This window comes from Zea mays, chromosome 9, assembly GCF_902167145.1.
Source record: "Zea mays cultivar B73 chromosome 9, Zm-B73-REFERENCE-NAM-5.0, whole genome shotgun sequence".
Classification (NCBI taxonomy): domain Eukaryota; kingdom Viridiplantae; phylum Streptophyta; class Magnoliopsida; order Poales; family Poaceae; genus Zea; species Zea mays.
The window spans coordinates 96,500,916-96,573,004 of record NC_050104.1 but is presented as its reverse complement, the minus strand read 5'-3'; positions in this window follow the sequence as shown (position 1 = coordinate 96,573,004).

Here is a 72,089-nt window from a genome sequence, read left to right as displayed (position 1 = left end):
TGCACCCAATGGGTGTAGCCCCTGAGCTTTGAGTGGATTACTAAAAATAATCCACTCAAAGGTCTTCATCTCATGCTTTATAGAAATCTTTAACTTATCTTCGTCTTATGCCTTAGAATTCAGCATTATATCATCAGCTTATGCTATTAGAGATTAGCCTGTTGTCTTCAATTCCTGCTTTAGAAATCAGCAACGCGATCTACCCATATCTTGTTAGGTTTGAAATTTATTTGATCGGCGATAGATTTGATGTCTGGTAGATGGTTCTTGGCTGGTCTTCATTTCATTTCGTGCTTCAATGCTTCTGTTGATTAGACTTGTACTTCAGTAGCTATATTTGGCTTTCCTCCGATCTCCATCGATATCTTTCTTCTGTCTTGATACATTCATTGCGTATACTGTATGGATGTGACTGCTTGGGAAAATCTATTGAAAATTCCTGGACGTCCCCTCCCCAATGGGTGTAACCAAGGGATGGCTTGGTACGCTGAGCGTTTAGCAAACTGCCCTTGAGTAGTAACTTGACGTGACCACGGGGTGTAATCTTATCGTCCAAGCGGTTGACTTCAGTCCCAATGGTGTCGTGTTACAAGAAACGGCGCCTGCTGCCTTACTTGCTTCCATACGATTTGAATTGCTTATTGAATACTTGCGACTGTTCGATGACCGTGGTAGAAGATGAGAGCTTTCGACCTCTATAAATAGACTGCCTGCCTCGCTGGTGTCTTCACACATCTTCTGGCCGTTTGTTGCTTACTCTCCCGCTTTTCTCTTCTCTTCCAATCAACCATGGGCAAGAACAAGAAGGGTGGAAGTTCGTCGCACCACTCCGGCGACAAGCGGAAATGCGAGCCAAGTCCCCCCTCGGAGGACTTTGGTGACTCCGAATACTCGGAGGAGGAGTTTTCCTTCGAGTCCGAGGGGTCGCCGGTCTACACCTCTACCACGGTGTCGTCCGATGACTCGGACGATTCCCAGGGGATCGCTGCCGAGGTGTGGACGTACATCCGGGCCGTCGAGCGCTCTGGGCTCGAGGGCTCAGATGAGTTGGAGATCTCCTCGAACGAGGAGAACTCTTCTGACTCGTCCGAGGAGGAGAGCGGCGGTGACAGCGACGACGAGGGCGACGACGGCGATGGAGGTGACAGCGGCGACGACGGCGACGACAAGGGCGATGGAGGCAACAGCGGCAAGGGCGACGACAGCGGCAAGGCTGGTGGCAAAGCGCCACTGGTTTAAATATTAGTATAGGTAATTAGTAGTAGTAGTAGTAGTAGCAGAATAATGTAGTAGTAGTTAGTAGTATAGTGTAGTGTGAGTAGTGTAGTGATGTAGTAATGTAATGTAGCGAAAAAGGGAAAAAAGTCCGACTCATAATGAGTTGATCTTTAAGTTTGTGGAAGAACTTCCCTCTTCTATATATTGAAGAAAATTTCAGCTTGTTCCAAGTATCTTTTCGCTTTTTCGTCTTTCTTCTTTTATAGTCAATTGATAGTTTGTCTTCACGCCTAGCGCTACTGGCGTTTTTAGAGATAATGACTGGTAACTGCTGAGTCGTATTTGGTTCTGCTGGCATTCATTTAGATAAAACGACCGAGTTACGATAGACACTGTCGACGTTTTTTAGAAGTAACCACCCAGTGGTGCTTGATGACGTCGGCGTTTCAGAGGTAACAACTGAGTTACACTAGACCATGTCGGTGTTTTAGAGATAACTGCCGGGTTAGGACAGACACTGTCAGCGCTTTAGAGGTAACAACCGAGTGGTGCTTGACGACGTCGGTGTTTTAGAGGTAACAACCGAGTTATGCTTGACCCTATTGGCGTTTTAGAGATAACGGCCGAGTTATGACAGATACTGTCGGTGTTTTAGAGGTAACCGCTGAGTGGTGCTTGATGCTTTGAGTGTTTTAGAGGTAATAGTCAAGTTATGTCGGAAACCTTGTTTTCCCGAGTGATGACTTGGCACTTTTTAGAAATGGTGCCCAACCCGGGAAAACCCTATTTATATCATGTCACCACGCGCTTCTGAGTTATGAGCCCTAACTTCACATTTCTGCCTCAAACCACTTCTCTGTTTCCCTCTGATTTCGCCCTTGTTCAACCTACCGGTGAGATTGCGATGGCGCCCAAGCGGAAGAACCAAAATTCTACTGCGGTAGTCATTCCTCCCATCGACCCCAACAACCAGTTGACGTTCGCAGGTAACCACATGTCTGTTGTCTCAGAATCAGATCTCCTCCGCCTTGTCGATGTTGGAGTTCTTCCTCCAAAAGAGCTTTGTTCTTGGCGGATTTGCCGTGGGGTCACTGTTTTGACAGAAGATACCCACGAGTCCGTTGTCTATGTTCCTTTTCTCATCCGTGGTCTCGCTCTTCCCATTTCTCCCTTCTTCCGTGGTCTCCTTGATTTTTACAGTCTAAACCTGACCCATCTGAATACCAATTCCATCTTGCAAATTTCTATCTTTGTACATCTGTGTGAGGCCTTCCTCAGAATTCTTCCTCACTTCGGATTATGGAAGTATTTGTATCACTGTTTTCCTGGGATGGCTGTGGGCAGCACCAGCTCGTGGGTGGTGCAAGTCTGGAGATGCGCCGCGGGAGGAAGACAGAATACCTTGACATTCCTCTCAAGGACAACATTAAAGGGTGGCGCCTTGAGTGGTTTATTGTGGAAAACCACGGCAAGTCCCTCCCTCGGTCGGGGAGACAGCTAGATGTACGCACTTCGAGTTGGGTTGAGTCTCCTACTGCCTTGGAGGTAACAGAAGCTAGGGTTTTGCTTGTTGAAATCTATCTACTGAAGGAGAGAGGTCTAACTTCTGAGGCTGTGGTTGCTGACTTTGTTTTTAAGAATATTCAGCCCTTGAAGGACAAAGCATACCCAACTTACTTGTACAGTGGCATTACTGACTCGACTCAGGTTACCAACAGGAAAATTCCTACTGAGGATCTGGTGAGCCGACTAGACATGATCTTGAGGGGCAAAGTATCAAATGTTGGTGCTCCTGTTGCCTACTCTGCTTGGAATTTGCCACCTCCTAAGTCCTTTTTCAATTTCATGTCCAACCCCTCCTGCTGGTAATAGTGGTCTGGGTCTTAGAGTGCGACCCTCTCCTGAAGACATTGAGGCTCTGGTTGCTCCTCTTTGTGATCTTCCCAATGATGAGAGGCAAGTTCATTTTGAGATGCCGGTGAGTCCAGATGATACAGAAATAGATGTTGTACTCAACATGTTGGCTGGAGAATCTTCTGACTCAGCCCATGCTGAACCAATGGCTGTTACGGTTATACAAGAGCTTGACAAAACAGTGGACACCCGAAAGCCTGAGGGTATTCGCCCAAAGCGTCCTCACCAAATTAGCCGCCCAACTGCGTCTGTTGAGGAGGAGAAGAAGAAAAAGGGACGGCTTTGGCGACTATCATGCTTGGACCAGGATGCTGGCCCTTCTGCTCCTGTTTGTGAAGAAGTACCAGCAGAGGTCTTTACTGAGGTTGATCCCATTGGTGGTGTACCTGTTGAAGCCGACCCCAATGGGAGTGACCGTGCACCAGCTGGTCTCAATGGGTGTAACCGTGCACCAGCTGATCTCAATGGGTGTAACCGTGCACCAGCTGATCTCAATGGGTGTAACCGTGCAGAAGCTGAACCCAATGGGTGTGATCGTGCACCGGCTATTGTCCGTGTTTTTGATGAGGACGAAGAAGAGGAAGAAGTTCTGCTAATTCATAAAAATAGTCGGTGTTACAGAGGTAGTAGGGGGATAGTGATATTCCTTCTCTAGCTCTGTCTGCTCTTATCGGCCTTCAAGAATTGTCCATAGCAGATTTTGATCAGGCCCTTGAGGATGTCGTTCCTGAAGATATGCTGTCGGAGCCGACTGTTGGCGATATGATGGATGTTTGCTTTTAAATTCCATACGTGGGATTAGAGGTATCCCGAGTAGTGTCTCGCGCATCGTCGACTTTGGAAGGCAGTCTTCGATGTCAAGAAGTTGGTCAGGATTGCTCGACTCCCATGGAGGTGACTGAGGATCCCTCAGCCTTAGAGGTGGCTATTGCAGAAAACCCAGACCCCAAGGGTGGTGCTGGCAGTTACCCAGCCCCGAGGGTGTTGCCGGTAGTGATCCGGCTCTGGTGGGTAGCACGAGCTGCAACCCAGCCCCCAAGGGTATTGCTGGTAATGATCTGGCTCTGGTGGGTGGCGCGAGCTACAACCCAGCCCCCGAGGGTGTCCCAATGAGCTCTCCTTCCCACACCTCCATGGATGTCCATGTTGGGTCGTCTCCACCGCGATCTGATGGGGCGATGGCGATGCATACTTCTTTGACTTCGAGCAAGCAAGTCACCTTGGAGGTCGGCGAGCCAGATGCAAGAGTTCTGATATCTGCTAGTGGGGCTGAGTGAACCCTCGACGATGCTCTTCAAATTGTTCCTATTGATCTTCCTTTGTCGAGCCACAACACAACTTCTCATGACTTGGGATTACCCTCATTCTTCTCCAATCTTCAGGTAACTCAGCTCTTTTCATTTTACTGTTCCTCCTAGTAAATCATCTTCCCTATACTCATTTACCTTTGATCATAGGCTTTGGTTGATGGAATGTCCGCTCAGTTGAGATCACATGGTGCCACTATCCCAGAAGGGGCTCTGTCTCTGACGCAGTGGAACCCATTGCTGCTTCAGAAACAGATAGCTGATTTGAAGGCGTCAAATGCTGGTTGGTAACTTTGTTTCTTCCTTGACAGATTGATCGACTTGTTTTTAATTGTGTCTCCTTCTTCGACTGCTTTGTCAGATATGGCCCGGCGGTACTCTGAGTTTGAGGAAAAACATCTTCAACATCAAGCCGACTCAGCCCGATGGTACTCCGAGCTTGAGGAGAAGTATTCTCAAGGTCAGATCGATCTGGCTCGGGTTTCTGCTTCTTTGGATGACACACATTCTTTGAATTTTTCTCTCAATGCTCAGCTAGACTCTGAAAGGGCAGGTAACGAGGTAAACTTACTTAATTGGCTCTACTGTGTTTTACTATTTACTGGATGCTTGAGAGTTGATTCTTGTTTGTAGGAGGAGAGACAGGCACTTGCAGCTTCTTGTGACAATCTGGATAGGTTGTATCGTGATGCCAGCAATTTCTTAACCATCTTGGAGAGAAGCCATCGCTTTACTATGTCAGATCTGGATCATCATCGTCGCGAACTGCAAGTGTCCCAAGATGAGGTCCTGCGGCTTAGACAGTTGGTGTCAAGTAAGGACTCCATCGTCAAAGATTTGTGTGCCTCCAAGAAATCAGTCGCCCAGGCGCTAGAGGCCGCTCGACTGCATACCAAAGTTGTAGAGGACAACTGCGCCATTCTGAAAGCTCAGCGCAACAAGGCTATGGACAAAGCCATTCGTGCATGGCGAATCTTGATGAGAAGGCCCAGTGTAGTTGTTCCTGACAACATTGTTGCCGACGTCAAGGCTGCGCCTGATGCCTCGAGTCGCCCTTCTTCCTCAATCGCCCCTGCGAAAGACATTGCCAAATAGAGATGTTTCGCCGTTGCGACGTGTTTAGAAGATACTGAATGCATTTGTGTGTGTGATCATTGTGCTCAGATATTTGGTGGATAGAGCACTAAAATGTGCCCCTGGCGCTGACAACTATAACATTTGTTTCTATTGTCAGGATGTAACAATTATCTTGAACGATTGCGGAAGTGAATGCGGCGTGTTGGTTTTTGAGTTTTTTCCCGACTTATGTCAATCGCTTGGCTGGTAAGGCGTAGTGGTTGCCCTAAGATGAGTAGACGTGAGCATGTCACACCGCTTTAAGTCGTTGCCGACTTAAGTCGATTGCTCCGTTAGTAGGGTATAGTGGTTACCCTAAGTCGAGTGAGTACGAGCATGTTGCACTGTCTTAAGTCATTGCCGACTTAAGCCGATTGCTCCGTTAGTAGGGTATAGTGGTCACCCTAAGTCGAGTAAGCGCGAGCATGTTGCACTATCTTAAGTCATTGCTGACTTAAGCCGATTGATCCGTTAGTAGGGTATAGTGGTCACCCTAAGTCGAGTAAGCGCGAGCATGTTGCACCGTCTTAAGTCATTGCCGACTTAAGCCGATTGCTCCGTTAGTAGGGTATAGTGGTCACCCTAAATCCAGTAAGCGCGAGCATGTTGAACCGTCTTAAGTCATCGCCGACTTAAGTCGATTGCTTCGTTAGCAGGGTATAGTGGTCACCCTAAGTCGAGTAAGTGCGAGCATGTTGCACCGTCTTAAGTCATTGCCAACTTAAGCCGATTGCTCCGTTAGTAGGGTATAGTGGCCACCCTAAGTCGAGTAAGCGCGAGCATGTTGCACCATCTTAAGTCATTGCCGACTTAAGCCGATTGCTCCGTCAGTAGGGTATAATGGCCACCCTAAGTTGAGTAAGTGTGTTGATTCCAAGTCTTGTCGAAGTCAATTGATAACCAATAGTGTGAATGCCTTTGAGAAGGAAATATTTTATTGATGACGTATTTTCCAATTACAAAGTACAACGTGGCTCTGATAGCTTTCTGAGTCTTGCTAAGGATAAAACTTCCTGAGGTGCTCTATATTCCATGAGTTCCCCACTTCCGTGCCATCCATTTGAGTAAGCCAATATGATTCTGGTCGAGTGATCTCCGACACCATGAATGGCCCTTCCCATAGCGGCGACAATTTGTGCCGTCCTTCTCCCATTAGAATTCGGCGAAGGACCAAGTCTCCCACTACGAAGGATCGATGTCGTATAGCCTTATCATGATAGTGCCTCAGGGTCTGCTGGTATCTAGGTGACTGAATTACTGTATTCAATCGCTCTTCTTCCAGTACGTCAATATCTTCTAGCCTAGTAGCTTGTGCTTTAGCTATGCTTTCGAAGACCAGCATTGGTGCCCCAAACTCGAGGTCGGCAGGTAGCACTGCCTCCGAACCATAGACCATGAAGAAGGGGGTGTTTCCCTGCAGAGCTCGACTGGGTTGAGTTCTTAGGCTTCAAACCACATAAGGTAACTCTCTGATCCATTTTCCTGCGAACTTTTCATTCTTGTCGAAGACTTTCTTCCTGAGTGCTTCCAGTATCATTCCATTAGCCCTCTCCACCAGACCATTAGCTCTTGGGTGTGCTACTGATGCATATTTGATCTGGATGCTCCGTTGTTCGCAGAAATCAAAGAATTTAGAGCTAGTGAAGTTGGATCCTAGGTCGGTTATGATGCTATTTGGTATCCCAAACCTGAATATTATATCTTGTATGAATTCCACTGTGCCTTGGCTGAAGTTAGAGAAGCAATGGGTTTGTATTCTATCCATTTGGTAAATTTATCAATGGCGACCAACACGTGAGTATAGCCTCCCTGAGCTTTCTTGAAGGGTCCAATCATGTCCAGTCCCCAGCGTGCAAATCGCCATGTTACAGGTATGGTCTGCAGTTGCTGTGCTGGTAAATGCTGTTGCTTTGACAAGAATTGGCAAGCTTCACATCTCTGGACTAACTCGGCTGCATCACTCTTTGCTGTCAGCCAGTAGAAACCAGACCTGAAGACTTTCCCAACCAGAGTTCTGGATGCTGCGTGTATTCCACACTGTCTGGTGTGAATCTCATCTAGTAGTTGTCTCCCAGTTACCGAGGAAATGCACTTCATGAGGACTCCTGTTGCACCCCTTTTGTATAGTGCGTCCCTTATGAGGGTGTAGTGGACCGACTGTCTTGCGATGTGTTCTGCTGCGGCCTTATCATCCAGTTCTTCTTCATTCTTTATATATCTAATGATAGACTCTCTCCAGTCATTAGAGTCTGACTCTGGCTGGCTCAAAGCATTGCACTCTTCCACCTGATCTGACGGAATGCTTGGGCGTGACACTTCCTGGACAAAAACTCCAGGTGGGACCTGAGCTCGACTGGATCCTAGTTTTGACAACGCGTCTGCTGCTGCGTTGCGATCTCTTTCCACGTGATGAAATTGCAGCCCTTCAAATTTGTCTTCTAATTTTCGGACAGCTGTACAGTACTTGCCTATAGAATCAGTCGAGCAATCCCAGTCTTTATTTATCTGACTTATGACTACCAGTGAATCTCCGTATACCATCAACCTCTTAATGCCCAGTGATATGGCAATGTTCAATCCGTGGATCAGAGCTTCATATTCTGCTGCATTATTTGATGCTAAGAACGATAACTGGAGAGCATATTTGAGTTGTTCACCTCCAGGGGCAATGAAGAGGATCCCTGCGCCTGCTCCCTGTAGTTTCAGCGAGCCATCGAAATACATTCGCCATCCTCATGCAGCCTCCGGGTTGTCTGGTACTTGTTGCTCGATCCATTCTGATACGAAGTCAACTAGTGCTTGAGTCTTTATTGCTATGCGAGGCCGAAACTCAATGTCGTGAGCTCCCAGCTCGCAGACCCACTTGGCTATTCTTCCAATGGCTTCTTTGTTGTGAAGAATATCTCCTATTGGAAACCCGGTGACTACTATGACTTTGTGGTCATCAAAGTAGTGATGGAGCTTACGGGCAGTTAGAAGTACTGCGTACAGTAGTTTTTGAACTTGAGGATACTTTTTTTTGGAGGGTCCCAGAACTTCACTGATGAAGTAGACCGGATGCTATACTGGATATGCGTGCCCTTCCTCTGCCCGCTCGACTACTAACGCGGTGCTCACCACGTGAGTCGTGCAGGAGATGTACAACAGATCTTCTGCCGGCTGGTCTGGCATGGCTTGGTGTGGTGGCTTTAGCACTGGTGGCATGGTCAAGAACTTCTTCAGTGCATCGAGAGCTTCCTGTGCTTCTGTGGTCCTGTTGGGGGCCTTCGGCTTCCGAAGGTCCTCAAAAATGTGATTTGACAATGTTTCTGGAGTGTAATACATGAACAGGTACCTTCGGACATGGACCCTTCGGACATGTCAAAACCGCTGTATGAAGAAACTCAAGGAGAACGAAAGATGAAACAGAGCCGAAGTTGTGTGCGAGGAAGCTTCGGCATGTTGGCAGAAAAGAGGAAACCGACTTAAAGAGGAAAAGACTATCTAGACCCCGACAAATTACTATAGAGTTATTATCAAATGCAAAGGGTCTGGATGTAATTTTACATGGGTTGCGACCCGTGCCTATAAATAGGTGAACAGTACTCCCGTACTGTTCACGCTGACTTGGCATTTTGCTCTTGCGTCACGCTTGTACCTTTGCTTTCTTTCAAGCCGAAGGTACACTTGTAATTTAATGTCATTTCTATTTTATGTTAATAGAAATGAGTTAATAATGATATATAAATGTTAATGATATCTTTCGTACTTCATGCGTTTAACATTTTCACTATTATATGCCGTAATCATGAAGGTATGTCCTTCATGAACTTCGTTCGAAAATCATTATCTCTCAAGGGAAATAATGCTCAGAAGGACGAAGGGCTTTAATATTTAACATTTTCTGTGTTGCCTTGTTCTTAACTTATAGCATTTGAGAACAAGTCCCCAACATTGGCGCCCACCTCCGGTGAACTCTTTTTTGACCACCTTCGGCAAGCATTGACCTTCGTCATGCCGCCAAAGAAAGCTTCAGCAACAGGGGCTGCTGCTCTACAGCCGCTGGACCCAAACCAGGAGACCCTTTCTCTTCGGGAAGCCCGAAGCCAGAAGAGGAAGGCCACCAGTCCAACGCCTCAGGAGGACGATCTGGACCAAGAAATCAGGAACATGGAGATGCTGCATCAACAAGTGCAAAGGAAGAAAGAAAAGATGGCCCCGTTAGCTGACCTACAAAGGCAGATAGACGAAGCCTCTGAAGAAGTTCGTCATCTTACACAAGATGAGCAGAATCGGGGGCCCCAGTACAGAGAGCTTCACCAAGAGGGCTTCGTCAACGAAGATGACTGGTATGAGGATTTCCATCATGGAAATTTTGCTTTTGATGATGCTTCTCCTTTATCAGTAGAACTGCATGCTACACCTTGGCCCCCGTCTTACAAACCACCTCAGCTCCCAATGTATGACGAACACTCAGATCCGAAGCAATTTCTGATGAGCTACGAAGCAACCATATCTTCATATGGTGGCAATACTGCAGTCATGGCGAAGTCCTTCGTCATGGCAGTCAAAAATATTGCACAGACCTGGTACTCTTCTCTTCGGCCAGGAACAATCACATCGTGGCAAAAACTGAAGGACATTCTCATCACCAGCTTTCAAGGGTTTCAAACGAAGCCGGTCACTGCTCAAGCTTTGTTCCAGTGCACTCAGGATCATGAAGAATACCTTCAGGCGTATGTCCGAAGGTTCTTACGACTGAGGGCGCAGGCACCAACAGTGCCTAATGAAATTGTTATCGAAGCCATGATTAAGGGGCTTTGGCCAGGACCTACAGCCCAATACTTCGCCAGGAAACCCCCTCAGACCCTGGAAAAACTGCTTCAGAAGATGGATGAATATATCCGAGCAGATAATGACTTTCGGCAGAGGAGGGAGGAAGCTTACAGGTTCTCCAAAATGACCAGGGGCTTCGGAGGGAGAATCCACCCTAGGCACGTCAGATCTATCCATTCTTCTCAAACTGACGATAGGGGAAGTCAGCAACAAAGGCCACAGTATCCCTCTCAAGCTTTGGGACAACAACAGAACTATCCTCGGCCCCCAGCTCTAAGGGGTAGAGGCGCTAGGGGCTTCGGAGGAAGGTTTGGGGATCAGCCCAGGAAAATTTACTGCCTATTTTGCGGTGAGGACAAGGGCCATACTACCAGGATGTGCCATGTCACCATTCAAAAACAGAAAGAGATAGCAGAAGCTGCAGCCCAACAGAGCCAGCCGAAGCAGGTTATGCATACTGCTTCGTACCACTCACCATACATTTCAGAGTATATGGGTAACCATCCTGCAGTTTCTGTTGCTTCGGCAAGCCAACCTCAGGCATCTTGGCAACAGCCCCCACCTCCACCACCAATGCAATCCGCTTATCCCCAGGGCCAGCAGCCAGAAGGGAGTCAGCACAATCACCAGCAGAGAGACTTTAGGGAGCAGTCTGAAGCTCGCACAGTCAACACTACTGTGCCAGAATCAAAGCACATCTACTAAGATATATCCTACCTTTGAAACAACTTTTACATTTGTTATCATCTGCCTTTTCAATAAAGAGCAATCATTGAAAACTTAGTTCTTTTGTTGTTTTCAATTTCTTGTAATAGCTTCGTCATTATCATAATGAATATACCTTCTTCAAACATTGATGAAGTTCTAAAGGTCTTGACGAAGGAATGCATTGCAAGATATTGTCGAAGTAACAAAAGTCGTTCTTATGGGAACACAGCGTAAGTTTTCTGCTCAAAAGTCGTTCCAAAGGGAATGCAGAGCTTACAGCGAAAAATAAACGCTGATACCACCGAAATAGAAGGCGAAGAAGCTCCTAAGGGAGGTTACAGCGAAAAATAAACGATGATACCGCTGAAATAGAAGGCAAAGAAGCTCCTAAGGGAGACTTACAACGAAAAATAAACGTTGATACCGCCGAAATAGAAGGCGAAGAAGCTCCTAAGGGAGGCTTACAGCGAAAAGTCAACGCTGATATACCGAAAAATGGCAAAAAGATTGTGTGCTCCACTGGGGAATGTGTGTGCGCCTTCGGCGTAAATATCATTTTGCATATCATTACATCATGTGCACAACATAGCATCATACATCATATTGCATCAATGACACAAGAAGGGGATGCAATATGGACCTTCGGAAAGATAGACAATGTTGACCTACAATATTGAGCTTCAGAGATCGTTTCGAAGAAGTGCCAAGGCACAAAATAGGTTTTCGAGAAATACAGCTTCGTCACTTTTATATGAAAAGGAGATCCATTGTTCACAAAACATAAATGTTTTTTTGGAAACTGTAATATTTTTACGGAATATGGATATTCTTCACGAAGCATGAAAAGAAGGGAAGGTGTTTTTTCGCCGAAGGCTCAAAAACGGTATGTACGTAAAGTTTCATGCATCGTAAAGAGTTGAATCATAAACAACTTATATATTACATTCAAAATTATAAAATATTACACATATCATCCAGCAAATATTACATTCCAAATGTCTTTATAATAACAGCTAATCTTCTCTTAAAACTACTTCTGCAACTTCGTTTAGTAGTTGATCAACAACTTTATCCATAATAGCTTCAGCCATTTTTCTAATTTCATCATCTTCCTTTGCTCTGGGGTCCGCCAATGGCTCGGCAGGCTTTGGGGGAGGATATAGTGCGGCTGTGATGCAAACCATAAAATAAGTTCGAAGTTATAAAATTAGAACATAAAGTCAGAAGCTATTAATTAATACCTATTCGCCTCTCAAGGTCCACACTTTTCTCAGCGGCCTTTGCTACTTCTCTAGCATCGTGAATACCTTTTTCACTTTTCCTTATAATTTCTCGAGCCATCTCCCGACCGCCATTCTCCCAGATGTCGGTGAAAATTTTTCCACCAACCAAGCTTCCTTCGGCTGAGGGGTCTTTTATATCTTCAATGCATGAGACAACTTCGGTTTGTGCCAAGGATTTCACATGTTCACAGCCTCCCTTTTCCAAGATAGCGGCTATCCCCCTAGCACCCGAGAAGGCGCATATGTCCCCACAGCCACTCAAAATTTCTTCAAAAGCTTCAGTCTCGCCGTTGATCCAGTCAATTGGACCTTCAGGATCTCCAAGTACGAAGTTGCTTTCATTCGAATATGCACCGACACTGGCGAAACTAGTCTTAATTGTTTCCACACATTTTATGGATTTTTCATAGCATCTTTCTTTTGAAGACTGAAGTTCTGCAGTTGTTTTCTCCCAATGATTCTTCCAGTAATCGCTGACGTCTCGGTCAGCTTCGGCAGTTGCACACTTCAATTTCGCTTCAGCCAGCTGTTTCTGAAGATTTTCAATTTCGCACTTCTGGGCTTCAGCTTGGGCCTTGGAAGTAGCTTCGTCTTCTTTTATTTTGTTAAGCAATGAATTTAATATTTTATCTTTCTTAAGACCTTTGTTCCTTAGCTCAATCACTTCGGAACGAAGGTTATTTAATGCCATGGTACATCCTTCGTCTTCAGTGCTTTTCTGCGCTCTGAGGGCATTACTAAGAATAAGGCCCTGCAATAGGAATGTGGTATTAAGAAATAAACACACAAATTTTTAACCACACAAAAAGTTTATTTTTTCACCTTTAAGCTGTTGTACGCTAAGCTGTCGACCAATTCATCTTTTGACAAGACCGAGAGCCCATCTTCTAGAGTTGGGAATCCGAAGCTTCTTGCCATCTCCCGGCAGACAGAGATCTCCTTGCTGTCTGGGAGACAATACAAGAAGTCTTCTGCTCCGCTGCCATTGAATATCAACGCCCCTTTCGGATATTTTAATTTCTGGGCATAATGATGAGCTTCTCGCTTTTCCTCTTCAGATAGCATTTTGCTCGAAGCATGTCGTACAATATAATCGGGCAATTTGGAAGATGCTTCGGGAGCTGAAGAAAGAATTTTTTTAGACAGAATTTGCTTTAAAGTTTCCTTTGTATTTTCTCCTTCGGTTTCCAAGGATTTCTCCTTGGCAGACTCTGAAGGTCCAGTTTCAATTTCGGCCTGGTGCTTCATAGCTTCGGTTCCAGAGGCTGTTGTTTCAATTTGTGCTTTTTGAGCTTCGACAACTTTTTTCGGAGTAGAGCTTGAAGACTTTATTGTCTCTAATACATCCAGAACGTTAACCATTCTTTTTCTTTTGGGGGTCACCGCTGGACCTTTCTGAGCTTGTGGCAATCCAACTTCTGCCAAAGGGCTTAAAATTTCTGATATTTTTGTTCCTTCAGCTTTCGGCTCTTCAATAATTTCAGCCTTCGATGTTGCAGTCAGCTCTTCAGCTTTCTACGTAGGAATAGGTTTTTTGGCTTCAGTAGCTGAAGAAGCTTCGCCGACAAACTCGGGCACTATGGCCGGCTCAATGTAGCGTGGTCGGTGGGTAAGAACCTTCACCTTTTTTCTCTTCGGCACTGGTTCACTAGGAGCGACCGAAGCAACTTCCTTCACAGAAACTGTACCTTTTCTTTTCTGACCCCTCAACGGGTAACAGTAGTCAGGATAGACGAATCCGATAGCATCGAAAACTCTGTTCAGCCTCTTCTTTTTCCGGCCTCCGAAGGCCGCTGATAGCGTAGTATCTTCTGCCTTTGAGTATGGCCCGAGCAATTCATCGCTTGTAGCTTCAATACATTTCAGCCAATCATCATCTGGCTCGACAAATTTACCCTCATATCTGAAGGTGAACTTCATCCTAACCAGCCCACCTTCGTCAGGCTTGGTGATAGTCTCTTTTGGCATTTCCCACTTTTCTACAAGCGGCCATACTCTGAAGGCTATGTGCTCCTGGACTAAATCCCTTGTCCCAATGAAAGAGCAAACTACGCCGAAGGCCCTCTGGCATTCTTCGACTGCTTCATCAACTTCCACCTTCGGTTTTCGAAGGCCGAAGCGCTGCCAGATAGGGCGCATAATGATATCTTTAATACCTTCTCGCGCCTTCAAGTCGTTTTTCACATAGAACCATTCCTTCATCCAGTCTCCGGGCCATCTCTTCCGAAAAGTCGGCACGGGATAGCTTGACCCAGAGTGAGCACCGAAGCTATAACAGCCAAAATTGTTGTGATATTGCTCTTTACCCCACGGTTTCGTCTCATACACTAGCTCATGTATATTGCAGAAACTTTTTGCATTCGGTTCCAAACCCTGGCTCTTCACGGCCCATACGAAGATTCCCATTCTTATGATTGCTTCAGGCGTAATTTGATGAAGGTACACTTGATAAATCTTTAAAACCTCAACCACAAATTTGCTTAATGGAAACCGAAGCCCAGCTTTAAAAAAGCTTCGGAAGATCACAACTTCATTCTCTTCGGGAGTAGGCACAATCCTCTCTCCGTCATCAGCCCTTACAATAGACATGTCTCGAAAATATCTTCCCCTCATATTATCGAGATGACTTTGTTTAATAGCTGATTTTCCGAAGACTGAGTGGCTTGGTCGCCATGGTCGGTCTTCGGAGTCTTCACCTCCGCTTTCCACATCATAACTATCACTATCACCAGTATCTTCATATAAACCTTCCAAAATCTCCCTTGTAATCTTCTTTATATTTGTCTTTGATATTGATTCAATAAAGCCAAGATTCTTCTCCTCAGAGAGGCTCAGTTTCATTTCGGCAACAACTTTCTTTTCCTGAGACATCTCTTCAAAAATGCCAAAAATGTGCTCGCGCGGCCGAAGCTAAAAAATCTAGGAAGCTGGACAAGTGTTTGTAGGCAAAGAGTTATTTGAGCAGGCAAAGCAGATGGCAAGAAAGCGTACCAAATGAGTTCGCGATCAGATCATATTTATACGCCCAAGGCGATGCAAATGGGAGGGTCCCGCTTGTCATTGACTGTTGCTATTTTAGCAAAGGGAAGGTGTTTTTTCGGACCTTCGGCTTAGGGCCTTCGTCCATATCGCAATCTGAATTTATTATCCTAACAAATTAATATTGCGAGGGGCTACTGTTGGGGGCCTTCGGCTTCCGAAGGTCCTCAAAAATGTGATTTGACAATGTTTCTGGAGTGTAATACATGAACAGGTACCTTCGGACATGGACCCTTCGGACATGTCAAAACCGCTGTATGAAGAAACTCAAGGAGAACGAAAGATGAAATAGAGCCGAAGCTGTGTGCGAGGAAGCTTCGGCATGTTGGCAGAAAAGAGGAAACCGACTTAAAGAGGAAAAGACTATCTAGACCCCGACAAATTACTATAGAGTTATTATCAAATGAAAAGGGTCTGGATGTAATTTTACATGGGCTGCGACCCGTGCCTATAAATAGGTGAACAGTACTCCCGTACTGTTCACGCTGACTTGGCATTTTGCTCTTGCGTCACGCTTGTACCTTTGCTTTCTTTCAAGCCGAAGGTACACTTGTAATTTAATGTCATTTCTATTTTATGTTAATAGAAATGAGTTAATAATGATATATAAATGTTAATGATATCTTTCGTACTTCATGCGTTTAACATTTTCACTATTATATACCGTAATCATGAAGGTATGTCCTTCATGAACTTCGTCCGAAAATCATTATCTCTCAAGAGAAATAATGCTCAGAAGGACGAAGGGCTTTAATATTTCACATTTTCTGTGTTGCCTTGTTCTTAACTTATAGCATTTGAGAACAAGTCCCCAACAGGTCCACTGGAACTTGTCCACCTTCTTGAGCAATTTGTACAATGGTAAGCATTTTTCTCCTAGCCTTGATATGAACCTGCTTAAAGCTGCCATGTATCCAGTAAGCCTCTGCACTTTCTTCTGTGATCGTGGTGCTTCCATTCTCATGATAGCCTCGATTTTCTCCGGGTTAGCTTCAATTCCTCGGTGGCTGACAATGAATCCGAGCAACTTCCCTGCTGGTACTCCAAAGACACATTTTTCTGGATTGAGCTTCCACCGGTACCGCCTTAGGCTGTTGAAGACCAGCTGCAGGTCCTCAATGAAGTTTTCTGAGTTTTCTGTCTTAATCACCACATCATCAACATAAGTGTTGGGACCATGCTTCGTCGCCGAAGGTCCTGCAGGAAGAAACAGCTTCGGCTGAAGCTGTCTGCACGTGATGACCGAAGGTTGCTATTCATGAAGCTTCGGAATTGCAAACCGACTTAAAAGTAAAATGACCTTTTAGTCCATAAGTGTTTGAGTCGTTGTTGTAAACTTTTATGAGGGACATGATTGTAATTCCTCACAGGCTGTGTCCTGTGCCTATAAATAGTGAACATTATTCCTTTACTGTTCACGCATTCCTGTAATTACAATCGCATCACTCGGGAATTATCCTTTGCCAAGGCAGAGGTATAAATGTATCTAACATCCTATTTGAATACATCAAGTTTATATAATATGTAAATGATGTTGTTTACTTATAATTTGCTTGTCTTTAATGCTTTATATCTCACATTATTTTATATTATCTCTGGGAGTTTAATTACGAAGATTCAACCTTCGTAATTGTATCGTAATAACCTTCGTCCGAAGTTCATTAAATCCTTGAGGAAATAATGATTCAGCGGGCGAAGGGCATTAACATTTAACATTTTATGTTGCCTTGTTCTTAATTCATAGCATTTGAGAACAAGTCCCCAACATTGGCGCCCACCTCCGGTGAACTCACTTCCACTTCTCTGAGCTGATGGCTTCGTTCAACATTCAACACGGAGCTGCTTCGGCTCCGAAGCTGGTACTCCCGATAACAGGCGGTTCATGTTCAGAGCCAGCCAACAAGAAGCAGAAGAAGGAAGCACAGAGAAGGGTACAGCATGTCGGGGTCCAAGGACCCTTCATCAAGTCAAGATGGTCTCACATTCCTATTACCTTCTCTCAAGAGGACCTTCAACTCAAGGATTACCCACATAATGATGCTATGGTTATCTCTTGTGTTATCAAAGGATTTCTAGTCCACAATGTTTTGGTTGATACAGACAGTGCAGCTGATATCATATTTGCTAAGGCCTTCAGACAGATGCAAGAGCCCGAAGATAAAATTCTTGAAGCCACACATCCCCTCTGTGGCTTCAGAGGAAGGCAGATTGTAGCACTCGGCAAAATCTCAATGTCAGTGGCCTTCGGATTCATCAACAACACAAGGACTGAACAAGTTATGTTTGATATCGTTGACATGGAGTACCCTTACAATGCAATCATTGGTCGTGGTACTCTTAATGCCTTCGAAGCAATTCTGCATCCAGCTTATCTTTGCATGAAGATACCTTCGGACCAAGGGCCCATTGCTATTCATGGAAGTCAAGAAGCCGCCAGAAGGGCCGAAGGAAATTGGACAGACTCAAAAGCAATCCATAATATAGATGGAACTGAAGCTTGTGAGCAATAGAAGTTCAGAAGGGAAAAAGCTGCTTCGGCTGACCAGCCGAAACCCATGCTCTTATGTGAGGATATAGCAGAGCAGAAGGTGCTATTGGGATCTCAATTGTCCGAAGACCAAGAGAAAACCTTGATAAGGTTTTTGTTCAACAATAAAGATATTTTTGCTTGGTCAGCTAATGATCTTTGCGGAGTTAACAGGGATGTTATCGAGCACTCACTCAATGTTGATCCATCCTTCAAACCCAGGAAACAGAGGCTTCGGAAGATGTCTGATGACAAGGCCGAAGGTGCTCGGAATGAAGTGAAAAGACTCCTCAGTGCCGGAGTTATTAGAGAGGTAAAATACCCAGAATGGTTGGCTAACACTGTTATGGTGAAGAAGGCCAATGGTAAATGGAGAATGTGTATCGATTTTACTGACCTTAATAAAGCCTGTCCGAAGGACGAGTTTCCGTTGTCAAGGATAGATTCCTTAGTTGATGCAGCAGCTTCATCAGAGCTCATGAGTTTGCTGGATTGCTATTCAGACTATCATCAAATATGGATGAAGAAGGAAGATGAACCAAAAACCAGCTTCATAACCCCTAGTGGGACATATTGCTACCTTCGGATGCCTGAGGGGCTTAAAATGTTGGAGGAAGTTTCAGCAGGATGACAGCGAAGGTCCTTCACTCTCAGATAGGAAGGAATGTGCTAACTTATGTTGATGATATCATTGTAAAAAGCACGAAGCAAGATAACCACATTGCTGATTTGCAGGAGACCTTCGCAAATTTTAGACAGGCTGGTCTAAAGTTGAATCCAGAAAAATGTGTCTTCGGAGTAAAGAAGGGGAAATTTCTCGGTTGCCTAGTCTCAACAAAGGGAATTGAGGCCAACCCAAGTAAAATCGAAGCTATACTTCGAATGGAGCCACCAAGTACAAAAAAGGGGGCTCAAAGATTGACAGGAAGGCTGTCATCTCTCAATAGATTCATATCCAGATCGGCAGAGAGAAACTTACCATTCTTCGAAGTGCTGAAGTCAGCCGAAGTCTTTCAATGGGGACCAATCCAGCAGAAGGCCTTTGAAGAGCTGAAACAATATTTGATAGATCTAACAACATTAACTCCACCTACGCCAGGGGCTCCTTTGTTATTATATGTGGCAGCTTCGCACTCAGCGGTAAGTGCAGCACTTGTTCAGGAGAAGCTTGAAGGCCAAGTTAAGAGGCAGGCCCCAATATATTTTGTATCCGAGGTTCTTAGTTTATCAAAGAAAAATTATACAGAGTTGGAGAAGGTACTGTATGCTGTTTTGATGGCCTCCAGAAAGCTTCGGCACTATTTTCAAGCTTACAACATAATTGTTCCTTCTTCACAACCTCTGAAGGATATTATGAGGAACCGAGAAGCTACTGGAAGGATTGGAAAATGGGCTCCAGAGCTCAATGAATTTTGTATTGATTATGTTCATAGATCTTCGATTCAGTTCCAGGCGTTAGCAGACTTCATTGCTGACTGGACGCCAGGGGCTCAGGAGGAAGAAACAAATAAAGACGCCGAAGCATGGACAGTGTTTTGCGATGGGTCTTGGGGAACCTTCGGAGCAGGAGCGGCTGCTGTGTTGGTTTCACCTTCCAAAGTTAAAACTTGTTATGCGGCAAGACTTGATTTTAGTTGCACAAATAACATCGCCGAGTATGAAGCTATGCTTTTGGGTCTTCGGAAACTAAAGGCAATGGGAATTCGAAGGGCCATTCTTAAAACTGATTCTCAAGTTATTTCTGGTCATATTGACAAAAGTTACAAAGCAAGAGACCCGAAGCTTGAAAGGTATCTAGATACAGTCCGAAGGATTGAGGCTTCCTTCGAAGGTTTCTCTGTCAAAAATATTCCTCGTGGAGAAAATGAATACGCTGATCTATTGGCTAAGTCAGCAGCCCAGGGGCTGCCTATACCTTCGGAAGTATTTTTTGAAACAATAAAAGCACCTTCGGTTGAGCTTCTTGAAAGAGCAATCCTCAACATATCCCCTGTTTATAGTGAAGATTGGAGAACTGAAATCATCTCTTTCCTTCAGGGTAATTTTTTTTCAGACGACGAAGCTTATAACAGGAGAATAGAAGCAAGAGCTCGACCATATGTCAAAATAGAAGGGGAGTTATACAAGCGCGGGGTCTGTTCCCCATTGCTCAAGTGCTTATCCAGATCAGAAGGTATAGAATTAATGAAGGACATACATGCAGGTCTGTGTGGATCTCACATTGGATCTAGGCCCTTGCTTGGGAAAGTTTTTCGCCAAGGATTTTATTGGCCAAAGGCAGCTTCGGATGCAGCGGATTTAGTTCAAAATTGCGAAGGTTGTCAGAAATGTGCAAGAGATCAAAAACAACCTTCGTCTTTAACTCAATTAATACAGCCCACTTGGCCATTGCAAAGGTGGGGTCTGGATTTGCTAGGTCCATTACCACCAGCACAGGAGAACTTAAGATATGTGGTGGTGGCAGTGGAATATTTTTCCAAATGGATTGAGGCGAAGCCCTTAGCCACAATAACTTCGTTTACTATTCAAAAGTTTTTCTGGCAAAACATTGTTTGTCGCTTCGGGGTGCCGAAGGCTATCACTGTGGATAACGGGACACAGTTTGATTCTGAAGCCTTCAGAGAATTTTGTAATCAAATCGGCACGAAGATCCATTTTGCATCAGTTCGACACCCAGAATCAAATGGACTTGTTGAAAGAGCCAATGGGATCATAATGACAGGAATAATGAAGTCAATCTTCAATCAGCCCAGGGGAAAGTGGTCAGACGAGTTAATCAAAGTGGTGTGGAGACATAACACAACCATCTCAAGATCAACAGGCTTTACACCCTTTAAACTATTGTTTGGTGACGAAGCAATAACCCCAGAAGAGGCTAAAACAGGATCAATAAGGACAGAAGCTTCGGCAGAGGGCGAAAACGAAGCTGATTGCTCTGTGGAAAAAGATGCTATTGAAGGGATTAGACTTCAAGCTGTGGAAAACATCAATAAATATCAAGCTGAAACAATAAAATGGCGTGATAGAAAGTTCAAGCTAAAGAATATTGAGCCAGGACACTTGGTACTTCGAAGAGTAGCTAACCCTGAAACAGTAGGCAAATTACAGCTGAAGTGGGAAGGCCCCTTTTCGGTAGTATCTTCGTCAAGACCCGGTTCCTACAGATTGAAGGATTTGGACGGCAATGACATTCCTAGATCGTGGAATGCGAATGAGCTTCGGCGATATTATGTTTAGTTCGATGTAATTTTTTCTTTTTTGTGGTACCCTTTTCCTTTCCAAAGGGGGAGAAAGGTTTTTAATGGGGCCACAACATGTAATTTTTCTTTTCCTTATTTCAATTCTATAAGAGAGATATCCCCCAAAAATGTAAATGTAAAAGCTGAGAACGCACCTTTGAGTGCAAAGAAAAAAGAAAAGGAAACAGGAAGAAGCTCCTAAGGGAGGCTTACAGTGAAAAATAAACGCTGATTCCGCCGAAAGTAAAAGGCGAAGAAGCTCCTAAGGGAGGCTTACAGCGAAAAATAAACGCTGATTCCGCCGAAAGTAAAAGGCGAAGAAGCTCCTAAGGGAGGCTTACAGCGAAAAGTCAACGCTGATACACCGAAAAGTAAACGGTGAAGCCGAAAAGTAAACGGCAAAAAGATTTTTATCATTCTTGAGGGGATGAAGGGCCGTACTTATGGTTTTTGAACATTTGTCCTAATATTCATTTGCACATTACATGTCATCATGTCATTTGCATTCATAAACATCCATTTAGACATATATAGAATCATCATTATGCTACACAAAAAAGACAGGTGCTTCAGAAAATAAGGGAAGGTGTTTTTCGAAGGAAAAATTTTCTATGCTTCGTTGTGTACGAAAAGAAGGGAAGGTGTTTTTCGCCTTCGGCTCAAAAGAGAAGTTTTGTCCACAGCAAAGCAGATTGAATACGGATAAGGGAGACAGGATATATTACAAGGTATGTACAAATTTACATAAGTTATTTCATATTTATATTACAAGAGTTTCTCCAAGAATTTTTGCAGGAAAGCATATTATAAACAGCTTTAAGCTTCAGCTAAGGCTTCGTCTTCAGTTTTGTCAAACTTCAGCATTGTCAATCTTCAGCTTCGTCATCCTGTATATACCAAATAGAAGAGTAAGAAAGGTACAAAATTCAAAGGAGAAGGTAAAAGTAACAAACATAAGTTTCTTACCGGCTTAAGATGGCTTCGAGCTTCGTCGCCTGCCATTTTCCGCCCGCCACTTACCCAGATCTGGGTCATGAATCTATTTCCGATACTTCTGGCTAAGCTTGGGATATCCATCAAATCTGAAGCTGACAAGCTGAAGTTTGGTCTGTTCACAATGTTTCCATGCGTGCAGCCAGCCTTCAAAAAAGCCGTAGCTGTGCCCCGAGAAGCTACCAGGGCGCAGAAGTCGGCATGCCCACCAATAACTTCGTCAAGGGCGTCAACTTCGCCTTCAATATATTCTAATGTTCTTGGCAGATTCTCAGCTGAAGGTGTAAATTTCGAAGAGCTAGCTCCGACAGAGTGAAACACATCCTTCAGCCGCTGCACACATCGGCTGCCGAAGCTTAAGCATTTCTCCTGAAGTTCTTTAAAGGATGTCTGCAAATTTGAGTATTTATCCACTTCAGCTTTCAGGCTTGCTTCAAAATATTTCTTTTCTTGCTCGAATTTTTCTGATTGTTGGAGTAATTCATTCTTTAATTTGTCATTCTCACTTTGGACTTCAGCCAAAGAGCCCTCCATGGTCTGAATAACAAAATCCTTCTTTTCTAGTGCACCTTCGTGCTCTTTGACCATGATCTCAAGGTCTTGGATTGCGAAGTCTTTCTTTTTCAGATTGGCTTCGTGATTTTCAATTTTTTCAGCCAAATCTCGAATGACAGCTTTGTTTTTCTCTTCCTCCAGATCTTGTTGCATTTTCAGAACCTTGCTTAATAATATGCTCTGTTGAAATGATCTTCGTTAGAACACGACCCAAAAGATAGTAATAATAGTAATAAAATAACAAAAATATTCGTTACCTTGAAGTTAGCATAAAGCAAGCTTCCGGCGATGTGGTGTCGTTGATAACGACACAAGTCCGCTTCCAGCTTCGGCAAGCCAATGCTTTTGGAAAGGGTTCTGACAATTTTGGCCTCGGTGCGGTTCCGAAGGCACCTTAGTTTCCCTTCGTTCACCCCACCAAATAGCATAGCCCCTGATTTATATCCACAAGATATGGCATATTTTTTCAACTCCTCTTTCTCAGCGTCTGTTAACTCTTCTCCAAGCAAATCTTGAAAGTTAAAATCTTCTTCCAAAATTTCATCAATTTGCTCTTTCCCCTTTTCAGTTGCCGTGCTCACCGCAGCTGCAGTAGTTTCTTCTTCAGCCATTTTCAAGAGTATATTGTCAACAACCTCAAGTGTGGTTTCCAGGTTCGACTCTTCAGTGGTCCCGGCTTCGGCCCTGGTAGCTTTGGCTTCGCCGATCTCAGCTTCAATAGTTTCCACTCCAGTAGCTTCGACTGCGGCGCCTTCGGCTTCGGCAGTCTCGGCAAAGACAATTTGTGACATCGTCGCCGGTGGTGGTGTCTGATGGATCACATCCGTCACTTGAATAATTCTCTGTTTTTTCGGCTTCACAGGACTTTTTGCTGCCGAAGCTGCCTTGTCCCTCTGAAAAAACTTCGTCAGTTCCAATGCCAGCGGACTTAGCCTGATAGGCAAGGGTTCAGTCATTACCTTCATATTCTCTTCTACTTCAACAGCAGAAGGAGAAGCAGGAGTATCTTCTTCTCGGACCGGCGTTTCCGGCTCTGGGGATGCACTTTTTCTCTTTTTTGCCGTAGCCACCTTCGGCTCAGGATTTAACTCTTCAGTGCTAAGATTTTCAGAATCTTTCTTTTTCTTTTTGGCTGCCTTGACGACTTCTTCGTCAGTAGTGCTGGCAATCCTTTTTCGCTTCGGGCCTCCAGCATCTCCGCCCAGTCGGCCATAGTCAGCATATTCAAATCCTATGGCATCAAGCACCCTGTTCAGCCTTCGTTTCGGCCGAGTGCCGAAGGCCGCTGTCATCAGTTGGTCCTCTTTTTTAGAGTAGTTCCCAAGAATTTCATTACTCATTATTTCAATTGTATCAAGCCATTCTTGGCAGGGTACTTTAAAATATTTCTTGAACTTATAATAGTAGGGCAGTCGGACGAGTTCCCCTTCTTTCTTTTCCCCTTTGAGCTTCGACATTGTCCACTCTTTCATAGTCAGAAAAACCCTGAAGGCCAGGAATTCCTGCACTAAATCTCTAGTGCTAATATGTTCTGCAATAATCTTGAATTCGCCCAGTGCAGCCCAAGTTGGACCTTCTACTGCCATTTTGCATCGGGGTCTTGTTTCTCCGAAGATTAGCTCAAGAGGGCTCTGAACCAGCTTCTCTTTGTCTTCGTCAACTTTGACATAAAACCACTCTGATTTCCAGCCTGCCGGCCATTTGCTTCGATAGCTTATCACGGGAAACTTCGTGGTTTTCCGATAAGCAAAATTATAGCAGCCAAAATTTTCATGCAATCCATCTTTTCTGGCCTTAGTTTGGTAATGCAACTCATGAACTCGACAGAAGCTGTCGGCAAATGGCTCCACCGCCTGGCTTCGGAGAGCCCAGATATAGACGCTGAGCCTGACAATCGCGTTGGGAGTCAGTTGGTGAAAATAGATACCAAATCTTTGCAGTACATCAGAGATCATCCTATTTAAGGGGAATCTCAACCCAGCTTTTAGGAAGCTCTTGAAAATGACTATTTCATTCTTTTCTGGCCTCGGGGTAGTTTCTTCCCCCCCGAAGCGAAGTAGCTTCTTCTCATTCTCACTAAAATAACCCGACTTCACCATCTTGGAGAAATCAGCCTTGGAGACAGTCGACTTTCCGAAGTCCAAGTGGCTGGGCTTGCTTGGCACGGCAATATGATAATCATCATCGGAATCAGCTTCCTCAATATTTCCTTCTTCCGCTTCGGCAGCAACTTGTTCTGTCTCGGCAACAGTTTGCTCTGTCTCGGCAGTACGGATTCCTTCCGAGGTCACTAGTCCGGATCGTTGCATCGCTTCGGAGATAGGAACAGTCTCCGCTACTTCGGCTTCGCCTCCCTCACGCTCAACTCTAGCGGTAGAGCGCACTCTGGCCATTTAATTCTGAATTTCTTGGGAACTAAAAACTTTTTTCTTCCAAAGCTTTTTCTTCTGACGATGTAGGTTTTAAAATGGAGCTTCGTTTGATTGCGAGAATCAAGCTTCGGCTATGGTTAAAAATTTTGGCAGCGAAACAGTGCAATAGCAATGAATGTTGTGGTAACTTCACACCTACCCGTCTGTTTATATAGTGCTGCAGGTAAGAAGGTGAATCGTCAGGATTTTTACACTAGGCAACACAGCTGCTTACACCCGCTGCGCGGTGGACCGCAGAAACCAAATAGTAACCCTGCAGGGTGGGACCGCTACGCGCTCGGAAACTGAATCGTTTCTCGACAACGAGCTTAGGGAAGGTGTTTTTCGGACCTTCGGCTTCCTGAAGCCTAAGAGACTTTTTTCACGGATCAAGCTCGTTACGAAAAACGATCTAGCACCGCGAAGGGGCTACTGTTGGGACCATGCTTCGTCGCCGAAGGTCCTGCAGGAAGAAACAGCTTCGGCTGAAGCTGTCTACACGTGATGACCGAAGGTTGCTGTTCATGAAGCTTCGGAATTGCAAACCGACTTAAAAGTAGAATGACCTTTTAGTCCATAAGTGTTTGAGTCGTTGTTGTAAACTTTTATGAGGGACATGATTGTAATTCCTCACAGGCTGTGTCCTGTGCCTATAAATAGTGAACATTATTCCTTTACTGTTCACGCATTCCTATAATTACAATCGCATCACTCGGGAATTATCCTTTGCCAAGGCAGAGGTATAAATGTATCTAACATCCTATTTGAATACATCAAGTTTATATAATATGTAAATGATGTTGTTTACTTATAATTTGCTTGTCTTTAATGCTTTATATCTCACATTATTTTATATAATCTCTGGGAGTTTAATTACGAAGATTCAACCTTCGTAATTGTATCGTAATAACCTTCGTCCGAAGTTCATTAAATCCTTGAGGAAATAATGATTCAGCGGGCGAAGGGCATTAACATTTAACATTTTATGTTGCCTTGTTCTTAATTCATAGCATTTGAGAACAAGTCCCCAACAATAAGCTTCTACCCGCTTGCCCCAGTGATCGGCTAAGCATGTTCGAATAGCTCTCTGGTAAGTCGCTCCAGCGTTCTTGAGGCCAAACGACATGGAGGTATAGCAAAAAGCTCCAAACGGGGCAATGAATGCAGTGTTTTCCTCGTCTTCTTTTGCCAGGCTGATTTGATGGTATCCAGAGTAGCAATCCAGGAAGGACAACATAGAACATCTAGTAGTCGAATCTACCACCTGATCTATTCTAGGAAGTCCGAAGGGATCCTTCGGACAGTGTTTGTTGAGATCTGTATAGTCGACGCACATGCGCCAATCCACTTTATTCTTTTTTAGTACAAGAACAGGATTTGCTAACCACTCAGGATGCAGTACTTCTCTAATGAACCCTACTGCAACTAAGCGAGCTAGCTCGGCGCGAATAGCTTCTCTCTTGTCAGGTGTGAAACGACACAACTTTTGTCGGATCGGCCTCGCGTGGGGATAGACCTTCAGTTTGTGCTCGGCCAGTTCTCTCGGGACTCCCGGCATATCCGCAGGCTGCCATGCGAGTACGTCTTGGTTATCTTGCAGAAACTGGACGAGCGTGCCTTCCTATTTGTCATCCAGGTTGGAGCTGATGATGGCAGTCTTGCATTCGTCAGCGAACCCGAGGTTGATTCTCTTCGTCTCCTCAGTCGGCCGCATAGAGGTCACGACTTGAGCTTCATTTGCAAGTATCGCGAGGTCTTCCTCAGGCTTTGAGTTCGCCTGCGTGGAGGAAGTCGTCGGTGGTTTGGTGGTGAGGGCCGCCTGAATGGCCACTCAGAAGCATTCTGCGGTGCCTTGGAAGTCAGCGCGTACGGTGATGATTCCTTGTGGTCCCGGCATCTTCAATATCATGTATGAATAGTGCGGAATGGCCATGAATTTTGCCAATCCCGGCCTGCCGATGATGGCGTTGTATCCACAGTCGAAGCTTGCTACCTCGAACCTCAGGAACTCGGTTCTGTAGTTTTCCAGAGTTCCAAAGGTGACCGGCATGTAGATGTGTCCAAGGGGGTATTCTCCTTCAGTCGGCACAATGCCGAAGAAAGGAGTGTCTGACTCGTGGAGCTCTTTGAGTGCAACTCCCAAGCCTAAGAGTGTCCAGGGGAAAGTGACGTTGATGCTGCTTCCCCCGTCCACCAACACCTTCTTTACCCTGCTCTCTCGGATCATCGAATCGACGAGGAGCGGGTACTTGCCCGGATGATCGAAGTTGAGCCATTGATCCTCCTGAGTGAAGGTGATCGACTGTTCTGACCATCGATATGGGGCGGGAGCACTGGTGGCCGCCACCAGTATCTGGCGATCGTTGAGCTTCTGCTGCCTTTTGTTCTCTTGTGACCCGTTGTTGGGACGAAGGCAAAGACGCCACCCTTCGCTCCAGGCCTTCGCTGCAGCCGCTGGTCCGACGGAGGCAAAGCGGGCAGGGACACCCTTCGCAGGACTCGACACTTTGACGAAGACCTGCGGCGACGTCCTCACACGGCGCGGCCTCATTCAGCCCCAAGGCCCACGTGTGATCTGGCCCATTGTAACGGGCCCCGCGTGGCCGCCTCTGTATTACGGGCCTGACTTGTAAAGGCATACTTGTAATTACAGCTTGTAACCCTGCTTTATGGGAATATTCCGGGGATAAACTAGGCGTCTGAGGGCACATGCGTCCTTAAGACAAGACGCTGGGCACTCGGACACCTATAAATACCCCCGCACAGTGCCCGTGAGAGGCTAGATCAACAGAGCTATTGCCCCCGTGCACGTAACCCTGTTGTCACCACCGTTCACCCTTGTTGGCCTTCTTGCAGCAGAGAGCAAGTTCCAACATTTGGCGCCCACCGTTCGTGTTACGACAAAACCACCCGCGATGGCACCCAAGAGAGCTAACCCCAAGGCTGACGAGGCTGCGAAGGCAGCACTGCTGGCCGCAAGAAAGGGCAAGGCCCTCGCCCTCACCCAATCCACCCACCAAGAGCCCATTGAGGACAATGTTCCCCACACCGGCGAAGACGACACCTTCCGCACCTGCGGAACCGAGGGACAGTCGCAGCCGCCCCCAGGCTTCGCCCCACTGGAAGGCGCCGACCTCACCGAGGATGGTGAGGCCCTCGGCGTCTCAACAGAAGAACAGCTGCAGCTGCGCGCCCTGCGCCTCAGGAACCGCAATCTCCAGAGGCAGAAAGAGATACTGGAGGCCAAGCGCCAACGTGTTTCCGCATTAGCCAAAGTGCGGCAAATGATACGCGACGAGGAGCAGAAAGCCCAAGACCTCGAGCGCGAGATCGCGCTGATGCAGCGCGAAGGCCACCTCGGTTTGCAGCAAGAACCACCCCTCCAACAACGCGCTCAGCCGGAGGATATGCGCGAAGGCTACCTCGGCCGACAGCACGGCCAACCCCTGCAGCACCGGGCGCAGCCGGAGAACCCGCGTTTCCCCCAGCATGACTACGCCCCCCAGCACGGCGCGCCATTCCAAGGGATCAACTACCTCGACGAGCGAAGTCCCCTGGCGCCACACCTGCAAGTGACGCCTTGGCCAGCCAACTTTCGAGCGGGGGCATACCCCAAGTACAACGGCAGCACCGATCCGGCGCAATACATCATGAGTTACCAAGTCGCCGTTGCATCAGCCGGAGGGGACGAGGCCACAATGGCAAAGTCTTTCATCATCGCCCTAGAGGGCCCAGCACTCACCTGGTTCACCAGATTGCCCCCGCTGTCCATTGATTCGTGGCGAAGTCTCAGGGACAAGTTCCTCCTCAACTTCCAAGGGTACCGTCCAGACACCGACGCTTTGGCCGAGCTCTCGCTTTGCAAACAGCTGGAAAAGGAGACTCTGCGGGAGTATTACCGCAAGTTCTTAACACTCAAGTCACAGCTGCCCTCTGTCGACGATCAGATCGCTATCCACTACGCCATCAATGGCCTTCGGGCCGGCGTCCTCTACAGCCATTGTATCAGGGATCCACCCAAGAGCTTGCAGGAGCTATATCAGCTCTTCGAAAAATATGCCAAATCCGAAGAGCTCCACCAGCGCAAGGTCGAGTCGCAACGGAAACCCAACAGTCAGACTCCGCAGTCCAGCCGCACGTGGACAAGGACTTCGCAGCCAGACTCCAGTCGAGACAGCCGCAGTCAGCAGCAAGTCCACAACATCGTCAACCAACAGCCTGCTGCTGACCCCCCTCGCCGCCAGGAATATCCCCCCCAAGGCCGCGGAAATGGAACGCGCGGCAGGGGTCGAGGGCGGGCGCAGCAGCCGCCGCGCCGGTTCTATTGCCTTTTCCACGGCGAAGACTGCGCCCACCAGACCAAAGACTGCCCCGAGACGAAGGCCACCAGAGATAGAATGGCGAGGGCGCAGCCGGCCGACAATCCAAGAATTGTCGCGCATAACTACCAGCCACCCCCTCCACCATACGTCCACGCCCCCGCTCCGCATCCACCGCACCACGCTTACCAACATCATCAGGAAGTACAAATCGTACCTCCTCCACCCCCACCACCACACCAGCAACACCAAAACATTCCCCATCCCCCAAAGCAAGAAGACTTCGCCGATCAACCTTATCGCGGAGTCATTCACATGATAACAGGGGGGTCAAGCACCGACTTCGACACCAAGCGGCAGAAGCGGGACCACTACCGCAGCATCAACCATGTCGCCGTCACTGGCCCAGTCGTGCAGACGAAGTGGTCCCACATACCGCTAACCTTCGACGCGCGAGACGTCGACCTACGCAGCGCCCCCCACATCGACGCAATGGTCATCAACTGCAGCGTGGCAGGTTGGGACTTACACAAAGTCCTCGTCGACAACGGCAGTCAGGCGGACATCATCTTCCTCCACGCCTTCGACCGCATGGGCATAAGCCACAGCTTGCTGAAGCCTTCGGACAACCCGTTGTATGGTTTCGGCGGCAAGGGCACCTTTCCAGTTGGCAAGATAGAGTTGCCCCTCTCCTTCGGTGTAGCACCCAATGCCCGAAGTGAGCAAATAACCTTCGACATTGTCGACATGGTATATCCATACAACGCCATCATGGGCCGAGGCTCCATCAACAAATTCGAAGCCGCCATCCACGGGTTGTACCTATGTATGAAGATACCAGGCCCGCTGGGCGCCATCACAATCTACGGCAACCAGCAGACGGCGCGCAACATAGAGCGGGACTTCGTGCCCGGTCAGAGAAATGTACACTGTCTCACGACCCAGCGCGAAGTCCCCGCGCCGGCTAGCCCAACCGACAAGCAGCACGACAAGGCACAGTTGCAGTGCCAAGACGGGACCAAGACTGTCCCCCTCGATCAGGCCACGCCCAAGCAGACTGTAACTATCAGCGAAGACCTCACGTCACTTGAAGAAGAGAAACTTCTCTGCTGCCTGGCCAAGAATAAAGATGTCTTCGCCTGGTCTGCCCTCGATCTGGTCGGAGTCAGCCGAGCCATAATCGAACACAGCCTGGGGATTGACCCTTCGGTGCGACCCAAAAAGCAGAAGCTTCGCAAGATGTCAGATGAAAAGACAGAAGCCGCCAAGGCGGAGGTGCATCGCCTCCTGGAGGCTAAATTCATCGAGCCGGTGGCTTACCCCACGTGGCTCTCCAATGTTGTGATGGTGCAGAAGAAAAGCGGAAAATGGCGCATGTGCATAGACTTCACCAGTCTCAATAAGTCCTGCCCAAAGGACAATTTCCCGTTGCCACGGATCGACAAAATAGTCGATAGCGCGGCCGGATGCGAGGTCATGTCCCTCCTCGACTGCTTCTCCGGCTATCACCAGATATACATGAAGGAGGAAGACAAGGCCAGCACCAGCTTTATAACACCCTTCGGCACTTATTGCTTTGTCAGAATGCCGGAGGGTCTCAAGAATGCCGGGTCCACCTTCTCCAGACTCACCAAAACGGTGCTCGAAGGGCAGGTCGGCAGAAACGTATTCACATATGTGGACGACATCGTCGTCGCCAGTAAAAATAAGGAGGACCACCTCGCCGACCTGGCGGAAACATTCGCGAGCATGCGAGATGCACGACTCCGCCTAAACCCGGAAAAGTGCGTTTTCGGTGTCCGCCAGGGCAAGATATTGGGCTACCTGGTGTCCCGCCGAGGCATCGAGGCCAACCCAACCAAGATCCAGGCCATCGTCGACATGTCGCCTCCGCAGTCCGCCAGGGACGTCCAGCGCCTGACAGGTAGGATGGCCGCCCTCAATAGATTCATCTCCAGGTCCGCCGAGCGAAGTCTCCCCTTCCTCAAAACCCTCCGCGGCGCGAAGGACTTCGCTTGGGGACCGGAGCAAGCAGCGGCCTTCGCCTCATTAAAACAGTACCTGACGGAGCTGGCCATCCTCACAAGCCCAGACTCCTCGCTCCCCTTATTGCTCTATGTCGCGGCTTCGCCGCACGCGGTCAGCGCGGCACTAGTGCAGGAGCAGACAGTCGAAGGCGCAGTCAGACAGTGCCCTGTTTATTATGTCTCCGAAGTCCTGACACCATCCAAATGCAACATGACAGAGCTGGAGAAGATTGCTTACGCAGTTGTTATGTCCTCGCGCAAGCTGCGCCATTATTTTGAAGCATTCAAGGTCCGAGTCACCTCGGACAGGGGACTCGGCGAACTATTCAGGAACCCGGAGGCATCAGTGAGAATCGCCAAGTGGGCAGCCGAGCTCTCCGGCTACCATATCAGCTTCGAGCCCAGGACAGCCATCAAATCGCAAGTCCTGGCAGACTTCGTCGTCGACTGGACTGGGCCAGTAACACAGCCGGACCCATCCACAGAAAAGGTCTGGACTATCCATTGCGACGGTGCATGGTGTCATGCGGGGGCAGGCGTCGCTGCAGTCATCACCTCACCAGCCGGAGTCAAACACAGATATGCAGCACGCCTCAGCTTCGCTCTGGAATCCGACAAATGTACAAACAACATAGCAGAGTATGAAGCAGTCATCCTCGGCCTCCGCAAGCTAAGGGCCCTCGGAGTCACCACCTGTATCATCAAAACAGACTCCAAGATAGTCGCCGGTCAGGTCGAAAAAGACTATGCAGCAAAAGACCCCGCGCTCATGCAATACCTCGCGGCTATCCGAAGTCTCGAGAGGCAGTTCAAGGGATTCACCCTACAGCATGTGGACAGGGCCAAGAATGAGGAGGCCGATGCATTAGCCAAGGCCGCCGCCAGGGGCGAGCCCCTGCCCTCCGACGTATTCTTTCACACCATCGGCACGCCAGCCGTCCGGAGCCCCGAAGGGCTCCAAATAACAAATGATAGCGAAGGCCACCGTATAGTCCACCTAATCATGACCGAGGACTGGCGGGCCCCAATAACCCTGTTTCTACAGGGATACTATCACCCAACCGACGTCAGTGAGGCGAAGCGCCTCGAGCATCGGAGCCGGGACTTCGCGCTAATCGAGGGCCAATTATACAAGAAGGGGGTCAGTCAGCCAATGCTTAAATGCGTCACCGAAACCGAAGGCATCCAAATCTTGCGCGAGGTCCACAGTGGAACTTGCGGCTCGCACGCAGGGCCAAGGGCCCTGGCTGCTAAGGTGATCCGACAAGGGTTTTACTGGCCTGCAATGATCTGCGCCGCAAATCGAGTCGCAAGGTCCTGTGAAGCCTGCCAGAAGTTCTCTCCTCGGTCAGGCAACCCCTCGCAATACACAAAGCTGGTCGCCCATACATGGCCTCTTCAGCGCTGGGGCCTGGACATCGTCGGGCCCTTGCCCACCGCTCAGGGGAACCTCAAGTTCGCCTTCGTAGCCGTCGAATACTTCACCAAGTGGATTGAAGCGAGGGCTGTGTCCACAATCACATCAAAGACTGCCCAAAGATTCTTTTGGCAGAACATTGTTTGCCGCTTCGGAGTACCGTCCGAGCTAACAGTTGACAACGGCAAGCAGTTTGACAATCAAGATTTCAAGGATTTCTGTTTTTCCATTGGCACCAAGCTTGCCTTCGCTTCAGTCTATCATCCGCAGTCCAACGGAGTCGTGGAGCGTGCCAATGGGAAAATCTTCACAGCCATCAAGAAGATGCTCCTCGACGAGAAAAAGGGCAGATGGACCGACTTGCTACCGGAGGCAGTCTGGGCGCTGAACACAACCGAGTGCAGGGCGACCGGGTTCACTCCTTTCCGCCTTCTATACGGATCAGAGGCAATGACCCCGCAAGAAATAAAACACGGGTCTCCGCGCACAGCTCCGTCAGCCACCCCTGACGTGGATGAGCCAACCTCCAAAGATCTCATTGACGGAGACCGGGTCTTCGCCCTGCAGGCCTTAAACAAATACCAAGCCCAGACCAAAGCATGGCGCGACCGCGCAGTCATCCCAAAGGAGTTCAGCGCGGGGGACCTCGTACTCATCCGAACAGCTCGGACGGAGTCGAAGGGCAAGCTGGAGCCCAAGTGGGAGGGCCCCTTCATAGTCAAGACAAAAGCTTCACCCAGCGCTTACAGGCTCGCAACGCCAGATGGCGAGGACCTGGAGCACTCCTGGAACATTGACAACCTTCGTAAATTTTTTGTTTAATTCCTAGGGCTGAGTTCGCCCTTGTAATTCACCGCAAACAATCTTGTACCGGCCCGCACTCTTTTCCTCCCGGGGGGTGAGGTTTTTAACGAGGCGGAGCCATGTAATATACGTGAGAAAAATCCCCCGCAAAAGCATGTGTCGAAAAAAGACCGCGACAACGGTCTTCGGCATTCGACCAATTCGAAGTCACCGCGAGGCTAAGCGCTAGCCACCCTCGCGTGCGACCAATCCGCGCAGAAGTCGCCTAAGGGTGCAGCCGGACTTAGCACAACAAGTGCGCAAAAATCAAAGTCTATCGCGAAGACTATCCGCGCAGAAGTCGCCTAAGGGTGCAGCCGGACTTAGCACAACAAGTGCGCAAAAATCAAAGTCTATCGCGAAGACTATCCGCGCAGAAGTCGCCTAAGGGTGCAGCCGGACTTAGCACAACAAGTGCGCAAAAATCAAAGTCTATCGCGAAGACTATCCGCGCAGAAGTCGCCTAAGGGTGCAGCCGGACTTAGCACAACAAGTGCGCAAAAATCAAAGTCTATCGCGAAGACTATCCGCGCAGAAGTCGCCTAAGGGTGCAGCCGGACTTAACACAACAAGTGCGCAAGAATCGAAGTCCATCGCGAAGACTAACCGCGCAGAAGTCGCCCAAGGGTGCAGCCGGACTTAGCTCCACAAGTGCGCAAAAATCAAAGTCTATCGCGAAGGCTTTTCGCGCAGAAGTCGCCTAAAAGGCGCAGCCGACCCGCAAAAACCGCCCAAGGGCGCAGCCGACCCAGTACGACAAAAGCAGAAGCGACAACAAGACCAATTATAATCACACTGGCACAGCACAATCAATCACGCCAGTCAAAGTACACAGCGCCCTCGCAGGCACAAGCACGCGAGGGCACCCCACTCCATTTTACAAACCCTTGCACATACACAAGCGAGGGCACCACGCCCTACATCGGCTCAACCTTAGGAATAATCCCCATCTCTCTATAGTTAAATAACATTATCCTAAGCTCCTCACCAGCAAAAAGGCTTCGCAGCTCCCCTTCCCCCACACCCGAGACGGCCGGCAAAGACAGCAGCTCCCGCCGACCAACCCTACTAACGCGAAGACGAGCCCCTTCCTCCGCACTAATCCTACGCTTCGCAACCGCCCTTCGTCGTCGGTGCCCGGTGCTAGGACCGGGCACGCCTGGCGCGTCCGCAGCATGTAGCGCAGCCTCCGCGGCAGCCTCGTCCAGGGCCGCAAAATAGTCCAAGTCCTCCTCCGACGACTCCTCGGTCCATTCAGCCGAGCTCCCAGAGTCAGTAAAATCAAAAAACTCAGAAACAGACCCACCACATTCATTTCCACCTTCCGCGGTCGAAGCCGCCAAAAAACCAGTAGTAGCGGTTGCGTGCGCAGGCCCAAAATCTTGAACCTGCGCAGCAACCAAAATTCAGTACATCATCCAAAAATCCCTCAACCCTAAACACCACCTACGCCACCTGCGAAGGCCCTGCCGCTGCGGGAGCCTCCGCCGCCGCCTCCGCCGTTGTCTCCGCTGGATCTTCAGCGCCCGGCACAGCAGCTGCGGGGGCATCAGACACGCCTTCGGCCACCCTTGGGAGTAGGCCTTCGCCGGCCGCAACAGGTACAAGGGCGCCTGGTGCATCTTCCGCGGTCACCGGGGCGACTCCAGTGGCGGCCTCCGCAGGGGTGGTCTCCGGCTCAGGCGGCGCGCTGTTCAGCGCCCCAAAATCGTCCACCCGCTCGCCGCGCTCCGCCTAAGACAAAACGTACAAAAAATTCAGCAAACACACGCACAAACCGCATCCAGCAAGCACCGAGTAAACGACAACGTTACCTGAGCCCTTGCAGCCTCGGCCCGCGCCCGGACCACCTCTCGACCGTATGAACCCCACATCCGGTCAAAGAGGGCCCCGCCGGACTCCTTCACCACGGGGTCTTCGACCTCAAAGATATCTCGCCCAAAATCTTCATCCACCTGGTCGAGGGCCTCAAAGTGCCGGCAGCCTTCGCGAGAGAGCGCGTTCATCGCTGCCTCGCAGGTGACCAGGGAGGTGAACGACATCAACCCCGCCAAGACAGTGGGGAGCTCCTGCAGTTCCTCCTGCACCCACTCCAGACAGCGAAGTCCGGCCTCTCGCTCCGGCACCTCGAAGTCGCTCGTCCGCACACCCAGCTCGCGATATGAAGTCATGAGCTGCGTGCGCGTCCGTTCGGCCTCCGCTCGCGCCGCGGCCTCGGCCCCCTCCGCGCGGCTCTCGAAGGTAGCAAGCCGCCGCTGCAGCTCCCCGGCGAGCTCCTTGGCGACATTGCCCTCCGCCCGCGCCAGCCTGGCCTCCGCCTGCGCAGACTGCTCCTTGGCGATGGCTTCGTTGGCCTCCCTTCTCTCCTCCATCAGCTGGCGCCGGAGGTCTGCCTTCTCCTTCTCAAGGGCGGCCACCTTCTCCGCCAGCTTGCGGCACTTGCTGTCGGAGGCCGACTTCTCACGGACAGCGTCCGCGTGTTGCGTCCGAAGTCTCTCGACCTCGGCAGACAACGTCGCCGTAAGGGCCCCCGACGCAGTACGGCTAGTGAAGTCAGCCACCTGCAGAACACACATAAGGCCCGTGTTTAAAAAAAAAAAAAAAAGCTCGGCAGACCTGACTCAGCGCCTCCATTACTCCTTTCAGCCGGCGGGTCGCCGCGTCCGCCTCGTCTCTGACCAACACGAGGGCAGTCACCTCGCCTCCAGCGCCAAGGGTCTCTACCCCCGCCTTCAGCGCTGGCGCAGCCGTCGCAACCGCCGCGCCAGGCACAACTAGAGCGAGCGGGCCCTCGTCCAATCCTGCAACGCATCAACAGATTTAAAAAAAAAAAAGTGTATACATATAGACTCACCCCCAAGATAATCCTCCACATCAATCTCAGTGCCGAAGTCGGCAACGCGTTTGCCGGGCGGCGGTAGCGATCGGGCCGCCTTCGCAGCCTCCGCCACTCCGCTGGCGGACGGCACCACCTTCGACAGCTTGGGGCCTCCGGCGCCCACCGTCGCCTCCGACGCCTTGCCAGGCGCGGAGGCACCCGCCTTCGCCGGCAATGGCGGCTTGCCTCCGCCGGAGGCCTCAGCCTTCGATGCTCCCCGCTGCCTTTTCGGCCGGGCTTCAGGAACCCTCACGGTCGCCTGGCGTTTCCGCGCCGCCGCTTGGCGATCCTTGTCCATCACTGCCCACACAACATGACCGATATTTCGCCCATAAGGAAAAACTTTCCACCGACGAGCCATACGAGATGTAAAACAGTCCTCTTCATCCCAGGGGATAGGAATGTTTTTAGGCCAGCAACCCCCGGTAACCCTCAGCATCCGAGCCGAAGACTCCCGGAGCTCGGGCGAAGACATCCCCTCCCCCGGGGCCGCACACGTCCTCATTAACTCTCTAGCGAAACTATCAGACACCCCAAGCCCTCCCATCGCAGTACCTAATTTTCTCTTTTTCGAAGAGGTGGCGGCCGCCAGCGCAGGGTCGCCTCCGGCCTCCACCGCCGGTTTCTTCCCGCGGCGGTCTGCTTCGTCCTGACCAGGGTAGCCGTCGTACGGCAGTTGATTTAATTCAAAGACCCTGTTCAAGCGATCGTTTGACCCTCGGATATCGAAACTGCGCTGGCCTTCCGTCTTCGGCACGTAGCGCCCCACGAGTCGCACCGCCAAGTCTTCTGCATCACGCACGAAGGCGGCCGGGTCACGGTTCCGCAAACTCAGTGCGAAGGCAGGACTTCGCACATCCCTTCCTCCGTGAAAGGGCATCTGGCGAGGGCATACTTCGCCCAGCGCCCAGCCGTGCGCCAAGGGCCAGACCCCGTACGCCGCAAACTCTTCAACCAAATCACGCCCGCTGCTCTGACCGGCGGCGTACCGTAGGGCCTCTTCGTCTGTATCCTCTTCTGCCACTTCGAAAGGCGGATACGCAGAGTAATAGTGAGAGCACATTACGGACACGGGGAGCCCTTGATGGCCTTCGACAGTTGCCTCAGAAACATAAAACCAAAACTCATTCCAACTGCCCCACTTGTTGCGGGCGCACGGGACCAACTCCACTACTGGCAACGTGGTCTTGCCGGTCTTCGGCGTGAAAGTGCACGACCCGAACTGCGCAACTCCGCCCTCAACCACCCTTTTCTGCCAATGCAAGCAATAATTCTTCGCGAAAACTTCAACCGACGGCTGCCCGCCGTACGAAGTCGTCGCCCAGACATACTTCGCCAGCGCCACTATGGCGTTCGGCGTAAGCTGATGTATTTGAACACTGAATCTGCGCAGGACTTCGCTGACAAACCGGTGCGCAGGCAGGCGGAGTCCGGCGGCGAAGAACGCCTCGAAAACAACCAACTCGCCCTCCGGCTCGGGGACTTCCTCCGTCCCCGGGGCCCGAGCGACTCCGTCGCCAAAGTAGCCCAACCGCTGCATATCTTCAATACGGCCTGACGTCATCCGTGACACACCGAATTCAACAGAGTCGCCGGCGCGCAACTCTTCCACCATCGCGTCACTCAACGTCTCCTCAGACGAGGCGGCGGCCGGCGGCGTGGCGGTGGCGGAAGAAGAAGAGGATGGCATGGCTACGTACCGTCGGCGGCGGCGGGCGGTTTGCTTCACTCGAGCCAGAACGACGGCGAGCAAAGGGAGCAGCGGAGGAAAAGGAGCAGCAAGGCGGCGGGCGGCTAGGGTTTTACGGAGCGCGGAAAGCAGAATTCAAACAGCGCCGCCCCCGCCCCCCTTTTATAGGCAGGGCGCGGCTCCTCGGGAAACCCACAACCCGACAGGCCGCGACGCTTCGGGAAACCCGCAATCCAACAGTACGCCGTCCATCAACGGTCACATCAAAAACCCCCGCGGAACCACTTCGAGCGAGGGCAGCGTCTCCGCCATCTAGCGACGTCTTCGGCACCAGGTGACTTTGTCGAACTGGTCCCTCGGAGGGCAAATGTTGGGACGAAGGCAAAGACGCCACCCTTCGCTCCAGGCCTTCGCTGCAGCCGCTGGTCCGACGGAGGCAAAGCGGGCAGGGACACCCTTCGCAGGACTCGACACTTTGACGAAGACCTGCGGCGACGTCCTCACACGGCGCGGCCTCATTCAGCCCCAAGGCCCACGTGTGATCTGGCCCATTGTAACGGGCCCCGCGTGGCCGCCTCTGTATTACGGGCCTGACTTGTAAAGGCATACTTGTAATTACAGCTTGTAACCCTGCTTTATGGGAATATTCCGGGGATAAACTAGGCGTCTGAGGGCACATGCGTCCTTAAGACAAGACGCTGGGCACTCGGACACCTATAAATACCCCCGCACAGTGCCCGTGAGAGGCTAGATCAACAGAGCTATTGCCCCCGTGCACGTAACCCTGTTGTCACCACCGTTCACCCTTGTTGGCCTTCTTGCAGCAGAGAGCAAGTTCCAACACCCGTGTTCACCGAAGATGATGTTGACTTCTCCATCGACGCACGGGAACGCTCCGCCTCCTCCCCCTTCCTGCTGCTGAGGTTATCGAGGTTCTCCGGGTCCTCCTCGTGGTGGGGGAGGTGGTAGAGGTTGGAAGGGTCAGCCATTCCCGACGGAGTGCTTGAAGTCTCTGCAGTTCCGGAGGGTATGACGCATATCCTTGTGGTACGGGCACTGGGCGTCGAGGATGTCGTCCAATGTTTGTTCGCCTCCGCGGGGCGCCCCTCGGGCACGAGAGATGGGTGGTCCAGTGGCATGGACTTCTTCGCGGGGCCTCTTCTCCCAGTGCTTGTCGGTTTGCTGGTTCGCGTCGCGCCGCGGTGCGGACAGAGCGGGCTTCATTCCTCCGATGAGGTCCTGGGCACGTTCATCGGCGGTGATGTAGAGGTCCACCTCCCTAAACAGCTGTTCGGAAGTGGTCGACGCTTTTTGTAGTATGGCTCGGACGAAGGCCGAGTCATTAGATCCTCGGTAGAATTACTCGATCACTGTTGCTTCCGCAACCTCGGGAATACGATTTCTCATGGTCTGAAATCTTTTGAGGTACGACCAAAGAGTCTCATCCCCTCGGTGCCTGATGGATTTGAGGTCCCATGGCTGCACCAGCTTGTCAAAGAGGGATTGGAAGTTGGCGATCAAACGCCGACTAAAGTCGCTCCAATCGTTGATGCAGTGTCAGGGTAGGTGTCGTAGCCATTGCAGTGCATCTTGCCCGAGGACGATGGGCAAGTACGCAGTCATCACATCTTCAGTTGCCCCAGCGACCCGGGCAGCAGTGGTATAGACAACCAACCAGCCTCCTGGGTCTTGCTTAGGTTCATACTTGTCGATGTTGGAGACTTTGAAGTTTGGGGGCCACTGAATGACCCTAAGACGTGGAGTGAGTGCAGATACTCCACACGTGTCCTCCTGTCGACGATTGTGGTGTCGGTCCCGGGGAGGGGAGTTGCCGATATGCTTCCTCGACTGTCCCCAGGTCATGCCGCCAGTTGAAGTCGTTGCCGACTCAACCCTAGTGGCCTGACTTCGTGCAGGGATGCCGTGATCCCGATCATACTCTTCTCGACGCCGGATCTCATTCTCATGTCGTTGTTCGCGTGAAGCATTGATGGAGCTCCGCGTGTCCCGCCGACTGTTGATGGCATGCCGTAGATCGCTCGGAGGATGAGCGCGAGGCAGAAGATGATTGGCTGCCCGAGTGAGCAGTCGCCAATAGCCCTCAACATCTGGAGTCTAGGGGAGGCCATTAGCTATCCGGGCCAGCACTCCACCGACCTCGCTCGGTGTGTTCATGGCTCGGGCGAAGTCGGGGTTCAGGTTTCGTCTGAAGAGAGGGTTCTCTCGGCGTTGTCTTGCCTCCTGCTCGGCTTGCTCTTGAGCTTGCCGACGATCACGTCAGCGGGAGTTCCTCCTTTCCCTGAAGACTCGTTCATCAGGAGTTTCTCCCACCTCCGAGATATCATCTCGTGATACAGGCTACGCCGGGTCTCGTTCTCCGGCTTCATGATGTCGCCGAGCATTACAGTGTCGGTTCCTTCGTCGGCGAGCTTCCTGCTGAGGAGGTTCTTCCCCATGCACGGTTGGTTCGTCGTCGGAGATGGGGGACGATTCCACTCTTCCTCGGATGAAGAGGACGTCGGGGTAGAATGGAGTTGCCGTGACGACAAGCTTCTTTCTGTTCTCCTTTGAGGGCAGAGGTGCCAGAAGAGCAGCTTGACGGGCCTTTATCTCATTCGCTTCTCTTTTCCTTGTAATCCGTGTCCATCTTTCTGTGGATGAGGTGGACAATGGGGTTCTCTGGGTAAACGAATTCTCTGCTCCTGGTTTGCAGGAGGTAGTCTTTGCCTAGAGTGCTAGAGGTTGCGTTATTTCCTGCTTTGTTCTGGCTTTTTCAGAGATTTTCAAGGAAGGCTTCTTCTCCGGTGGATCAGCTATACGATGCAGAATCCCTTCTTCATCTGCCACAGACGAGATGGTTACGAAGCAGAACACGGATCCGGGGCAAAAAGCGATCTTGTGCTGAAAAGTGATGGCCATTGAGCTAGCTTGGATCAGTGACACACCCCTACCTAGCGCGCCAGCTGTCTATGTTTGGGACCTGACCGCGCACCCGGGGTTACCCCTCGAGGTGCTTTTGGGTAGGACGGTGTTACTGACTGTAGCTCGATGGTTCGTGTTGGGCGCATGAGAGATGATAGACAATTTTATACAGGTTCGGACCGCTTAGAGAGGAGTAACACCCTACTTCCTGGTGTGGCTCTTTATGTGGTGGATTACAGGGGAGTTCTCTAGTATGAAGGATGCTAGAGAATTGAGTAGATGGCTAATGAGTGACCTGCCTTTTGATGGGGTGCCCCCTATGCCTTATATACTCGACCGTGGGGCGTTACATGCGGGTATGATAACTATGTGCTCCTAAGCAATAGTGAACCGACTGAACTTATCTTCCTATTATTCTGCCGACTTATCCTCGTTTAGTTTCGATGTCTGAGGGTGCTGCGCAGGAAAATCGGATCAACGCTGTGGATAATGTTTAAGCCCAATGAGCCGTCTGGGCTCGAGTCTATCCAGTCTTGCATCAATCCATTCCACTAGCGGTCCCTCCCCTGGCCCACGAAGGGATGGCCTTTAGAAATAATGGGCCCAAAGTCTTTCGCGAGGCCTTCTAACCTTCTAGTGGACCCGGGGGATATCTGTCCCCCACACCTCCCATGTCAAGTTTGGTCTCTGGTGCCTCTAGGGTCTCTAGTGGACATGCCCAAACCATCTCAACCGGTGTTGAATAAACTTTTCTTCAATTGGCGCTACTCCTAGCCAATCGCGTATGTCATCGTTTCTCACTCAGTCCAATCTTGTGTGCCCACATATCCAACACAACATACGCATTTCTGCGACACTTAGTTGTTGGATATGTCGTCTCTTAGTAGGTCAACACTTAGCCCCATATAACATAGCAGGCCTAATCGTTGTCCTGTAGAACTTGCCTTTCAACTTCTGTGGCACTCTCTTGTTGCATAGGACTCCCGATGCTTGATGCCATTTCATCCACCCCACTTTGATTCTATGGCTAACATCTTCATCAATATCACCATCTCCCTGTGGCATCGATCCCAAATAACGGAAGGTGACCTTCTTTGGTACTACCTGGTCTCCCAATCTTACATCTCCATCCTCACTAATTGTAGTACCAAAGTAACATCTCATATACTTGGTTTTGGTCCTGCTAATTCTAAATCCTTTTGACTCTAGGGTCTGACGCCATAACTCTAGCTTTCTATTTACTCTTTCCCGACTTTCATCCACCGGAACTACATCGTCAGTGAAAAGCATACACCAAGGGATATCTCATTGTATATCCCTCGTGACCTCATCTATCACTAAGGCAAATAGATAAGGGCTCAAAGTCGAACCTTGATGTAGTCCTATGTTAATCGATAAAACATTTGTATCACCATCAGTTGTTCGGACGCTAGTCACAACCTTGTCATAAATGTCCTTGATGAGCGTAACATACTTTGTTGGGACTTTATGCATATCCAATGCCCACCACATGAGATTCGTAGGTATTTTATCATAGGCCTTTTCCAAGTCAATAAAAACCATGTGCAAGTCCTTCTTCTCCTCCTTATATCGATCCATGACCTGCCTTATTAAGAAAATTGCTTCCATGGTTGATCTTCCAGGCATGAATCCAAATTGGTTCATGGTGGTATGTGTCATTCCTCTTAGACTTTCATAGTGTGGCTCATGAGCTTAATCCCTCGATAGTTGGCACAACTTTGAATATCTCCCTTGTTCTTGAAGATTGGTACTAATGTACTCCTCCTCCACTCATTGGGCATCTTGTTTGATCGAAAAATATGGTTGAACAACTTGGTTAGCCAAACGATAGCAATATCCCAAGACATTTCCACACCTCTATCGGGATACCATCTGGGCCCATCGCCTTGCCCCCTTTCATCCTATTTAAAGCTTCTTTGACCTCTGATTCTTGGATCCTGCATACAAAGCATCTATTTAAATCATCAAAGGAGTCATCCAATTATGTGTCCATAGTCTCATTCTCACCATTGAAAAGATTGTCAAAATACATCTGCCACCTCTGTTTGATGTCTTGTCCTTTCACCAAGAGTTGGTCCATCTCATCCTTAATGCATTTAACTTGGTTGAGGTCCCTCATCTTTCTTTCCCGAATCCTAGCTATCTTATAGACATCCTTCTCCCCTTCCTTTGTACTTAGTTTCGGTAAAGATCATCATAGGCTCGACCCTTTGCCTCACTCATAGCTCGCTTTGCAATCTTCTTTGCCACATTATACCTCTCCATGTTGACGCGCTCCTATCATGGAACAAGCTCCTATAACATTCTTTCTTCTCCTTTATCGCCTTTTGAACACATCCTCGGTCGACCACCAAGTATCCTTAGGTTTACCGCTGCTCCCTTTGATCACTCCAAACACCTCTGACGCTACCTTCCTAATACAAGTTGCCATCTTCACCCACATGTTGTTTGCATTTTCTTCTTCGGACCAAGAGCCCTCCACAAAAACTCTTTCCCTACTAACTTCGGATGTCTCCCTTTTGAGTTTCCACCACTTCATCCTCGCAATTTTGGCTTGTTTATCCCCATGGGTACTGATCCGAAAATGGAAGTCAGCCACCACAAGATTATGTTGGGGCAGAACACTCTCTCCAGGTATCACCTTACAATCCAAACAAGCTTGTTATCTTCTCTCCTTGTGAGCACGAAGTCAATCTAGCTCGAACGACGGCCACTGCTAAAAGTCACCAAATGAGAATCTCTCTTTCTGAAGAAAGTGTTGGCTATCACTAGGTTGTAGGCTATAGCGAAGTCCAAAATATCCTCTCCTTCTTGATTCCTACTACCATACCCAAAACCTCCATGAGCCAGCTCATAACCTGCATTTATTGAACCTACATTACCATTGAGATCTCCTCCTATGAAAATCTTCTCATTGGTGGGTACTTCTTTGACCGTGCCATCTAAGTCTTCTCAGAACTTCCTCTTCTCGCTCTCACTGAGACCAAACTGAGGGGCATATGCACTTATAATGTTCAAGACTACATCCCCCAAAACTAGTTTGACTAGGATAATCCTATCTCTCTGCCTTTTGATATCCACCACTCCATCGTTGAGGGTCTTATCAATCAGGATAACTACTCCATTTTTGTTTGCTACTATTCCTGAGTATCAAAGTTTGAAACCAGTGTTCTCCACCTCCTTTGCTTGTTGCCCCTTCCATTATGTCTCCTGGACACATAGGATACTAACACGCCTCCTGCCCACTGCATCGACTAACTCTCTTAGCTTACTGAGAGCACCTAGAGGGGGGGTGAATAGGTGATCCTGTAAAATTCAACACTAATAGCCACAAAACTTAGTTGTTAAAGTTAGAACGACTAAGTAGCTTGAAACAAGCTCTTGTGGACACAGACAATCAAAAAGAAAGCACACAAGAGACACACGATTTTTATCCCGTGGTTCGACCAAGTAATACTTGCCTACTTCCACGTTGTGGCGTCCCAATGGACAAGGGTTGCACTCAACCCCTTTCAAGTGATCCGATGATCAACTTGAATACCACAGTTTTTCCTTTCTTTGTCTTTCTCCCATTTGCGAGGAATCTCCACAACATGGAGCCTCTCACCCTTACAATGATGATCACAAAAGATGTGTGAAAGTAAGGGAGGGGAGAGAAACACACACAAGACTCAAATCACAGCACAATCACGCACACAAGTCACAACTTGAGCTCAAAACACAATGCACGGAGTTCACAACTCGAATGGAGCTCAAGTCACTATCTCAAAGAATCAAATGCGCGAAGTTGGAGTCTAGAAGTCTTAGAATGTTTCTTGAATGCTTGGGTGACTCCATGCGCCTAGGGGTCCCTTTTATAGCCCCAAGGCAGCTAGGAGCCGTTGGAGGCCAACAAGGAAGGCCATCCTTGCCTTCTGTCAGGTGGCGCACCGGACAGTCCGATGCGCCACCGGACAGTCACTGTAGACAGTCCGGTGCCGATCTCCTTCCTATTCTGGCGCAGACGACCGTTGCAGATTCGTGGCAATTGGCGCACCGGACACTGTCCGGTGCACACCGGATAGTCCGGTGCCTCCTGCTGACCATTGGCGTGGGCCACACGTCGCCCACGTATTGCACAGCCGACCGTTGCGCTGATTACCGTTGGCTCACCGGACAGTCCGGTGCACCACTGGATAATCCGGTGAATTATAGTCGTACGCCACCGATTTTTCCCGAGACTGGCCTGTTCGCCGGATGCCAGCCTGGCGCACCAGACACTGTCCGGTGCACCACCGGACAGTCCGGTGTGCCAGACTGAGCTGGACTTTGGCTGCACCAAGCCAAGTCATTTGCAATTCTTTTCTTCTTTTCTTCTCACTGTTTCTAGCACTTAGATAAAACATATTAGTACTTAAAAACTATGTACTAAGTCTAGAAACATACATTCTCTTTGGTTTGCACTTCTCTCTTCATTTAGCACATAAGAACTTATTTAAATGAGTTGGACACTTAATCACCAAAACATAATAGAAATTGCCCAAGGGCACATTTCCCTTTCACTTACCAGTAAGGGACCCTACGTTCCAACTACCTATACGGATCCTAGTCTGCTCAACTAGCTTCCTTACCCCTCACACCCGTTGGGACAAATGCGAAGACCCTTGCACATTTGTCACTACACCAGATGCCGATGTAGCGTGCCACTAAGGAAGCAACGACCCGATCCTTGCTCACTTGACACTGCATCTAGATCACAACACGACGCGCCACCAAGGGGGTGGCGTCCTAGCCCTTACCCATTTAACACCATACCCGGGTTTTGATATGGCGTGTCGCTAAGAGGGTTACTGTCACACCCAGATTTTAGGGACCCGGGCGCGAACATAAACACCAGGTGTGCTGGGACCAAGTCTCACACATATGATGAATAGTGGTACAGAAACAAATGTCACAACTTTATTATACAATAAGAGTTCTATACAAAATAAATAAATAATTACATTGTAAGGAGACAACGATCCAGCAACCCAGAGTTGACTGGGAGACGACAACCTAGACCTCTCACGAATACATCGCAGCATCCACCATGCGCCTCATCCTGTGGTACCTGTTCTTGACCTGTGGGGGGTGTGAGACAGCAAGAGTGAGCTCACACATGTTCATCACTAAACAAGTTGTGGAGAATAATGTGCATGAACTCACCAAAGGTGGGAGTTCATATGAAGTGTAAGGCTGATCAACAATAGGGGTTATAGCTGAGCATTGCTTTTAATAAGTTGGTCAAATTTTATTAGCAATTACTAGATGTAAGTAAAAACCAAACCATAGTAAATAATAGAACAAAAATAATAATAAATCCCATGCAAATGCAAATGACAAATTGAATTTAGTTCCATAATTTAATCATGCGAGAGTCCTGAGCTGCTCTTGACCGTGAGCTCGGCTAGTATACCAGTTTTACACTCTGCAGAGGTTGTACCATGTACCCACAAGTCGTGTATCCCATGTCCCCAGGGTTAGCTAGACCCTTAGACACTACCGAGGTGAATAGCTAGGGATCCACTACGAGACCTTTATAAAGTTCCACTAGCTTCCGAAAACCCGCTACAGTTTCTAGGAAGAGCAATTGCAAGAATCCCTCGTCTGACCGCCATCGCAGCAAAATCAATCCGAGAACCTCCCTGCATGCCTACTCCCCTACTGCCTTTGCCCCTTTCGGGTAAGGTAGTATTCTACTAGCTTTCCTAATTAGTCAGCCAAGGGTGTCCCATTCCATCCTTATGGTGGCACGTGTTTCTCAAGTTAAGCTCCATGTTCCAATTAAAAATATAATGATCTTGACATGAACATAAATAAAATAATTGGAACATGAACATAATGTAATATTAATCCCAAAACCATGTAGAGCAATAGCAAAACTACCCAAATGATTAAGGGGTAAACAAGGTAATCAAGATAAACAGACTAGGGCAACCTATTGGGTCCCATCAAAATTAAACCTATGCATGAATAAATGATTATAAAGAATATTATTGGGTAAATGAAAGTGATCAAGGGAACAACTTGTCTGGGACTTGAGATTCCAGGTACCAGGATGATCTTCAGGTAACTCGTGACCTCACGCTAGTCGTAGCAATGCAAACAAATATGGTATAGACAAAATTAACATCACACCAAACATAAGAATAAATTGCATAATAATGATCTACGTGTTGCTACGAGATCGTAGGCTCAAGAATCACTAAAACCGGAGTTACTATTAAGGAGTTGTGATTTATAAAAGATCTATGTGATTTAAAATATTAAACTATATTATAAATTGGTTAGTATAAATCATATGAGAGATTATTCTATAAATAATTATCTCAACTTTAATCTAAGTCATTATTTGATTAAAGATCATCTAGTCAAATTATAACCATAGGATCAGAATACTATATTAATATTAAAGAAGTTAATCCAATAGACACATTAATCCAATCAGTTACCTAATTATAAAAGTAGGGGATATCATATAACAAATGTTGCTACTGCGTAGTAAATATTTATACGAAGCTAACACAACTAGAATGGATTGAAACAGAGTTAAAATGAATTAGTTATGATTTTTTGAAGTTTTGAGTGCTTAGTACAATATTAATTAGGAGATTAATTTTTAATATAGTTTTCATATCAAAACAGAGACACTAGTTGATAAACAATAATATTATAAAATTATAGAAACTGGAATGAATCAATTTTGACTAAGTATGAATTTATATGAATTACACAAGTTCTAGGAATTATTTTTGTGTCAAAAATCAATTTCAGACATTATTTATATGGTTTTCCTTAGTCTCTAGACTGCACAACAAATGTCGGAAAGTACAGGGTCTTCTGTGCAAGAATTCCTAAGACCCCTGCAACTGGCGCACGGATGACAGGTTATTTTCTCAGAACTCCGAGGGCTTAAACGAAAAGAGGGTCGGATGAAAGGGTATCCACTGACCGCGACCGTCCGATCAGAAATCAGGGGCTCGGATTAGATTATGAAGCGGTATGCCCCACGGACCGCTGGTTTAGACATCAGCGGCCACGATTTTATTAGGCTGGATCAACCTATACCCGCCCGATCACAAATCTACGACCTAGATCTAAAACAACCCCGAGTCGATCACGATCGCCCGATCCGGATCAACAGCCACAGATCAATTATACTAAAGGGTATTTGCAGTTTTAATCTTGGCCATAAAATCTATATCCGACAACCGGCTCTACCCATCTCCACCCGACGCCGAAGCACAGTCTCCACGGCGGCGCTACTCACCGGCGTGATGGCCATCCCCCGGTCCATTGCCCAAAACTCCAAATCGACGACCTGTACTCATTCCAGAGAATACGGTGAATAGAGTGGGGCTTCTTACCGATGGTCATGCCATGACGTTTTCTGCCCACATGGAAGTGCAATCCGCGGCGGCGCCCATAACTTTGGTGAGAAATTGCGGTGACGCCAAGGGTCTTCCCCATCAATGACGCCACGACGAGCACCCATACGCGCAGGCGATTCTCCCTAGTCCTCTCGCTTGAGGAAGAACCGCACTGTAACACCCCAGGTGTTACTTAGGGTTTTCACTCAAGACTTCACAAGTAAGCCCATCATCCCATGTAACTTAAGTTGGGAAAAGTACACCAAAGTTGGAGCTCAAGATCCTAAGTAAGTGCAACCCACCTTAAAAGTCATACTTTGGCTTGTTATGCACATATAATGGGTAGAATTACCCAAGCCCTAATTCAAACCCGTGTTGGACAAGTGGAGCACTAGAAGTAAGCATGAACAAAAGGGTATGAAAACCACATGATCATGACTTGGGTCAATTATAAAAGATGTAGTACACTTGATACCCCACAAATGATAGTAAGAAAGTGACCCCAAAAAGAATTTAGAAAAACTTCAAAAGGTTCACCAAAGGGGTTAAGCACAAAAGAAAAATCAGAATTCTTCTAAGTCCAAAACCACCCCTTTTCCAAAGATCAAACATGTTCACCTTGATCCCAAACTTAAAACCATTTGGCCCCATTGACAAAGTGGCGCCAAAATACCTCTAGAACACTCTGGAGAAGTTTGAACCCAACCCTAAATCATTTGACACGACTTGGCACAAGTTTTGTCTCGGTTTGGACAGCTAGGACAGAGACAACTTCCCACCCCCATATCTCTCTAACCCGACCACATCTCCCCTTGGAACTCACATGAACTAGGTAGCCCTAGGTGCAAGGAAGAGATCTCTCACAGGTCTTAGGGCAAGATTCGCACGTTTTGGCCGCTCAGTAGAGGGTAGAACACGAACAGAAGCAAAGAGCCACGTGTTCGACGCGCTCTGAGCTCGCCAGAGCACGCCCGCGCGCGCCCCCGCGTGTCCCGCGTCGCGCCAAAGCCAAGCCGGCGTCGTTGCTCGTGCCCGCGCCTATAAAGCCCCCATAGACGTCGACCGTACTCCCCCGCGCACGCTCGACCTCACCGGAGCCAGAGATCACCGGCGTTTGCCCGGCAAACGGTGTGCCCACGGCCACCCGATCCCCCGCCACCGTAGACCGGCCTACAGAGCCCTTCCCAGCCACGTCTGACCCTCGGAATAGACCGTGCATGCCTCGGTGAAGCTCCCCGAGCAAGGAATCGGACTTTGCCTCGCCGGAGAAGCCAGTCCACGGTCGCCGGACTTCACCCGATCGCCGGTGAACGTAGACCGGGTAAGCCTCTGCACCATTTTCTGATTCCCTGTGCGCATAGCTTCTACGTCATCCCGTGGAGCTCATCGTGCCGTTTAATGGGACTAGATCGCCGTGGTTAGGCCGGAACACTCGCCGCCGACGAGATCACCCGCCTGCGCACGTGGACCGATCGATTCCGGCCACCACCGCCGTCGAGCCGTACCTCGCTGTGACCGCCAGGACCTCTCGAAGCCAACCCCGCCCCTCGCCGGACCTCTCCCACCGCTGGTAAGCCGCGCCGCCCTTTTCCTTTCCGCGGGTACTGTTTACATGAGGGGAGGGACCTCGGGGGGGGGGGGGGGAAGAAGAAAAGGCTAGGGGGTTTTGTGCGCTGTCAGTGACTCGGGGGAATAGTAGCGCAGGGGTAGAAATGAATGGATTGATTTAGAAAGAACCCAGGGTCTTCGGTGCAAAGTAGTTTTCCAGGAAACCTTTTAAAATATTCCGATTTAAATCCAAGCAGAACTTGAAAAATTCATAACTTCAGTTTGGTTTACCCAAATTGAGTCAAACCAATTTTGGCAGATCCTAAATAATGTAAACTACTTAGGAAAAATATAAAACCCCTAAGTGTTGTAGAAAACTTTAAAGTTATGATTTAAATAATTAACTGGTCAAAAGCTAAAAGAAATAAGGAAAAGTAGCTACACTATTTGACTGGGGTTAAGAAAATTTAGAGAAGTACTTAATCACTTCCTAACCTGGTTAAAAATAATAAACCCCTTTGTACACCCCTTTAAGGTAGAGCTTGCCATTTAAATCACTTTTTGCTTAAAGTAGAAGAAAATATAAAAGGTGGTTTAAATAAAGAACCAGGAAGCACCCACATTTTTGTTAGTTTACTTATTCACTGTAGTTCACTAGAAAAATTTATTATACCTTTGTCTAGTGCAAAAGAAAGGAGATACCTTTTAAATTAGAAAAACAAGGAAACCTTAGAAAAACCCTAGAAAAATAACCCCAAGGAGAAAGCACCCCAAACCTTGGGGTAACTAATATTTTGTTATTAAGAACATAGGAAAAATATGAAATCTGTTGTTTGACATTTTTGAAATAACAAGATAGTAGTAAGTGCCTTTTTAACATTAAACTTTAGAAAATCACAACTGAATAACCACCAACTAATCTTCTGTGATTTTTGGCACAGAAGCATGTTATTACTTTTAGATACCAGCAAAAATGACCCTTAGGACAGAACCCACCCCTAGTTAAGAGTTGTAGTGCAAAGTGACCCATTTGCCCCAACTTTTGTTATTTTTGTCCAGGGCATATTTTAATTTTTCTGGACCTCAAATTTATAGGACAGACTATAGTGACCAATAGTAACCCACTGTTAAGTTTTCAGAATTTTTAGAAGGTGTTGAATCACTGCTGTAGTTCAAACCCACACTAGAATTCATAAATAGAAATTGAAAAATGGGAATTAATAGTGGAGACTAATGTTACCCTAACTAAACCAGAAAAACCCCTTGAGTACCCACTAAAACATTTAAGGGGCATCCCAAGTATTAATCCATTATACTTAGGCAAGAACCTCAAACCTAAATTAATAAGCTTAAAACCCTAAGAGCCTCTTATGACAAAGAAACCCTAAAATGATTAACTAATTTAGTTTTCTGCACTAAGGCATAATCGTTATTAAATTCTACATATCATAGCATGCATATATCTTATTCATTGCATTCGATAGATTGCAACCTCGCGGATGGAGAGTACGTCCTCGTGCCGGAGCAAGGAGTTACTCAGGAGGTAGCCCCGGATCCAGCACCAGAGCCTGCCCCAGAGGATCTGCCTGCCCCAGCTTTGGAAGGCAAGCCCCGGTTTTATGCATAATCTGTTTATTATGCTATTTTACTACACTTAATGATTGTAGGATTGACTGTGCACTTAAGTGTAGGAGTTGTTTGAAACCCTAGTTGCATGATCTCAGGAATCCTATTGAGATGAATACTAGTATGCTAGGTCGAGTAGTTGCTTTACTAATTAGGGATCTCGGTAGAAGTCGAGTGATTTTTCTAGCTCTCGCGCGAGGTCAGGAATTGGTTGTCTCCACTTTCTTATCATAATGATGTTGGTCTGTGGACAACAATCCATGGGGATTGATTGTCTACGAGACGGAAATTGGAATAAGGATTAAGGTGTGGTACCGTGTGTCAAGCGTTTGAATGTACTAAGCACATGCCGAGAAATATGGTAAATCGGTAAGCCTAGTACCTGAGTGAACCTGGCAGTGGACATATCCCCTCACGCGACCTGAGACGTGGTCTCCCATTCCGGTTATGGTGGGTAAAAGTGCGGTCACTGCACGACGGCAGTCGGGGTCAGTGAGGCATTGTACGCCAAGGCGGTGAGCCCTGATCTGCTGATGGGGAATCGATGGGGACGGTTGATGTGTGTGGGGACGGAGTGCCTCGCCACGTCGTGTGTTTAGGTTTACCTTGCAAGGATAAAAACTCGATTCGAATCGTCTGCTTCTCGCAGCTAATGAGACTGCTTGATTCATGCTGCTACATTGAGTAACAAGTGGAAATGAGATGACTAGGCAAAAGTTGTTGATTGCTAAATGTTTGATATCATGTATGATTAGATAGGTATACATTTAGTCTTAAGAGAGTCACACTAAAACTTGACAAAGCTAAAAACTTGATTTATAAACTCAGCTAGTGTTTTTGGCAACCAAACCCCTCAGCCAAACAGCTGCATGTCTAGAGGTAGAGGAGTAGACTCCTCACACCGGGTAAGTCTAGCTGAGTATTAGTATACTCAGCCTTGCTTGTGGCATAATTTTACAGGTTCTCTGGAGGATATGGTTGCTGGAGTGACTTGGCCATCCATCTTGCCACCGGGATGGACTGTCGAGTGGGACCCTGCCTCGGCTGAGGAGGAGCATGAGGAGTGATGGGATAGGCTTCCCCATCTCTCTGTTTATTTACCGCTAGTTTTATTCCGCTGCACTTCGAACAATGATGACTACTTTTGCTAAAACTCCGATGATGATGTAATAAGTTTAATACTCCTTAATGTATGGTTTTATGCTTTATTGTATTTGCTCTGTGACTCACCATCGAGTGAGACTGTGGTACTTGATCCTGTCAGTGGCCTCGTCGGACTAGATCCGAGGGATTGATGGGTTATTCCCATTTAAGTGTGGTCTAGCCCCTAGGGCGGGACTTAGGCACTTAAGTTGGAATAATTCGGGCAGTTCCGCCACACGCACAAGGTGTTCCTAATATCTCCCTCTCCTCACTGCTCCGCTCGATGGAGGTGCCCGAGGCCGTCGAAGCTGTCGGCGTTAGCGGTGGCATGGGGGGGGGTTCTGTGCTATGGACAAGGAGCACTGGGGCCTTATATTTGCAGAGGCGGACGGAGGCATGCACGCCTGGCGCAACCACCACCGGATTCCCCGGCGACCGGTGTGCGCACGAGCGAGTCGCGCGGGGAGAAGAAGACCCCTTTGACGGGTGCGGGCCCACAGGTCGGTGACTGAGGCGCGTGCGCAGAATGGGGAGAGGGTCTGACGACTGGGCCCCATATCGCGGTGGCTTACGTGCGCGCATGGCCACGGGGTGTGGGGCTGACCCGTGGATCCCCCGCATTGGCGCGGGTGGGTGCGCGCTGATGGCCGCGTGGCTGAGGAAGAAATGGGCCGAGGGAAGTGGTTTGGGCCTAGGTAGTGTTTTATTGATTTTCTTTTTCTTATTTCAATTTCCTTTTCAAATTCCCATTTTGAGTTACAATTTCAAATTTAAATCCGAGTTATGTTTTCAAAATTCTATTTTAATGCACAATGAAATCTCCATCATGCAAAATTTTAAGTTTATTCATATTTAATTATTTCATTCCTTTAATTAAGTGCTCCAAAACAAATAATAAAGAGTAGCTCCTATTTTAAACTTCAAATTTGTTTCTAGTTCCAAGTTCAAATCCAAATTCAATTTCAACTCCTATTTTGAAGTTCAAATTTCCTAGTGAATATAACTTCTACTATTTACAATACTATTATTTATTATTTTTCCTCGTTGTCGGCGTTTCGACCCGGGGGGTCCCTGGACCGACGAGTAAAATTGTCGTTGCGTGTCCTAGCCCAGATGGGTTGGCGCGAGATGGAACACAAGGGGGGAAACGCGACTCGTGTTATCCTGCGCCAGAGGGGATGCGCTTGCAGTAGGGGTTACAAGCGTTCGCGAGGGAGAGAGCGAGCCTGTTCGTCAGCCCGTCCTCCCGCGCGACCACCCTTTGCATGAGGGCCCTGGACCTTCCTTTTATAGATTCAAGGAGAGGGTCCAGGTGTACAATGGGGGTGTAGCTATGCGCTAACGTGTCCGGCAGAGAGGTGCCAGAGCCCTGTGTACATGCCAACGTGGCTATCAGAGAGGTGCTAGAGCCCTGTGTACGCGGTGTCGTGGCCGTCGGAGGAGCGCTTGAGCCCTGTAGAAGCACAACTGTCGGGGCTGCTGGGACCTTGCTGACGTCTCCTTGCTTTCGTAGGGGGCTGAGAACCGCCGTCGTCATGGGCGCACGCAGGGAGCCATCATTACTTGTTACTGGGGCGAGCCTAGATGGGACACCGGTCTTGTTCCCCCGTAGCCTGAGCTAGCTAGGGGTAGGGTAATGGTGTATCCCCTGTGGCGCGGTCGGTCCGAGCCCAAGGTCGGGCGAGGTGGAGACCACCTTCCGAGGCTGAGGGCGAGGCCGAGCCCTGGGGTCGGGCGAGGCGGAGACCTCCTCCTGAGGCCGAGGCCCAAGGTCGGGCGAGGCAAAGCTTCCTGTTGCGCCTGAGGCTGGACTTAGCTGTTGTCAGCCTCACCCTGGCGAGTGGCACAGCAGTCGGAGAGGGGCGAACGACGCTGTTTTCCTGTCAGGTCGGTCAGTGGAAGGGCGAAATGACTGCGGTCACTTCAACCTTGCTGACTGAGGCGCGTGTGTCAGGATAAGGTGTCAGGCGATCCTCGCATTGAATGCGCCTGCGATGCGGACGGTTGGTGAAGGCGAGTTGGCCAAGGTTGCTTCACAACGAAGCCTGCCCGAGCTGGGCTTCGGGCGAGTCGAGGGCACGCCCGTTGCTTGAGGAGGCCCTTGGGCGAGGCGTGAATTCGCCTGGACTACTATTCCCGCCCGAGGCCAGGCTCGGGCGAGGCGAGATCGTGTCCCTTGAGTAGCCGAAGCCTTGACCTGAATTGCACCCATCAGTCTCTGCAACTTGTGCTGATGGTGGTTACCAGCCGTGTTTAGGAGCGTTGGGGGTACCCCTAATTATGGTACCCGACAGTAGCCCCCAAGCCTCAAAGGGAGTGTTGGTACTCGCTTGGAGGCTTTGTCGCACTTTTTTTTGCAAGGGGACCGGTCTTTCTCGGTTACACTTTGTTCCGGTGGGTGCGTGCGAGCGCACCCGCCGGGTGTAGCCCCCGAGGCCTCGGAGGAGTAGTTTGACTCCTCCGAGGTCTTAATGCCTTTCGTGATGCCTCGGCCGGTCTGGTTGTTCCCTCATGCGACCTGATCGTAGCCCGGGTGCATGGTCAGGTTTCGAGTTTTCAGGCTGGTTTGTTGACGCTGTCAACGGTTTGGCCGTAGCCGGGTTTGCAAGAGCAGCCCCCGAGCCTCTGCACGGAGCGAGAGGACGATCAAGGACTGTCTCGACTTTTATTATACGCCCCTTCGTCGCCTTTCCGCAAGGAGGAAGGGGGGAAAGCGCCATGTTGCCCTCGGAGGGCGCCGAACATGGTGTCTCCAGTGAGTTGCTAATGGGTGATCCGAGTGGACGCTCGTGCCCCGTTCGATAAGGGTTGGCTTGTGGCCCAGAGGCGCACTCCAAAAGTACCTACAGGTGATTTGCCGGACCCGGTCCAATTCGATAGGGTTCGAGGGCTTGATGCCTCCCTCTGATGGGATTCCGTTACAAAATCGCTCCTGCTGGTCTCGGAAATGTCCTAGGGTACCTCGGGAGTGTAGCCCGAGTCTCGGCCATGTAACGGACGTACCCAGAGTCATCCCTCGCTCTGCGTGCTCTGAGGCGGCTGTCGAACCCTTCCGAGGGGTCAGCCTTCGAACCCCTGATCAGTAGTGGGCGCGGAGCCTGAGTGCTCTGAGGCGGCTGTCGAACCCTTCCGAGGGGCCAGCCTTCGAACCCCTGATCAGTAATGAGCCTGAAGCCCGAGTGCTCTAGGGCGGCTATCGAACCCTTCCGAGGAGCCAGCCTTCGAACCCCTGATCAGTAGGAGGGCTCGGGGCCCGCTTCCTTCGCGGAGAAGGATCCCTTTCGAAATACGCCCTTTCCCGGTCCCTGTAGCAAGAGAGAGAAAGGGGAAGGGGAAAAGGATATGAATTTAAACGGTGTGGCGCACTGATAGGAACGGGGGTGCCCGATCTTCCGTCAGGTGAAGATAACTATCGATTTGGTGGAGATGTCACACAGACGATCCGGCTTCCAATCAACACGACTAGAACCCCACAATCGCAGCACCACTTCTCCTCCGGTTATCAATCGTGTGCTGCGCGATTGACCTCACCACGAAGGCTAATCCTTGCCTGCGAATCAAAGACACAAGCAAGAACAAGAAAGAGCACAATCTAGAATATTGCAGATGAATGATTAAGCTCACAAGTTGGGGTCTCACAAACCGATAGACGGCAGATGTTCTCGACAGATCTAAACTTAAGCAAAACCCAACCCTAATGTGACAGCGGCTGCTGAATAAATAGAGTATTAGGGCGTGCGTGACCCCTGGACTCGCCCCTAATGGGCTCCGACGCGATACACGGGCCAACGGCCCAACAGACGGTGTTGCAGCACCAAAACAGAATCTGAACTCTGACTTGTTTCGACGATTCCCGTTGACTCCAGACGAATTTTAGGGTGGAACCAGTTGGGTTGGTTAGATAATCTCCTTATCTTTCCAACCATATCAAGTCTGTCGCAATCAGAGTCCGGATGCATCTTGGGCGTCCATTTTAGTGCAGACTGGTCCTGGAACCCGAGATGGAGTCGCAGCCGAGTCGGACTTGATCTCCTTCCTGTTGTGGCGCCCTTGCTGCTCCTTCTCAACACCTAGGCCTTTCCCAAGTCCTTGCTGGAGATTTAGCTGTCGTGCACGCGATCATGTTATCGGTCCATTCATTGTATGTATAGAAGTGATGTCCTCATCATCCTCCTCTTCTTGAATTGGAGTCGTCCTCGACTCGATCTCATCTTCGTCACCCATATATGGTTTCAAATCTGAAATGTTAGAGTTGGAACTAACCCGAAAATCTGGAGGCAACTCAGGTGGTAATCCAGGGGGTATGTCAGAGGGAAACACATCCATGTCCTCATCATCCTCCCCCTCTTGAAGTAGAGTCATCCTCGACTCAAGCTCATCTTCTTTTCCCAAATATGGCTTTAAATCTGAAATATTAAATGGTCCAGCAACATGGTTGGCAAGCTCGCTCTAGGAATCAAATCAATCTAGTGCTCAATCCCACGAATGGGAGGAAGTCCTGGAGGTTACTCAGAGGGAAAAACATCTCGGAACTGCTGCAAAAGGTTAGTCACAGATACAGGCAAAGTGCTAGCAATATCATCAATAGAAAAGAAAGCATCTTTGCAAACCAAGGCATAGCAACAAGCATCAATAGCATGAGTTTCAAGAAGATCAGATTTAGTAGCAAGCATGACAGGAGCTTTCAATTTAATTTGTTGCTGAATTTCAGTCTCATTAGTTGGTTCTTTATGGGTACTTGCAACTCTATTTTTACCAGCTTGTACAATTTCAGTAAGAGTCAAAGGTAGCAAAGTAATTTTTTATCTTTATGCCTAAAAGTGTATGTATTATTCCTACCATGGTGACATGCATCAGTATCATATTCCCAAGGTCTACCCAACAAAAGAGAACAAGCTTCCATAGGTACTACATCGCAATCCGCATAATCAGAATACATACCAATGGAGAAATGCACTCGTACCATGTGTGTTACCTTAACCTTGCCTGAATCATTGATCCACTGAATGTGGTATGGATGTGACCGTGGACGTGTGGTCAAGCCAAGCTTCTTGACCAAATCTGAACTCACCAAATTATTGCAGCTTCCACTATCAATAATAACATGTGCACGCCAATTCTCGATGGAGAAGAAAGTCTGGAACAAATTATTGTGTTGCTGCTTCTCTGATGGTTCAGGCTGAGAACTAAGAACACGCTGCACCATGATGCTTCGAAGGTTCACCGTAGCATCATCACCAAGTATGGCATCATCATTAGCAGCAACATCACTGGAGTCATCATCGTCACCCTCACCGTCGGAAGCACTAATGTAGCCATCAACCGTAGCAATGTATGTTCGCTGACTCGGGCAATCCTTCTTCACGTGACCAATCCCATGACAGCGGTGGCAAACAATACCCGAAGAACGACCACTGGAAGGTGTTGCAGGTGCTGGTGAATTCTGTTTCTTGGCAGGTACCTGCAAAGGAAGGTTACCAACATGTGCAGCAGGTGTCGAGGGAGTATGACTCGACGCAGGTGTGTGCGTCTGTGATGCAGAGGAGGCGCCAAAAGTAGTCCTAGGTCGATGTTGGCGTCCCTGCAATTCTTTCTCTGCAAGCATAGCAAACTAGAACAACTTGTTGACAGTGTTAAAATCTTTGTAATCCACAATGTCCTGAATGTCACGCCGCAAACCTGAATAAAAACGGCAAAGAGTGTCCTCATGTCCCTCTACTATCCCACAACGTTGCAATCCCTTCTGAAGCTCAGCATAATAATCTTGAACAGATTTATCCCCTTGCTCTAAACACATCAATTTCTTACGCAATTCTCTATGATAAGATGGGGGAACAAATCTATCACGCATAGCTACCTTAAGATCTTCCCAAGTCGTAGGTGCTCTACCATCCCCAACTAGACCAGTCCACCAAACAATAGCAAAATCTTTAAATTCACTAGTGGCTTGTCTAACTTGATGTCGTTCAGGTACAAGGTGGGCAGCAAATTTCTGTTCTATCGTCATCTCCCAATCAAGATATCCCTCAGCATCATAATGACCCGAAAAAGATGGTATAGAAAATTTAATCTTAGCATAAGGGTCGTCAGGAGCACGGTTGTTATTACCTTGCCAGCGGTGTTGGTGTGGCATACCTTCTGTGTTTTGATGAAGACGACGACGTAGGCGCAAATCTCTGGTGGCTGCTTCATCATAATTACCTTCTTCATCAAACACGACATCATCGGGAAGACGTGGACGAAGAGGTGGTGGTGGCGGTGGTGCTTGTTGTTGCTTCTCCAACACAGCAAGTCTGTCGACGATCTGGGACAATCGTCGATCCAGCCTCTCGTAAGTCTTGCCAAGGTTCATGTCAATGAAGGCATCATGCACTGACTTGTGGACCGTCTCCTCCATTTGCTCCTTTAGGAGCTTGTTGTTTGCCTCAAGATCTTGGCGGCTAACACATTCATCGAAGTCTGTAGGGATCCTTGCTTCTTCGCCGTCGCTTGCCATCGAAACACAAAAACAGGAAACAAATGGTGAAGGTTATCCCTAATAATCTCACTACACGCTCCTCTCGGGTGGAACACAGGAACACACTCTAATGTATCTTACCAAGCTCTTACAAGTGTCTGACGAAATACAAGCAAAGAATGGTACAATCGGAGGCTGGTTTGTGATACTTACCAAGAGGTAGTGAAACCGCGATTGCAAGGTCAAATCTGTATCGATCAGAAGATATAGTATGTGGAGCTGTAGGACAGACACAATATGTATGTGAATGTGGAACAAAATCGAGTGCAGATTAGCAAAGTTCAATAAGTGTCCAAAGCACAAGTCACAATTGCTAGCTAAGACGTGTCCTATCGAAGCACAACAAGATAAAAGTAACAAACTAGTAGAATGGCAGTTCTGTAAATCGCGCAGATTTTTCAGCACTAGTAGAAATCAAAGGCGCGTTTCCAAAGGAGTACCAACAAACGAGCTCGAAATATTCTGAATTTTTTATCACTGATCCAAAATCACAATTGATGGAAGCACACAAAATTTCACTTGAAACAGAGTTGTATTGTGGCCTAGAGAAAATCACAAAGGATCTCTAAAATTCTTGAAAACACTTAAACAATTTTTTAATTATCTTCCTGATTTTTTTGAATTTTTTGACGGAACCAAACAGGCTGTAGGCGAGTTTGGGTCACCCCAGAATGGAGTCAGGAATCTGCTGTAAAAATTTGAGCTCAAACGGAGCACTGAGCGAAAAGTTATGCCCGTTTTATGGAAGGTACCTCAAGTTATGGTTTTCCAGGGCACAAATTGGTAGGAACGTAGCGGTGGCTATAGAGCACCGGGGTACAAACCTCCCTGGTATAAGCAATAGGTAAGCGCCAGATGATGAAACAAGGAGGGGCTGCAATGCAATGCGGCTTGCAACCTAATCTAGGCTAGCGTGGTGAGAATTCACACAAGGCGGCTAGCGAGGGCAAATTGAGTAATGTGGTGTCTCGACTTGTAATCTGGGTAAGGTGGATGGGATAGCGGCAGAAACAAATAACAGCGATGGAGCGGTTGAACTACGATGACGACACGACCTAAACCAGCAACAAGACTTGACACGGACACAAACTCAACAAAGCAATCTGAAACGAAATTGCAAGGCTAAACAAGGGTTCTAGGACAGTGGAATATATTTTTTGTATGGCAATTATCTGGAGTTATAGGATGAAAAACCTAAACTAAACTAGGGTAAGCCTGACGGTAATACCTGAGTCTTTGATACCACTTGATAGGAACGGGGGTGCCCGATCTTCCGTCAGGTGAAGATAACTATCGATTTGGTGGAGATGTCACACAGACGATCCGGCTTCCAATCAACACGACTAGAACCCCGCAATCGCAGCACCACTTCTCCTCTGGTTATCAACCGTGCGCTGCGTGATTGACCTCACCACGAAGGCTAATCCTTGCCTGCGAATCGAAGACACAAGCAAGAACAAGAAAGAACACAATCTAGAATATTGCGGATGAATGATTAAGCTCACAAGTTGAGGTCTCACAAACCGATCGACGACGGCTGTTCTCGACAGATCTAAACATAAGCAAAACCCAACCCTAATGTGACGGCGGCTGCTGAATAAATAGAGTATTAGGGCGTGCATGACCCCTGGACTCGCCCCTAATGGGCTCCGACGCGATACATGGGCCAACTGCCCAACAGACGGTGTCGCAGCACCAAAACAGAATCTGAACTCTAACTTGTTTCGACGATTCCCGTTGACTCCGAACGAATTTTAGGGTGGAACCAGTTGGGTTGGTTAGATAATCTCCTTATCTTTCCAACCATATCAAGTCTGTCGCAATCGGAGTCCGGATGCATCTTGGGCATCCATTTTAGTGCAGACTAGTCCTGCAACCCGAGATGGAGTCGCAGCCGAGTCGGACTTGATCTCCTTCCTGTTGTGGCGCCCTTGCTGCTCCTTCTCAACACCTAGGCCTTTTCCAAGTCCTTGCTGGAGATTTAGCTGTCGTGCATGCGATCGTGTTATCGGTCCATTCATTGTATGTATAGAAGTGATGTCCTCATCACGCACATTTTTTGACGCGGTCATCATGGCGGAGGTGAAACGTCGCCCGCTTCGCCTGCCAAAGGTGTCGCTTGCCCTGCCGCGGAGTTAATGCGACGGGACGGGTGGTTTGCGGGGCGGTCGTTGCGTGTGCGCGAGTCATTCGAGGAACGGAACACGGGCGCGTCGTCTTCACGCCGTGGGAGAGGGCTCCCCTGCTGCTCCAGGAGGGGACGTGAACCTGCAGACGATTTTACTGCTGCTTCCGCTCGCCTGCTGCCGCCATTACTGCCGGCCCACTTTTGGCCATATCGACCGTCGCGCCTCCTCCCGCGGCTGACTGACCCGTGATCGATGTGCTCGATTGGCACTGTTGGGCCACGCGTAGGGTTGCCTCGAGTCGCGGCACTGGTTCTGCAGTCGAGAAGGCGCGTCATTGGCGCAAGTGGCGGTGCAGTTTCTTATATGTAGTAACCGGCGCGCCGGTTACATGACGTGTGGGCCTGGGCCTCCATGCTGGATGCGACGAAGTCGAAGGGGTGCGCCCCTGTGGTGCGGTTGCACGCCACCTGCATGGCGGTCCGCCCTTTCAACCACTGGTTTCAGCGAGGATGGAGGAGTGCTTGTAACCGCGGGGCGGTTACACACTCCGCGTGTGGCGGTTTGGCTTCTTCCGTTCCGGGTCAGCTTGCATGACGTGTGGGACCCAGCCCCCGTGTCATAGGGGGAGGACTCTGGAGCACGTTGGTGAAGACTTTGTCTGTGACGCCTGAGGACGCGAGTGGGGAGAGCCGCTGTCGGGGACCATAATTAGGGGTACCCTCAAGACGCCTAATTCTCAGCTGGTAACCCCCATCAGCATAAAGCTGCAGAGGCCTGATGGGTGCGATTAAGTCAGGGATCAGTCCATACGAGTGACTCGATCACGCTTCACCCGAGCCTAGCCTCGGACTCGGGCAGCCGACCTCGAGGGACTTCCGTCTCACCCGAGGCCCCCCTTTTAACGGCGGACACATCTCCGGCTCGCCCGAGGCCTTGGCTTCGCTAAGAAGCAACCCTGACTAAATCGCCGCACCGACTGACCGAGTTGCAGGGGCATTTAACGCAAAGGTGGACTGACACCTCTATCCTGACGCGCGCCCCCCGGCAGAGCCGAAGTGACCGCCGTCACTCCGCCGCTCCACTGACCGGTCTGACAGAAGGACAGCGCCGCCTGCGCCACTCCGACTGCGGTGCCACTCGATAGAGTGAGTCTGACAGGCAGTCAGGCCTCGCCAGGGGCGCCATAGGGAACTCCGCTCCGCCCGACCCCAGGGCTCGGACTCGGGCTAAGACCCGGAAGACGGCGAACTCCGCTCCGCCCGACCCCAGGGCTCGGACTCGGGCTAAGACCCGGAAGACGGCGAAATCCGCTCCGCCCGACCCCAGGGCTCGGACTCGGGCTAAGACCCGGAAGACGGCGAACTCCGCTTCGCCCGACCCCAGGGCTCGGACTCGGGCTAAGACCCGGAAGACGGCGAACTCCGCTCCGCCCGACCCCAGGGCTCGGACTCGGGCTCGGACCCGGAAGACGGCGAACTCCGCTCCGCCCGACCCCAGGGCTCGGACTCGGGCTCGGCCCCGGAAGACGACGAACTCCGCCTCGCCCGACCCCAGGGCTCGGACTCCGCCCTGGCCTCTGCCGAACGACTTCCGCCTCGCCCGACCCAGGGGCTCGGACTCGGCCTCGGCAACGGAAGACAGATTCGACCCCAGCTTCGGAGGAGCCCCCACGTCGCCCGGCCTCGGGCGCGGGCCCGCCACGTCAATAGGGAGCGCCATCACCACTCTACCCCGAGCCGACTCGGGCCGCAGAGAACAAGACCGGTGTCCCATCTGGCCAGCTCCGCCAGATAGGCAATGATGGCGCCTCCCAAGCTCTATGACGGCGGCGGCTCTCAGCTCTCTTACGGAAGCAGGTGGACGTCAGCAAGGACTCGACCGCTCCGACAGCTGTCCTTCCGCCAAGCTCCGTTGCTCCTCCGACAGCCACGACATCACACCAGCAGGGTGCCAAGATCTCTCCGGCTGCCACATTGGCATGTACTTAGGGTGCTAGCTCTCCCTCCGCTAGACACGTAGCACTCTGCTACACCCCTCATTGTACACCTGGATCCTCTCCTTACGACTATAAAAGGAAGGACCAGGGCCTTCTTAGAGAAGGTTGGCCGCGCGGGACCGAGGATGGGACAGGCGCTCTCTTGGGGCCGCTCGCTTCCCTCACCCGCGTGGACGCTTGTAACCCCCCTACTGCAAGCGCACCCGACCTGGGCGCGGGACGAACACGAAGGCCGCGGGACTTCCACCTCTCTCATGCCCGTCTCCGGCCACCTCGCCTCTCCCCCCTTCGCGCTCGCCCACGTGCTCGACCCATCTGGGCTGGGGCATGCAGCACACTCACTCGTCGGCTTAGGGACCCCCCGGCCTCGAAACGCCGACAGTTGGCGCGCCAGGTAGGGGCCTGCTGCGTGTTGACGAACAGCTTCCCGTCAAGCTCCAGATGGGCAGTCTCCAGCAACCTCTCCGGCCCGGGACGGTGCTCCGTTTCGGGAGTCTTGAGTTCATGTCCTTCGACGGCAGCTACGACATGATACTCCTTCCACCGCCGTGCGACAACGACAATGGCGGCCGACAACCTGCCCGCCGGCGGCGGAATCGACGACATCTTCCCCGCGTGGTGGAAGAACAACATTCGAGCTCACTCCGTCCTCTCCCCCGCCAACGGAGGAGGAGGCGGGGCAACCAAGGCCAAGCGGGAGGCCGCGCTTCGTCGGCCGTCGAGCGAATCGACGCCCCCGACGCCTAGACGGAAGGCACGCCGGGCGTCGACCTCGCGTTCGAGATGAAGGCAAGCGCCGTCCCCCCGCGACACGCTGATCCCGAGCAAGAAGACGACGCCAGCGCGCTCGCGGAAAGCTTGCAGGACGTCGCCCTTGTACCTGAGATGACGGCGCAACCAGTCCCCGATGTGACTACGTCGCTCCGCGTCGACCAAAAGGTACTGACTAATCCCCATCTTACGTCATTTCGACTCGGCCTCAACCCGCCTAGCAACCTTGCTTTGGCGGGCGCTCTCATTGAGGCGAGTGCAACCCCACTGGGGTTTCGTATGTGGTCGCCTTGGGACCGGTTGACGGACGTCTCAACCTACGGGCCCTCTGGGTCTGAGGAAGATGACGATTCCAGCATCTGTTGGGATTTCTCTGGACTTGGCAACCCCGGTGCCATGCGGGACTTCATGACCGCATGTAACTACTGCCTCTCCGACTGTTCCGACGGAAGCCGCAGCCTTGACGACGAGGGCTGCGGCCCAAGCCGCGAATGTTTCCACATCGAGCTAGGGGATCCCTCCGAAGGCAACCATCTCGGCATGCCGGAGGACGGTGATCTTCCTAGGCCGGCGCCTCGCGCCGACATCCCGCGGGAGCTAGCTGTGGTCCCCGTTCCGGCGGGGGGTCACGACCCACAACTCGAGCAAGTCCGCGGGGCGCAGGCCAGGCTCAACGAGGGAACAGGAGCGCTTGAGCCGATCCGTCGGGACGTCGGACAGGTATGGGCGGGCCAACCCCCGGCCGGAGAAATACGTCACCTGCCCCAAGGTCTCCAGCACTGCGTCGCCAACGATGTCAGGGTCAGGCCGCCGCCCGCATCCAGCGGGGTTGGTCAGAACCTGGCAGCCGCAACGATGCTCCTCCTCGCGATGCCGGAGCCATCAACTACCGAGGGTCGGCGGATCCAGGGAGAGCTCAAGAATCTCCTGGAAGGCGCTGCGGCCCGACGGGCCGAGAGCACTGCCTCCTGAAGGCAGGGATACCCCTCGGAACCTCATGCCGCGACTTCTCGATTCATGCGGGAAGCCTCGGTCTACACCGGACGCACGCGCAACACCGCGCCTGCGGCCCCGGGCCACCTCGGCAACGAGCACCATCGACGTGACCGTCGGGCCCACCTCGACGAAAGGGTGCGCCGAGGCTACCACCCCAGGCGTGGGGGGCGCTATGACAGCGGGGAGGATCGGAGTCCCTCGCCCGAACCACCCGGTCCGTAGGCCTTCAGTCGGACCATCCGACGGGCGCCGTTCCCGACCCGGTTCCGACCCCCGACTACCATCACAAAGTACTCGGGGGAAACGAGACCGGAACTGTGGCTCGCGGACTACCGCCTGGCCTGCCAACTGGGTGGAACGGACGACGACAACCTCATCATCCGAAACCTCCCCCTGTTCCTCTCCGACACTGCTCGCGCCTGGTTGGAGCACCTGCCTCCGGGGCAGATCTCCAGCTGGGACGACTTGGTCCAAGCCTTCGCCGGCAATTTCCAGGGCACATACGTGCGCCCCGGGAATTCCTGGGACCTTCAAAGCTGCCGGCAACAGCCGGGAGAGTCGCTCCGGGACTACATCCGGCGATTCTCGAAGCAGCGCACCGAGCTGCCCAACATCACCGACTCGGATGTCATCGGCGCGTTCCTTGCCGGCACTACTTGCCGTGACCTGATGAGAAAGTTGGGTCGCAAAACCCCCACCAGGGCGAGCGAGCTGATGGACATCGCCACCAAGTTCGCCTCTGGCCAGGAGGCGGTCGAGGCTATCTTCCGAAAGGACAAGCAGCCCCAGGGCCGCCCATCGGAAGAGGCTCCCGAGGCGTCTACTCCGCGCGGCGCCAAGAAGAAGGGCAAGAAGAAGTCGCAATCGAAACGCGACGCTGCTGACGCGGACCTTGTCGCCGCCGCCGAGTACAAGAACCCTCGGAAGCCCCCCGGAGGTGCAAACCTCTTCGACAAGATGCTCAAGGAGTCGTGCCCCTATCATCAGGGGCCCGTCAAGCACACTCTCGAGGAGTGCGCCATGCTTCGGCGCCACCTCCACAAGGTCGGGCCACCCGCGGAGGGTGGCAGGGCCCACGACGACGACAAAAAAGAAGATCACCAAGCAGGAGAGTACCCCGAGGTCCGCGACTGCTTCATGATCTACGGTGGGCATGCGGCGAATGCCTCGGCTCGGCATCGCAAGCAAGAGCGCCGGGAGGTCTGCTCGGTGAAGGTGGCGGCGCCAGTCTACCTAGACTGGTCCGACAAGCCCATCACCTTCGACCAGGCTGACCACCCCGACCACGTGCCGAGCCCGGGGAAATACCCGCTCATCGTCGACCCCGTCATCGGCAACGTCAGGCTCACCAAGGTCCTGATGGATGGGGGCAGCTGCCTCAACATCATCTACGCGGAGACCCTCAGGCTCTTGCGCGTCGATCTGTCCTCCGTCCGAGCAGGCGCTGCGCCCTTCCACGGGATCATCCCTGGGAAGCGCGTCCAGCCCCTCGGACGACTCGACCTCCCCGTCTGCTTCGGAACGCCCTCCAACTTCCGAAGGGAGACCTTGACGTTCGAGGTGGTCGGGTTCCGAGGAACCTACCACGCGGTACTGGGAAGGCCATGCTACGCGAAGTTCATGGCCGTCCCCAACTACACCTACCTGAAGCTGAAGATGCCGGGCCCCAACGGGGTCATCACCGTCGGCCCCACGTACAAACACGCGTTCGAATGCGACGTGGAGTGCGTGGAGTACGCCGAGGCCCTCGCCGAGTCCGAGGCCCTCATCGCCGACCTGGAGAGCCTCTCCAAAGAGGTGCCAGATGTGAAGCGTCATGCCGACAACTTCGAGCCAGCGGAGACGGTTAAGGCCGTCCCTCTCGACCCCCGTGGCGACACCTCCAAGCAGATCCGGATCGATTCCGGGCTCGACCCCAAATAGGAAGCAGTGCTCGTCGACTTTCTCCGCGCAAACGCCGACGTCTTTGCGTGGAGTCCCTCGGACATGCCCGGCATACCGAGGGATGTCGCCGAGCACTCGCTGGATATTCGGGCCGGAGCCCGACCCGTCAGGCAGCCTCTGCGCCGATTCGACGAGGAGAAGCGCAGAGTGATTGGCGAAGAGATCCACAAGCTAATGGCAGCATGGTTCATCAAAGAGGTATTCCATCCCAAATGGCTTGCCAACCCTGTGCTTGTGAGGAAGAAATGGGGGAGATGGCGGATGTGCGTAGACTACACTGGTCTCAACAAAGCATGTCCGAAGGTCCCCTACCCTCTGCCTCGCATCGATCAAATTGTGGATTCCACTGCTGGGTGCGAAACCCTGTCTTTCCTCGATGCCTACTCAGGGTATCACCAAATCCGGATGAAAGAGTCCGACCAGCTCGCGACTTCTTTCATCACGCCGTTCGGCATGTACTGCTATGTCACCATGCCGTTCGGTTTGAGGAATGCGGGCGCGACGTACCAGCGGTGCATGAACCATGTGTTCGGCGAACACATCGGTCGCACAGTCGAGGCCTACGTCGATGACATCGTAGTCAAGACAAGGAAGGCTTCCGACCTCCTCTCCGACCTTGAAGTGACATTCCGATGTCTCAAGGCGAAAGGAGTCAAGCTCAATCCTGAGAAGTGTGTCTTCGGGGTGCCCCGAGGCATGCTCCTGGGGTTCATCGTCTCCGAGCGAGGCATCGAAGCCAACCCGGAGAAGATCGCAGCCATCACCAGCATGGGACCCATCAAGGACTTAAAAGGCGTACAGAGGGTCATGGGATGTCTTGCGGCCCTGAGCCGCTTCATCTCACGCCTCAGCGAAAGAGGTCTGCCTCTGTACCGCCTCTTAAGGAAGGCCGAGTGTTTCGCTTGGACCCCTGAGGCCGAGGAAGCCCTCGGGAACCTGAAGGCGCTCCTTACAAAGGCGCCTGTCTTGGTGCCCCCAGCTGATGGAGAAGCCCTCTTGGTCTACGTCGCCGCTACCACTCAGGTGGTTAGCGCCGCGATTGTAGTCGAGAGGCAAGAAGAAGGGCATGCATTGCCCGTTCAGAGGCCAGTCTACTTTGTCAGCGAAGTACTGTCCGAGACCAAGATCCGCTACCCGCAAGTTCAGAAGCTGCTGTATGCTGTGATCCTGACAAGGCGGAAGTTACGACACTACTTCGAGTCTCATCCGGTAACTGTGGTGTCATCCTTCCCCCTGGGAGAGATCATCCAGTGCCGAGAGGCTTCGGGCAGGATCGCGAAGTGGGCGGTGGAAATCATGGGCGAAACAATCTCGTTCGCCCCTCGGAAGGCCATCAAGTCCCAGGTGTTGGCGGACTTCGTGGCCGAATGGGTCGACACCCAGCTGCCGACGGCTCCGATCCAACCGGAGCTCTGGACCATGTTTTTCGACGGGTCGCTGATGAAGACGGGAGCCGGCGCGGGCCTGCTCTTCATCTCGCCCCTTGGGAAGCACCTACGCTACGTGCTCCGCCTCCATTTCCCGGCGTCCAACAATGTGGCCGAGTACGAGGCTCTAGTCAACGGGTTGCGGATCGCCATCGAGCTAGGGGTCAGACGCCTCGACGCCCGCGGTGACTCGCAGCTCGTCATCGACCAAGTCATGAAGAACTCCCACTGCCGCGACCCGAAGATGGAGGCCTACTGCGATGAGGTTCGGCGCCTGGAAGACAAGTTCTTCGGGCTCGAGCTCAACCACATCGCTCGGCGCTACAACGAGACTGCAGACGAGCTGGCTAAAATAGCCTCGGGGCGAACGACGGTCCCCCTGGACGTCTTCTCCTGATCTGCATCAACCCTCCGTCAAGATCAACGACGCTCCCGAGCCCGAGGCACCCTCGGCACAGCCCGAGGCACCCTCGGCACAGCCCGAGGTACCCTCGGCCTCCGAAGGCGAGGCGCTGCACGTCGAGGAAGAGAAGAGCGGGGCCACGCCTAATCGAAATTGGCAGGCCCCGTACCTGTGATATCTCCGCCAGGGAGAGCTACCCCTCGACCAAGCCGAGGCTCGGCGGGTAGCTCGACGCGCCAAGTCGTTCGTCTTGCTGGGCGATGAGGGGGAGCTCTACCACCGCAGCCCCTCGGGCGTCCTCCAGCGATGCATCTCCATCACCGAAGGTCAGGAACTCCTGCAAGAAATACACTCGGGGGCTTGCGGCCATCATGCAGCACCCCGAGCCCTTGTCGGGAATGCTTTCCGGCAAGGCTTCTACTGGCCAACGGCGGTGGCTGACGCCACTAGAATTGTCCGCACCTGCGAAGGGTGCCAATTCTATGCGAAGCAGACCCGCCTGCCCGCTCAGGCTCTTCAGACGATACCCATCACCTGGCCCTTTGCTGTATGGGGTCTGGACCTCGTCGGTCCCTTGCAGAAGGCGCTCGGGGGCTACACGCACCTGCTGGTCTCCATCGACAAATTCTCCAAGTGGATCGAGGTCCGACCCCTGAACAGCATCAGGTCCGAGCAGGCGGTGGCGTTCTTCACCAACATCATCCATCGCTTCGGGGTCCCAAACTCCATCATCACCGACAACGGTACCCAGTTCACCGGCAAAAAATTCTTGGATTTTTGCGAAGATCACCACATCCGGGTGGACTGGGCCGCCGTGGCTCATCCCATGTCGAATGGGCAAGTGGAGCGTGCCAACGGCATGATTCTACAAGGGCTCAAGCCCCGGATCTACAACGGCCTCAACAAGTTCGGCAAGCGATGGATGAAGGAACTCCCCTCGGTGGTCTGGAGCCTGAGGACAACGCCAAGCCGAGCCACGGGTTTCACGCCGTTCTTCCTGGTCTATGGGGCTGAGGCCATCTTGCCCATTGACCTGGAATACGGCTCCCCGAGGGCGAGGGCCTACAACGAACAAAACAACCAAGCTAGCCGAGAAGACTCACTGAACCAGCTGGGAGAGGCTCGGGACAAGGCCTTACTACACTCGGCGCGGTACCAGCAGTCCCTGCGACGCTACCACGCCCGAGGGGTCCGGTCCCGAGACCTCCAGGTGGGCGATCTGGTGCTTCGGCTGCGGCAGGACGCCCGAGGGAGGCACAAGCTCACGCCCCCCTGGGAGGGGCCATTCGTCATCGCCAAAGTCCTGAAGCCCGGAACATACAAGCTGGCCAACAATCAAGGCGAGATCTACGGCAACGCCTGGAACATCAAACAGCTACGTCGCTTCTACCCTTAAGATGTTTTCAAGTTGTTTGTATACCTCGTACCCACGCAAAGTTTAGTCATCAAGGAAGGGTCGGCCTCGCCTCGGCAGAGCCCGACCCTCCCTCGGGGGCTAAAAGGGGGGAGACCCCCTCTGCGTCGAATTTTTCCCTCGAAAAAAGATCTCTTTTTAGCAGAATTTCTTCCGTGCTTTTTGACTACTTCGAAAAGCGGATCCTGGAAACGACGGAGTACACGTAAGCAGCCAAGGCTGACCGAGCCGAGGGACTCCTACGCCTCCGGGATACGAATACCTCACTCATCACCTTCTGCGATAAGTAACTCGCGTTCGGATAAAGCGACTCCGTGGACCAAACAAGTCTTCACGTTCGGAAGCTCTTCTGCCAAAGTGGTCCTTCAAGCTTTCTCGACTAAGTCGGAGACAGGGCCTCATGGACGGGCGAAGGTACGCGTAAGCGGCAAGGCCGACCGAGCCGAGGGACTCCTACGCCTCCGGGATACGGATACCTCACTCATCACCTTCCGCGAGAAGCAACTCTCGCCCGCACAAACATCCCTGTTACCGACGGAAAGTCCAGATGCTCGGAATAAGGGGAAAAGAGACGCAGCTTTGCAAGCGCAGCGAGGGTGTGTTTTCTGGCCTCAGCGGCCGCAGAAGGCACACGCTACAAGACGATCTGATCCTGCAGGCTCGGGTCTTCACGCTGAAGGGGGCCGTAGCACCCTCGGCATCGACGACGTCTTCAGCAAGGTCCGACCCAGCCTCGGACGGCGGCGCGGTCTAGGGACTTTTCCGGGAATCCGGCCCGAGCAGGCGGCTCGGCCGGCTACCCCCGGGGCCTCAGCCAACCATCTTCCAAGGGCGCTAGCCCGACCCGAGGCCTCGGCTGATCGACTCCGGTGTCGGACCCGCTGACGGACAACCCGGCTAGGCTTCGGCCAACCAGGTTCCCATTTTCGAGCCAACTCCGCCTCTGTTCGTACTGATATCGCTACCCCTGGCCTCGGCTCGTCGAAGAGCGGCCGAGGGGTCTCTTTAACTAAGCTAGAGGAGTCTCAGACAACAAGGCCGATCGAGCCGAGGGATTCCTACGCCTCCGGGATACGGATACCTCACTCGTCACCTTGACACGGGGCGACTCATGCTTGGTGAAGCGGTACAGATAATCAACAGGCGAGACTTAGTGCTCGAAAATGAGGAAAAACACGGCTCCGTGCCGAAATTACATACATGTTCAGGCCTCGACAGCCACAATGAACAAAAACCCTGGCAATCGAAATGCCATTACAAACGGAACTCCGGTTCCCCCTCCGCAGGTACGAACAACCCCACTCCGAGGGGGAAGGCCTGCGGAGCAACGGAAGGCCGACGAACGGTGCACCGTCACCTGCTCCAGCAGCGGCGACGACGACGACTTCTGCTCTGGGGGGCCGAACAGCGGCAATGCTGACCTCAGGGTGGATGCCGCTGCCAGGAGGCCCCCGCCCGTGCCAAAACTCGTGAGGCAAGGACGGGCAGAAGGCCGTAGAGTTGGAGGTCAGCCCGTGGCCGGCCCCGGCTATCGCGCCGGCGGAA